Raw genomic sequence first — 69,471 nt, 5'->3', positions numbered from 1 at the left:
GAAAAAATATATTTAAACTGTATGCCTATAAAGTAAACACTTCAGAACAGCTTCCCGAGTGCTTTAATGTGCTGGGCATTAAGAGAGCGGTGCCAAGCAGAGCTGGGTGACCATTTGTCTCTTCCGCTGGGTTATTAAGAGATCTTGGGAAAATTGGTCCATTCTCTTTCTGCCGAGTACAAAATGGGTGTTTTAGTTCGGACCTCCCTTGAGATTCCTGCATGGAAAGCTCTGCGGATGTTGGATATTTGGGTCTTGTAACTTCGGTGCTTTATAATACCCTCCTGTGCTCCCCCATCCAATTCCTTTAAAAAGCCCTGCAAATAAGGTTGTGTCGCTCGTGCAACATCTCTCGGTCTAAATTAATCCTAATGTGGGCGATTAAGTCATGTACTTTAAAAGACTGCATGGATGTTGGTAACACTTGAAGGAACGCCCAAAAGTTTGGGGTAGTGGGAAGTCAAAGAGGTTTCCTCATCCCTCTGTGTGCCTCCAGGGTAAGCCCATCCCAATCCATCTCTGTCATTCAAGACAGGTTGTAAGGTTATATCTAAATATCTAAATATAAATATCTAAATATATCTATATATAGATATATTTATCTAATATTTAGATATTTAGATAGTGGAGAGGTTCTCCAGCCTCTCTGGGCAGTCTAGCTGAGTTTGCACTAACATGGTAGTCGTAGGTGCAAGAGTCTTCCCCTTGATGGTTTTGTTTCTCATTGCATTTTCTTGATTTTTGTCCCTCACAGACTCCTTATTACGTGCCGTTTTTGCAGTAACAGGCTGGTACAACAGTGCTACTTCTTTTTGCAGCCCATCCTCAGGGGCAGAGAGGGAGCAGAAACCCACACGCCCCATGGAACACACCTGCTTTTGAAATAACCGCTAGCAAAGCCTCTCTTTGGGTGAGCTGCTCGTATTCTCCTCCTCTGACCTATCTGTCTGCTTTATTTGTTGCATCTGAAAAGTTTTCTGTCTGCTAATTAGCACTTGGAAGCTTGTCAGTAATTGTGACGGGCATCAAAAGCAGCAGAACTTGCCCACCCGCTGCAAATGCTTCCAGTTATGACCTGCAAAGTTCCCTAGATGCCGAATCTCTGCAGTTTGTGAAATAAACCTCCCTAGCAAAGGAGATGGAGAGGCAGTTAGGCCATGGCTTTTATTAAATGGGCTTTCTTAGCCTCGCGTTTGCCTATCGTGTGCCATCCTATCTCAGTGGCCCTTGTGAGCTCTCTCCGTGAAGCCAATCCCAGTGATTAGAGGCTGCTCCTTCACTATATTTAGCTATTTGTTTTATAACTGTGAATTCCTTGCCCTGCAAACTGGAGTAGGGCAGTCTGCAACCTTGAGGGAGAATTTCTCTGGAATTTCTCCGGAATGGCAAGTTGGGGATGTGCTAGCAGGTATTCAAGCCACTAGCCATTGCTAATGGAGACTTAATGATGGACAACATGGCCCAAATAGTGTTTCCCAGCCTGAAATAGCAGAAGTCTCCACTATGAGTCTCCAAATCTGGAATGAGAAAATAGGTCTGTGTTTGAAACGAGGTATGAGGCAGTCTATATTTCTTGCTTTTGCAAACCCGTGTATGTGTTACACAAAGGAGCAAAGGCCACCAGGTTGCTGGAGCTGTTGTGTGACCATGTGTGGCCTCCTGCAAAGCAGCTGCTTGGATTCCTGCGGGCCAGGCGGGCGCTGGGACTTGCAGGCTGCTCCTGTTAGGAGAGGTGGCAGTGTGGGTTTTCCGCTTGCTTTTTGGTTGTAAAAAAGGACCCATCTGCTTTAGAGACATTGTGCCAGCGCTCCTCCTTATAATGTACTCAGGCTGTGTGTGACTGCCCCATGCTTGTTTGGCTGGGTAAGTCTTGGTTTTCATGAAAAAAGCATTGTGGTCTCGTCCGCAGTACAGTGTAGGTCAACAACATCCACGCTATCGAAACAACCCGTTCCTGTAAGAAGGAAAGGAACAAGCGGGGACACGTGGTGGCTGTCACGATGTGCCCAGAGCACACAGGAGCGCGGTGGGTTGGTCCGTGTGTCCGGCCTGCCTGTGACACGTGAGGTTGTGGATCTCCTTTTCACAGGATCAGTCCCTTGTTGTCTTCATTCATGAGGCCAAGGGCTCGCTAACCCGTGTGCGGGAGCCCCGCGTGTCAGTGCCGCGTTTCAGCGTTGCTATTTCCCTGCCGGGCTCCCTCCTGCCGTGCCCCAGTTTGCTTGGAGAGCTCTGAGCACGGAGCGAATCGCGCTCGGGAAGCTCCTGGAGGGGTCGGGAACAACTGCCTTGCGGGAGGGAACGAGAGGAGTTAACTGGTAGCATCTGGCACAGAGGCTGCCCAAGGCCTGGGCCTCGAGCACATTTTGGGTTGCACATCTGGCCCCGCTGAATAACGGGGGCTGTGCCAGGCTGGGCTTCTTGGACCGCTCCATTTAGCGCAGCATTTCCTAGGAGACTCCATGGATCCGGAGCCTTTGCAGCCTCCTCTGCAGCGTGGCTGAGCTGCGGCCAGGCCTGGGCTTCACTGCGGGAACGGTTTGTGTATTAGTTGTGACAAAATCATAAGTCATTTTAATGGAATGTGTTTATGTGCCGTTGCCTTTCCGAGCTCTGCCTGCTATCGTGGGTGTCCCCCCTCGCTTAGTTACTGCTTATGACAAGTAACAAATGTTTTCGGTGAGTGGAAAGACAAGGATTTTGTCAAAGCCTCTCGAATTGCGTAGGACCTTCCCCTGTCTGGTGCCGTGTCCCCGTTTCGTCCCGCACGGATGTTGCCTCCTGCCCCGGGGCTGGACACCGGCGAGTGGAAACTCGTGTAGTGCCGGGACCATCCACGGGACTTTCCCCCGCAATGGGCTGGTTTTGTTCGTCTGGGGCTGTTAACAACAGTGTTAGCTACAGTGCCAGTCTGCAGCAGGCACTTTGCCACCCTGAGAGCAGGAGCTCATCAGCAAGCCCATAATTAGTGCCCAATTTGTTTATGGTGATTTATTGAGTGCCTTTTATGTGTTGTTCTTTTTCTTAATTTTTTTTTCTACTTTGCCTCGGGTTTTGTGTTGTGGTTTGGGCTGCAGTGTGCAGTGGGATGGGTCTGGATGCTCGTCCTTTGACAGTCTTTTTCTTTTATGCCTAAATCACAGGGTGATCAGTCCGTCGTTAGAGGCCTCTAGGCTTTCTCTTTGTTTTCTGTGCTAACTATCGCAAACCTGGAGTAAGAAAGGACTAAACACAGGTGTTTCTGAGAGGTTAAAAATATTTCTGATATGAGTGAAACTATTTAGTAACAGCAGTGCTTACTGGAACCTCTGTGAATCCTTGAAGTGCCAGGGGAAAAATCCTGGGCGACAGAAGATATTGGGTGTCTTTTGCTTCCCCTGTGTGCAGTCGAAGGTGACATGCTCCTTTCTTGCACTCCGGAAATATTTGGCCTCCTTCTTTCCTTCTGGCAGAAGGAAACGTTTGCCCGTTAGAGAGGTCTGACGTTAATTGAGAAAGGGCAATTCTGTGTCCCTCCTGTTTTGATTAAATCAAAGGATTTAATCCTGATCTGATTGTGCTTCAGAAGGAAGTTCCTGATGGCTTGTGAGAAGGAGCAACTAATCTGGGAAGCGAGGAGCGATGGTGCGATAACCACGGAGCAGGCGGAGCATCCCAAGGAAGGACAGATAAAGCTGTTCTCTGCTTCCAGCATTGGCTTTTTCTCTGTGAGCAGACCTGCAGTTTTAGCAGATTTCAATCGTTATTTTGACTGCATTCATAGGCTGTATTTTTCACAAAAGGCTGCAGGATTTGAGTCTAGTCTCTGGGTTAAAACACTGTTTTTAGACCCCCAGCCCAACCTTGCAGCCTGGATAGTCCTGTCTGGATCATGAGAGTTGAGCATAAGATAATATTATGCCATGAGCAAGTGCAGGCAGTTATATATGTTTGAACATAGTAGCATGTCACTCTCTTAACATGCATTTTAATACTGTTTTTCCTTAAGCAGTGTATAGAACTGGTCAAAAAAAGGGGCAAATATACCAGAATGCTCAGAAACAAGGAATGCAAAGATTTATGTAACTTTAGAAACACCATTTCTTTTAGGGCAGTTGCACTAGAAGCTCTTGCCTTTATTCTCTGGTCGTCTTATTGAAGCAAGCTCAAGATGCATCACTTCTGTGGCTGCTGGCAGGCCAAAATCTTCCCTAGCACTTTGTTCTCGGGGTATATTAGCCTGCAGGTATCGCTGTCAGCTCTGCAAACGGCAGACACAGTACACAGGACACCGTAGTGCTGTTTTCAATTGGCAGAAACCTGTTGAAGATTGCACTTTTGTCCCCAAATGCAGAGCCTGAGCTCGGGTAGAGCCCCACCTCATGCTCTTATGATAGCTCTAAAAATGCTAGAAACTTGTCACGTCTTCCCACTTCAGATGTGCTCCCCAAAGGGTTTGTATTAATCCCTGGTGTTCTCCAGCCTTATTGCTGGCATGAGGAAAACTCTTGTTAAATGAGGACACAGGTGGTTGTTTCTGAAGAGGGCTTTAGGTGGGTGTAGTTGAAAATAGAAAATAGTTATTGCGCAAATCTTTTTCTACCCAAATAATCATCTTTAAAAGTCACTGTCACTATTTGCTTGCGTTGAGATGGTGTTTATGTTTTTTTTTTTTTAAAAAAAACCTCTCAAAACAACACAAAAAATGTTTTTACTGCTTCTCTGCATACTTTCTATCACTAACCTTCCGTGCAACATGGTGACCTTGATTGACTTGAGTTTAGTAGCTACTTTTCTTTATAGTTATTTTTCTTTTGGGCCCTAGTCCTGCAAATGTGGGTGCCTTAAATGTGGAATTAGAATTTTACAAACCTAAGTTGTGGCACTGACCTTTTAGGCTGTGTGTTTAATGACGTAAGGAATCCCACCACAACGTTGTATATACAACGTTGAAACAGCAAAAGTTCCACAGGAACTTAAGGAAAAATTTCTTGACAGTGAGGGTGCCAGAGCACTGGAACAGGCTGCCCAGAGAGGTTGTGGAGTCTCCTTCTCTGGAGATCTTCAAACCCGCTTGGACGCAGTCCTGTGCCACGTGCTCTAGGTGACCCTGCGTGTGCAGGGGGTTGGACTAGATGATCTCTAGAGGTCCCTTCCAACCTGAAGCATTCTATGATTCTATGATATCCACAGCTTGTTCAGTGCCGTTGTTTTCTAGCGCATGTCCCCGGGTCGGGGTGCTGTTCCTCGTGGTGAGCAGATGTCTTTGCCCTCTGGAGAGGGCAGGAGGGGAGCAACTTGCACAGAGGCTCTGTCACCAGGACTGGCCAAGGGTTTTGCTTCTGGCCTGTTTTGTGTCATCCCCCTGTCCCATTCAAGAAGTAGCTGAGGCACCCCCAGGTCTTCTGCCCTTCAAGTGCAAGGTTAATTTTTGGAGTTACGTCTCTGCTGAGTTGAGAGCTGTTCACCTTTCTCTTTGCCTACAGGCCTGCCCAGGTGGCTCGGATTCAGCTGTCCCCCTTTCTGATGGGAAGTCAGAGAACAGTCTGTTTCGGTCATTTTGAGCAGACTCTGATATTGTGCATTCCTGGGATGTTTTTCTTGGTTGTGGGAACACACAGAGCCATTCATCCTGGTATGAAAAGATTGTGGGAAGAATCCAGCAGAGATCTAGAAAATCTCCGTAGTCTGTGTCATCTTGGAAGAGGAAGAAAAGCAAAATAATCCAGGCTGGTGGCCCCAAAGGATCTACAGAGTCAGATGGATTTTTTTTTTTTTTTTTTTTTTTTGCACTGTTGGGAGAAGGTCACATTTCTGTAATTTGCAGCTTGCGCAAATGATATTGTGAATAAGAAAATACATTTCTTGTCTGTTACCTTCAGCAACGTATTTTTTGTGCATGGCATCTCCTGCTGGGGAGGGATTTCTCAGAAGGGCTCTTAGCTCTGAACCGCCCTGGTGGGAGGTTCGAGCTGCATCAACGTTGAGCAGCTCAGGAGCTCAGAACAAGCAGTTATCTCTAATGGTGCAGGTCAGCGCTCTATGGAGATACTGGCCAGTGTCCCAGATCTGGGATCTTTCTGCAACCCCAAAGCTCCTCCAATTGGTTGGAAGCTACTGTGAGACTCGGATCGCGCCAGGCCCTGTTCCTCTAGGGGGTGGTGATGTCCCACTCGTGTAATGTGATGTCCCAAGCACTTGGAGCTGCTCCAAAGCTGCTCCTATGTTTTATGTTGAATCAGGGGGGAAACTTCCTGCATGCCTGACCCTAGCAGTACGTACAGACCCCTTTAAAACTGCCCAGACATTTATTTTTAGGTGTGTATTTCTGACAAGCTTTGTAGTCTAGCAGCTTTACGTGAGTTCATTCTTGCTTCCTCATGCCATGCACGATGTGTACAGGTCCTCATTTCCAGGCTTGGATCCCTCTATGGCTATTGAAGATGAAATTTTGAGTTAACCCATATTGAGCTTTTTTGTATGTGACCCGTGTAGTGAACATACCTGGGGCAGGATAGCTGGGTGTGCTTGGGGTGGCCCTGGAGAAATCCCCTCAGTATCGTGTGTGGCACGAAGGCCCCACTGTGTGTGACAGAGCACTGTGTATGGTCACTATAGGCTGGAATAAAAGCAGCTCTCAGTTTGGTGAGCAGTTTACTTGGCACCCTTGTGATTCCCTTGTTTTTTGGCATCAGTGTAATGAAGGCAAATGCATTTGCACGGGGGTTGTTGGCGGAAATCTTTGTGCAGTCACAGGGCACTTCTGCTTATTTCTCTCTCTTCTCCTGCTTAAAAATAAAATCCAGCATCCCAAGAAGGAGCAGAATGATATCCTGTGACCCAGGTGGCCAGCTGAACTTCAGTAATATTGGATGGCTGGGGGACACTGACCCCAACATTGCTGTCCCTTTGGAGATAAGCAACAAACCAGAGCAGCCAGCTAAGCCAATTGCCTTCCCAAGGCTTGATCCTTGCTGCAAATCTCTGGATCAAGAGATTCCCTTTATGAGGGGGCTGCGGAACTGTAAGATCTTTCTCCTCCCTCCCACCTTGCTTAAACCTCTCCTGTTTTATCCTTTTTTCTTTTTTTTTTTTTTTTTTTTTTCCCTAATGTGAGCCTGACTCAGGGCTGGGGATTCAACCCAGCTATTGTGTCTTGTCTGGAGGAACTGACATCCTGGCTCTTTTAGCCCAAATGCCGCAAGAAGCTCCGCAGCTTGTGGGGAAAAAACGTCAGAGTGAAGGTGGCAGAGGTGGGTGAGGGGGACAAGGGAGGGCAGAAGGTGCTTGGTCGCTGTACGGGCAGAAATGCAAGCAGGCTGAGCAAAGCTTCTCCTTTCCAGATGACGATTTCTCCCTGAGTTATGTTAAACAGGCTGGAACTGGCAGCAGCCCCGAGTCCAGCTCTGTGGCAGCGCCCAGTCCTCACTGGCTGTTTTCTCTCTTCTATAGCAAGATCTGGTTGCTCTTGTTTGTTGTTTCTGCTGATGTGATCTAAGAATCCAGCTTCTTGCAAACAGCCTTGGCTTCTGTGCATGATAAATCCTTGCTAGATGTTGCAGGCTGTAAGTACCTGAAGCCATTCTAGTTTTTGGGAGTACTTTATGGGGGGAGAGAAAGGACTCAAGCCCTTGGGTTTTCACTGGGGCTCTCCTCACTCTCCAACTTTGGGTCTCTCCTCCTGTGCGTCTCTAAGCTGCTGTGGGACAAGTGACTCAGTTACCAAAACGCTTTTTGGTCTCTCGAATGTGTGCGAGCCCTCAGGAATACACTTTTGGAATTCTCCCTGTGGTTTCCCCTCCTCGGTGTCTGCTCGCAGCTTTCCCTGGAGCGCAGCCAGTCTGCCCGTGCTGGGATCCAGCCCGGCTCAAACCCTGACTCAGGCCTTAATCACTTCCTGCCCTTCCTGCAGCATCTGCAAGGCTCTGCCGTGCTCATTCTCGAATTCCTAGTGCTGCGGTCCCGTCTCCCATCCCGGCCTGGGAGCGGATCCGGGCATCCTCCCATCTCCCAGCTCTTCCTTGCTCTTCTCCTCTTCCAGTTCCCTTTGTCCTTAATGTCAGCGCTGTCCCTGGCTTTCATCCTGGGCACCTTCTCCCAGGTCCCAGTCTGCTTAGTCAGCCAACTGTGGTTTCCTTTTGGCTGATGGTCTCATTTTTTTAATCGTTTCTTTGTCATCAGCAATGTTTATGCTTTTTTTTTCTTCTTCTTTTCTTGAGACCTTTAGTCATTTCCTTTCTTTTATTTTTCTTTTGTGAAACTTTTTTTTGCTTGAGGAGCTGTGTGCTAGTTAATGCTCGCAAGGAATTTGGTGATTTTATTCCTGCTGCCTTACCGGGAAGGGACTCTTCTGCGACTTCGCTAAAGAGCTGTTGGTAAAGCCATGCATGGACTTCAGAAAGTTGATTTTCAGCTTTATTGCAAATCCATGGGGTCAGACACCTTTTGTCTGAAGTAAGGAGAGGAGCTGAAAGCCCCGTCTCAGACCTTGGCTGAACTTGCTCCTGTTGGCTTGAGAAGACCAAGCTGAAGTCTCGTGGAAATAGGGGCCTGCAATAAAACTCAAGTGGAAAGGGTTGGAGCATCCCTTTGGTGAAGGCCCCAGTGATGCCCGCCTAGAGCAGTAGAACTAAGTCCTGACTGATGTGTGAGCTGAGCCTTTAGAGCTTAAAACAAATCAACAATTTTAGACACTTAAATCACAAACTGAGTTTAAATTTTTGTTGGGTGGTTTGGGGGGGTGTCAGCTTTGATCCAGAATCAAAGCGAGTCTCCTATGTTGGGGATCAAGAACGTGACATTAAAATAGGAGAGGAAAGGAAATTATCACCATGGTTTAGGCAGTGCAGAAAAACAAGACTAAGGCAGCGGGCCTGATCCCCAGCGTGTGCCTGGAGAGATGGGCACTGCTCTGGGGAAGCTGCGTCGGTGCTCCCAGCCCATTCCGCTTTCCTCATGCTCTGCTCCTCTCTTCCAGGTCTGTGACGATGGAAGGAAGGGTCCATCATCGAGAAGCCTGATCTGTGACACTGGGACAGCTCTTTGACACCGTCAGTTATTAGCCTGAGATACAGGAGACAACAAACATGCTGAAGCCAAGCGGGCTTAAAATCCCCGGCCGGGCAGGCAAGCACTCCAGCCCCGTGGGACGGGCGGTGGGGACGGCCGCAGCCACCGTCACCGCTGCTTCCAAGGAAGGTAAGGACACCCTTCAGCAACCCGGGCGGTTACCCGATTTGAAGGCAGAAGGTCCAGTGGTGCCAGTGTTCAGCAGGGGTTGAAATTCCCCATCTGTCCGTACATGGACCATGAGCATGGATCAAATCAAGTGTAATGGGGTGAATAAATGGCCTTTCTCCCAACTAATGCACCAAACAGGTTGTGCAGTGGGTGGAGGATGGATGGGTCCTCCGGTGTTTGCTGATAACAGGAGGTGCTGCCTCCCATTTCACTTGCTCACGTGAGGTTGCTCTAGCAATTGGACCTGTTGCAAACCATGCATAGTCCATGACTCAAATGTGGGCAGAATTAGAGCTGACAAAGTATTGTGTAGGTGATAGGGCTGTCCAAATGTGGTGTCCAAATGTGGTGCTGTCTTGCAAGACATTCTGTGTGGAGGATGTGTGATTCTAAGGGCAATAACGTTTGAAGGGCTGGTGATAATGAAGTAAATGAGAACCTCACCCATGACCATCTCAAGCACCTTCCTATAGCCAGTGCTTCTGGCCTGTCGTGATATAAGAACAAGAACCAGGCACTTATTTGAAGTAATCAGCACAGGACAAATCACTAAGTGCAGCTGTTTGAACAGAATCGTTTGAAGGACTGTGATATGAATGATACCTAGACACATGTGCTTTACTGTCTATCTGTATCCAGTGTATGCATAAGCCACGCAGGGTAATTAACACTTCAAAAGAGTTAATGATGCTTTCTGTTTAGCACTTTTTCCTCCTGACTTTATTGATGGAGATTTTTTTCTCTTGAACATTGCTGACTTCCTCTTAATCTGTCCATACTCTTTAGTCCCATCATGATCTGTGCCACTACCCCCATGCCTCATTATCTTGCTCTGTTTCATCCCCAATAATAAATAGTATTTGGCAGAAGCAGCCAGGCCTTGTGCTGGCACCGCAGTATTTCTAGCACAGGGATAATGCTGCACAGTGTTTGTTTTTTGTTACATCAAGGCAAATTATTCTATGATTAAGATACTGCAAAAACGAGTGACCCATTGATGCTGCCTCTTGGGAGGCTGGTATAGAGGTGGTTATTTGAAGGAGCTAGAAGGAGGGACCTGTGTAAAGTTTCCATTGCACTGGGGAACGTGTGCTGGTCTCATTAACACCCTCCATGTTCCGGCTTGAATAGATTTGAGTATCAGAAAGAGTCAATTTAGCATCTAAATCCATGGCATTGGAAGCTTCATTATCTCTTTGCGGGGAGGGAAGCACAAACCGGCAGAGGAAATCTAGGATAGGGTTTATCAGCATGTTTATTTGGAAGTTGTCTTGCAGTCCCCTTGCGCTTCCCTGTTGTTCCCCCTCGCACTTGGCTGGGTTCTAATGAACCTGAAGGACTCCAGTGCAGGGATTTATTTTTAGCTGCCAGCTGCAAATCTCCAGGCACTTCCTGCTGGGTTTATAATTGCGAATGTGGCAGGGAGTTATTTGCAGGTAACTACAGGCTGGGGAGCGACCTCCTGGAGAGCAGCTCTGCAGAGAAAGACCTGGTGTCACGGTGGATGACAAGTTGACCATGAGGCAGCAGTGTGCTCTTGTGGCCAAGAAGGCCAATGGGATCCTGGGGTGCGTTAAGAAGAGCCTCTGCAGCAGGTTGGGGGAGGGAATCCTGCCCCTCTACTCAGCCCTGGTGAGGCCGCATCTGCAGTATTGTGTCCAGTTCTGGGCCCCACAGTACAAGAGGGATGTGGAGCTGCTGGAGAGAGTCCAGTGCAGGGCCACAAGGATGATCAGGGGCCTGGAACATCTGCCCTATGAGGAGAGGCTGAGGGAGCTGGGCCTGTTCAGCTGGAGAAGAGAAGGCTGAGAGGGGACCTGAGCAGTGTCTAGAAGTACCTCAAGGGAGGGAGTGAGGAGGATGGTGCTGGCCTCTTTTCACTGGTGACCACCGACAGAACTAGAGGTAATGGCCACAAACTGAAGCACCAAAAGTTCCACAGGAACTTGAGGAAAAATTTCTTCCCAGTGAGGGTGCCAGAGCACTGGAACAGGCTGCCCAGAGAGGTTGTGGAGTCTCCTTCTCTGGAGATCTTCAAACCCGTTTGGACGCAGTCCTGTGCCACGTGCTCTAGGTGACCCTGCATGTGCAGGGGTTGGACTAGATGATCTCTAGAGGTCCCTTCCAACCTTCAGCATTCTGTGATTCTATGATCCTGATCACAAACAGGACTGGGGAGGGGGGATGAGCCCAGGTGGCTCCTGCAGCTCTGCGCGGGGTATCCCGGCAGCCCGGTCGGTGCGTGTGTTGTGGTACAGTCAGTCAGCGCTGACAGTCAGCCCAGGGGAAAATACCTGCTCTTCTGCCAACGTGGCTGCTCTCCCCTGTGGCTGAGCATCCGCACGGCTCAAACCCGGACCACAGCAGACACTGACACAAGCTTGGAGGAGACCTGCGGCCTGAGGAGCCAGGGCACGTTGCCCTTCCTGGAACGGGTCACATTTGGGCATGTAGGGAGCTCCCTCTGTGCTGGCTCCGCTGTCTTGCTTGGATGCATCGTCTCGTGTCCCGGCCCCTAAAAGCCAGGCTGATTCCTGGCAGCCCTGGGAGCTGCTCTTGCTCATGAGGAGGTCACTGTACCTGGCCTGGGTTCCCCTATTCAAAGCAGATCTCAAAAAGCTCCAAGGGAGCAGGTGTGTGCGAGGCGTCCCAGGGCCCTGCAGACACCACGGCTGCTCTTGGCTGGCTCCAAGTGTTCACATGGGGCCTGTGAACAGTTTCCATAAATACGGCGGTTCGTGGGAGTCTGGCTCCGGGGGGATGTGAGAATACTGCATTTTTCTGCACTCGCGTGTTGCTTCTCCACGATCTGCCTCTTACCAGGAACACGTGCCAAAAGGGACTTTTTCATTTTCTCCAGCATTTGGTGACCCAGCTGCACCCTGCGGCTTGGTGGAAGTTATCCAGTCTGTTTTGGATTAGTAAATACAGGGCAGCACCATTGCTCTGTTTGAATCCATCCTTTTGGGGGAGGATGGAAATCCCCTGAACTCGAGATGCAGTTACAAAAGAAAGCCAGGCAGCTAACAAAGAGCAGAATTAAAACACAGCAGCGTGAGGTCTGTTGGCTTTTAGTCCTGGTAGCCCAGGGCCAGCTTGGAAAGACCCCATCTGTACGTCACATCTTCCAGATTAGGTGCTCCAGGGGTACCTGAGTGTTTTTACAAAGCCATTAGATGCTGATGAACCTTCCAAGCGGCTTGGAAACCTTCTTTGCTTTCTATTGCCTTCCCATTACCTGGTCGGTCTTGTCTGCAAGGGCGCAGGTGAGGTGTGTTTTGCTCCCAGTCTGAAGTGCACAAAGGTGCGTTGATCTAGTTGTTCTCTCCAGTGCTGTCCACATCCTTTCGTGGAAGGTCGAGAGCATCTCGCGGTCTCGCCCGCTGCCTCTTTTCCCAGGCAAGGGAACATGTCTGTGCCTTCCTGGCAACTCACATATTATGTAACAAAAAAAGATGATCGATATAGATTCAAAATGTGTGTATCCTAAACGGGGCTGTCTGTGCATGTGTATATATCCTTTTTCCCTGCGATCCGTGGGATGACTTTGGGTTTCCATAGAGACCGAAGATGATGTAGTTGTAGCACGTGTGAGTGATAGGAAAGAATAAGTTCTGCTTCTTTCATTTCATACTTTTTCCTCGCTGCTGGCTCCGTTTCCAGAGCTTTTTATAGTCCTGAAATCTTCTCTTCGATTAAAAAATTATAACAAAAAGGGAAACTAGTGTTTGCAGACAGACCTGCGTAATGGGGACGTCAGCGTTGCAGGCGAAGGAGCCCAGACCTGTTTCATTTTTTGCAAGCCTTAAAGAGGCTGCGCCCAGCCTGGATTTGGAGATTTACAGCTGGATTCTGTCTTTCTGCGGGGCAGGTGCAAAAACCCATGACCCGAACACCCTATTTAGGCCTGTCGACTGGGTATCAAAACTGCTTTTCAGCTGGTGCCCAACATTTTTGCCAGAGACTGCACAGGCTCTGTTAATAGTTAAGCTGCACAAGAGCTTTGCCAGGAGCCTGGGAATGCCTTCTAATTTTCATGTAAATGCATGTGCATTTGTTTCTCATTGGAAATAATGCACAGGACTATTATTATTTCCTGGCATGGAATTCAACTTTGTAAATGTTGTTCGCTTCTGTTCACTGAAAAGCCAAGCGGATTGCGGCACTCCCGAGGCCATTAAAGAGCAATAGACGCCTGGCTCGCTAGGGCAGGCAAGTAGCAAAGGGGGTTTATAACTTGGAGCAATGTTAGCTAGAGAGTAGCTAGTCACACTTGGCTCCTGGTTCCTCCTTTTCTTGGGGTGGTTGGTGTCCTGTTTCCACTGTCTCGTGCCCGTTCTGTGCTTAGCGAGTGCCAAATTGGGTCTTGGAGATGATTTCTTGGTGTTGGATACCACCATCCCACGGGGAATGTGAGCTTTCCTCTCGCCTGGCAGCTGCTGGGGTGGCTTCATTGGTGGAGTTGGATGCACGGCCAGGGATTTTGGGCTGCCTCTTTGAGGACCTTGCTGCCCAGCACCCCTCAGTCCTCAGAAGCAAAAAGGCCAGCGGAGAGGGCCAGACAGGTTGGACTCCCTGGGTTCTGTTTTAGTTTCCTCTTTGCAATTGAAAAAGACTTCCTGTGGAAATTGTGTAGAATGAGCTTTCTGCTGAGGCTCAGTCAAACTTTGAGCCTTCTGGGAATCTTTAAATACATACTTATATATCTGTATATTATACTCGTATGCATGAAATACACTTTTTTTTCTTGCAAATACAGCCAGCTTTGGTGGATCTCTTCCAGTTTCAGCGACCTGGCATTTCTACATGGAGAAAAGAGTCTTTGCATAGGCTCTATCACCATTAATGAGCTTCACTTGCATGAATTCTGCCTGAGGAGTATAAATCTCACCACCACCACCTTAGCTTCTCTGTGGGATTATTGTTTTATTCTTCCTCAGTGTGAAATCTTCATTCTTCTTATCTGCAGGAGGATTAACAGTAACATCCTGGTAAATTAACTTGGAAATAAGTTATTTGACCCCTGAAGATTCTCAGGCTTTTGTTGGAGTCAGTTGGACACACAGCAGTAAGAAGTATTTTTTTGTTGTTGTTGTTGTTGCCTCTGGATTTATTTTGCAGTAAAGTGGATAGAGGAAGTAAGTTACTGATAAGGAATTTCTGCCTAGGTAATAAGAGGTGGCTTGGGTAGGTTATTCTTAAGTAATCAGTGATCATTTAGTATTATTTTAGCATAAGTTTTTCCTGTTAAGCTGCAAGAGAATGTGCTGAGGCTGCCTGGTTTGCTATCAATGTATTTATTTGGCAGTGAGAATTAATATGAAAAACACTAAATGACTGTTCGGTCTGAAACAAAAGAAATGGAACCGCGGTGTCCGGAGCAGTTGATGGACTGACATGGCCATAGGGAGCTAATTCTTGTCTGTAGAAAGGCTTTGGCTCTTGATTAGTATTAACTGGGGTGCTGTGCACTGACAAATTGCAAGAAAAGCCCCCCTGCCAAGGGGCCAGAGGCTGCTGTTTTTCTAGCAAACGCTTCCTTTTGCCGTTTTGCTTCAGGCCTCCTGGAGTGATGAGTGTTGTCAACACTCAGGTCCGAGTCTTGTCCTCAGTTAAATCAGGGCTGCAATCATGAACGGATATTCCTCAAGTTTGGTTGGTGGCCATTACTGGAAATGCATTCCCGGTGCCCGTGAAGTTTGATTTTTAGGCCCTGCTTTCTCGTAACGGGTCTGTCGGGCAGCGTTCACAGCATCTTCAGCTGCTGGGGAATTCGGGAGGACAGGGTACCAAGGAGCATCGTTTGAGATCAAGTGCCCGACTGCTCCAATATCAACAGACCCGACTGTTCCGATATCAGCAGCTTATGTACCAGCCAGCAGAAACAGCTACATCATGCACCTGCGTGCAGGCAATCAGCTCTTCAAGAAGCTGTTGAATATCTGAAGGAAAATAAGAATGCACCTCTAAGGGCTGCCTACAGGAAAACTTGCTGATGAGAGAGAGAAGCCAGATGCTTCTTGGCATGATGGCAAAGCAGGATGTCTCTTCCAAGGAGAGGTGACTCGATGAACCCTAAGCAACCCAAAAGGGCCCTGAATCCCTCTCGATCTAATCGACTCCACAGATGACATCTAGAGACGAATCAGAGCCTAGTTTTAATTGTCTTAATCATTAGATGCTCTTAGCAGGATTTGATACAGTTAATCCTTAATGTTCCGTGCTCTCACTGTAGAGTGAGATGCAAGGACACACTGAGGGTGTATGGAGGCCCGACACCCTCCTGCTCTCTGCAACTACTCACAGAGCAGTAGGGAAAGAAAATCTGCCTCCCCAAGACATGCAGCTCCTGATGGTTTGTATGTAATGAACCGAGTCCTGCCCGGCCTGGCTGGCGCGAGTCCGTAATGCTGGTGGGCCCGCAGCTACAGCCAGGGAAGTGAGGGTGAAGGTTAATCATTAGAAACCTTAGCCAATATTCACCGAAATCAAAGGAAAGATTTCCCCTTGGCATAGGAGAATCTGTAGGATCAAAGTGGCCTCAGATTGTTGCTACATTATGTTGACCTCTGGTCAAAGATAAAACGTAATGCACTAAGCCTGTTTTGTGGAATTTGGAAGCACGGGCTCAGCGCTCATGTCCTGGAAGTGCTTTAATGGATTGTTTCATGGGATCACTGAGATATTAAAGCTGTTTGGTTTGGATTTTTGTAGCATAGCTCACATTTTTAGGGGTGCATTTTGACTACCCCCCTCTTCCCTCACAGAAAAGGGTATCTACTGCAAATAAATAACTTGCTTATTTTCTGTTCATATATATCTCCTTATCTTTTCATTGGGATGTTGGGCTTTTTTTAAGCCAGATATTTGGAATAAAGCAGATGCCTCGATGCTAATCTGCTCTGAAAAATCCTTTTTATGAGATTAGGTGAAACGAAAACAATGCAACAAACCTGCGCTCGGCGTAGCCTGCGCGGAGCCGGGCGGTTGTGCGTCCTTCGCGGCAGACGTATCGCCCCGACCCAGGCGTGGGGCTGCAAAATAAATGGCTGTGGAGGGAATGAATCGGGGCCGTGTTTCAGCGTAGCCCTAGGGTTGCATGCGCGATAGTTTGGCAATTAAGAGGGTTTTTGCTGTTGTTGCAATTCCCTTTGGGACCTGGGGAGACTGCAGAAGGCTTCTTGAAGTGCCCCTTGGAGGCCAGCGAGGCAGGATCCAAAGGAAGGGTGTAGTTGAATTGGTGTAGTTTTTCTACCAGAAAGAAATGATGAGCAAGACGGACAGCGTGTTGCTTGCCTTTTATGCAGGTACCATCCTAGTGGTTCAATTAACAGTGGGAACTTTGCTGTTCTCCAAGCTTGCTCAGAAAATAGGCCCCTCTTTCATATTACATGTTGGTTGTTACTTCTTTTTTTTCTTTTTTCCCCACAAAAGAAGCTGTAAGATGGGGCATGAGAAAGCAACTGCAAGAAGGCTGTGAGCTCCTGCAAAGAAGTTGCTGTGAAGAGCATGTTACGTGCTCATCCTCGGTGCTGAGAGATGGATGGGACCTGCTCGGAGTGGAGGGGCTCAAATGGAAGCTGAATTTGGCTCTTGGCACTAAAGCTCTATGTGATCTTGTTGTTTTGCAAAGAGGAAGAGTATTTGTAGAGAGGAATCTCACCAGAAAGATAAATACACAGATGCTTGCGTGGAGAGGAGGAGGCTGCAATCCCTGTGTGCACTCAAGCAGCCACTCCTATACATGAGCTTCAAGTTAGAGGTGAAAAGCAGGACTCTGTGACTAGCCCATCTGTGCCTACATCAAAATCTGAACCGTCTCTGTTCATGTGATTTAACCTTCCTTTCCCTGGATCACTAGAGCTCTGGTCCTGCTGCTGCGTGCTCAGGTGATGTCCAGGTAGTAACCACCCTGAGTGCTGCACATGGAGCAGCACAACACCTTTATCATGCTCCTTATGGATCCTTAAGGCATGAGACCTTGTGCTTTGGAACTGGTCATCCTCTGCGCCAGCTCCATGAGATCATCACCTAATTACTGTCCTGGGGGAGAAAACCAGGCTATTTTCTGGTACCTTTCCTTCTCAATTGCACTGGCAGTGAGCTAATGCCATCGTTTCCGTGTGACTAAGCCACGGGCCTTTCCGTGCACACCTGCTTGAGCAATGTGCTGCTTGGCTGGCTGCTTCCAAGGGCTAATGCAGCTGGGTAGGGGTGGCAGTGGAGCCCATCTGAGCGAGCTCTGTGTGCAAGCAATGCCTGGGCAAAACTTCTACACCAAAGCTGTGAAATTTCAAACTGAGTCCCAAACCCGGCTGCCTGATCCTTTCCCTGGTCAAGGGCAAGCACCGTGCTTTGCTTGGCTGCTTTTTTGCGGCTCAAGATAAGGTGTCCTGAGACTGCTGTTCCCAGCGCTCCGTCTGGGAAATCATTTGTAAATGTCTCATTAAAGATCTGCGTCTGCCCCTCTTCTTTCTTCTTGTCACTGGATCAGCTTGCTGAGAGCAGCTGTCCTCGTGTCCCTGCGAGCAACCCCCCAGACCCTGAGGGTACTTATGGAATTCCCACAGCTTCCGAAATCATGGACAACTGCGCGCGCCGGCTGCAGGCCAGGGTTGGAACGGAGCTTGTTCCCAAGTTTTCTTCTTTCTGCCCATTCTACAAAGAGAAGAGTTTGAGAAATGAGCTTTGCTCTGGGTTCACAAGAAGTGGAGCCCATGGTGGGAGTAGAGCAAGTTTCCTGGTGCTCTGTGCTCCGGCGTTTGGGCTGTTCAGAGGCAGATACCTGCATGTGGTTGGAGTCATCCCTATAACTGCATCTCCCCCCAGTTGCTGTTCTTGCTCTGAGCCATTTTACAGAATGCCACAGTACACAATCCCAGAGTGTTTCCTAATGCACCTCTTTCTCTTTGGTACTGTAGTTGCAGTGGTCTGAGCCAGGTGATCTGGTTTGGATTTGGAGAGAGGGGAACATATCAAATGTTTACATCAGGTTTATTTAAAAGGGGAAAACATCCCTCTACTTAAAATAAGCTATGCTGAATGATGCTTCCAAGGGAAGTGTTTCCTAATTGAAGCAATTTTGTCCTTGTTTATTTAAGAATCAAATCTGTATTATCAGCCTCATGCCAGGGATTGCTATGGCACAGCCCTAGCTTCTCAAAGGGGGTCTGTGGCTCAAATCTAGAGACTAAGGTTTGATGCAGGGTGGGCAGGAAGGCACAAGGACTCATATTTTTTTTCCTGTCAAACTTCAGGACCTGTAGCTTGTGGGGCTTTTTAATTATTTTCCAGGCAAATGGAATACTGCTCTAAAGGATACCGTTATTTGCCTGTTCAGTTTGTTTCTTTTTGACCTATGCTGGCCCGATGCTGTGTAGCCCGGCGAGGCTCAGTAGGATCCTGGCTCCTCCATCCCTCCCGTCTCCAGCGGGCACCACGAGGGCCCGTCCTCCCGCGGCGAGCGGGTTTGGTACCAGTCGGCCTCTTGACAGAGACCTTTAAAAGAAACTCTTTGTTCGGCGCCGTGGTTGGAGGCTCAGAGCCCTTCCCAGCTGCCCCATGGATACAAATATCTGTCCGAACGAGTCAGTGGCAAAATCCTGTGCCAGTCAGTTAGGTTTATGTCCCGTAACATTGGCAATGACAGTCCCAGGTTTTCAGCTTTCAGTTGTTGCTTCCAAGCAGGCCCTGAACCCCTCGGGATTTCAGCGCTCGCCTGAGAGGTTTTGCTTCCTCCAGCAACCCCTATTCCCCAGATCTGCCTTGTCCTGCAGCTCAAAAGGACTATGATAAATCTTGGAAAAAGCAGCTGCTTTGTTGTTTTTACGTAATCCAAGCTGCTGTGAGAAGCTCCAGTTCCTGCATGGGGATCTGGGAATAGGGGAGGTTTTCTGGTAGCCAAGCCCGGTGCAGACAGCAGGCATCCCAGCCTTCTCCCATGGGAGACCTGGGTGGCTGCATGTTGCTGAATGGAGCTGCGTGTCCCCCTGTGCCACCAGCAGCTCCTGGGAATCCAACAGGCTTCATCTCCTGGTGTCTTCGTGGTAGATCAGCTGCTGGGTCTGTAGGGATTAAGCCTTGAGTTTCCATTTCAGCTGATGCTCTGTACAGTCCTTTTCTCCCCCTTCTGAGTGGGGAGCTCTAGTCTGGCTGGCGCTGTGGGTGGAGGTGACACAGCCCTGCAGACCGAGACACACGAGGGTAATGCGAGAGCAAGGGGTCAAAGCAAAGGACTCAAGCACATCGGGGCCTGGCTGCAGAGATGGTGCCCTGATATTCTCCGCCTCATATGTGAGATGTTGGGCAAGGGGGAAGTTTGTCATCCTTTGCATCTGTGTCCCAAGTGCAGCTGCAGTTGAAACAGAGGCAGCATGTGACATTCCAGCTGAGTCCGGATCCCGCTCGGCATCTCCGGAGCGTTGAACCAGGCAAGCGGGGAGCGCTCACAGAGCTCCCCTGTCTCGTAAGCTCTTGCATAATCTTTGCTGCAATAAAAAACACACGTTACTCCTCTTGGCTGGCAGCAGCAGGGCTTTCCACGTGGCAACCTGTCTTGGCTTCAGGTACCCTCGAGGTCCCCTGCTCATGGGACTGTCCGAGGTCCCTCGTGCCCAGGCTGCTGGGGGCAGAGCTGCTCCCATGGCTTTTTGGCTCGTTACTCTCATTGCAGAGCCGCTCTCCCTGGGCCCGGTGCCCCTCGCAGCGCGGCCGTGCCCCTGGCACGGGCAGGGACGGGTGACGCTCCGAGTCGTGGCGTGGTGGCGTTCCTGCAGGCACGGCTTCTGCAGGACTGCAGAGTGCTTCATCTGCCCAAGTTCAGGTTTTGTTAGGTACAGGCCAAATCACTTGCCCTGTGGTTTAAAGCAGTGTCTGAAAATTAAAATAGTGAGGGAAAACAGGCCTCTCCTAAGGCCAGTGTAAAGCTCTTCTGTAAATACCACATTTTCCCACTTTTTCCTCCCTCTTGGCAGGAGTCGCTACTCTGGCATCTCTTCTCCTTCTCTCTCCTTTTTTTTTTTTTAATCTAATGTGCTTACATTTTATCAATTAACTGCCTGTCTCCTGATTCCCATGGCAACACAACAGGCTATTGAGTTTCTGATTCCTCAGGCAGCCAGGGTGCCTGGCACGTCTCTCTGGAGCAAGAAGGTTACAAAGGGGTCCAGCGGGCTGCAGGAAGGGCATGGGCGCTGCTCACCGCACGGCTGCTTGTGCAAAGTTCTTCCTCTCCCACCTCCTCTTCAATTATAATAATAAAAAAGTCCTTTTCCCCTTTGTTTCAATTGTCCAGGGCTAGGAAATGTACAGGCGTGCCCACAGTGACGTACTGTGGCATGAGAGAATATGTGGAATGAGCGTGGTTCTGTTGGATGTGGACTTTTTTTTTTTTATAAAAATATATAAATTTTGAAAATTATGGTGCTTAAATATGCTTAAAGAAATATATTATTAGAGCCACAGGAACAGGCTGAAGCTTCAGTTAAAGTCTGCAGCCCCTTCAGCTCTTGGCTTGGAGGAGCATATTAGGCTCTCGATGTGTCTGCGCCCGGGGTCCACCGTCCATGGGGCCCCTAAACTTCTCAGAAGGAGTTTGCAGAAAGGGCCCCATGTGCCAGGTCTACCGAGGCTCTTAGCAGCGTGTCCTGCGTGGCCCACGAACCCCAAAGTGGAGATGTGGAGTTGGATAAGACCCGTGCTTAGCGGATGCCGTGCGAGACGTTGATTTATAGGTTGTTGTTCAATCCCAAAAGTGCTGTGACCTACAGGAAAAGCATTTACACTGGAAATAATGAGCTGGCCAACGTGCACAATGGGCTGGAGCCCCGAGCGGAGGAGACCCCGCTCGCTGCATGTGGAGAAGGAGGCAGAGAGGAGGAGTTGTCCTCCCGTCTCACTCAGCAAGAGGGGTTTGTGCTGGACAGGGGAAGAGAGTCAGCACAGCCCGAAGCCAAGGAGAAGAGTTTTTCCCACTGCCAGCTTCCAGGTGAGCTGCTGAGGGGAGGCGCCCAGTAGTGACATTGAGTGAGTCCCTCCGGCTCCTTCACTGGCATCGCCAGGTGACTACTGAGGATGAGGTTGGAGCTGAATGTAACCCATTTGTCTAGATTTGTATTTTGTTGGGTTTGTTTCTCTTGTCTGACTTTATTCTCGACTTTATGTCTAGGATCTGTACCCTTGCTTTGCTGATAGGAAGTTTTTCTTGAATCTTCTCTGTGTTTAACAGGGGAATCAGACAAAACACCTTTCTTACCAGAAGCAGCAAATCCAAATGAGGCAGAAACAGAGCAGATGTTTCGGTGCTGCAGGCTGGGGAAAGCTCAGGAATATTGAGTATTTGGTTGGATTTCTCTAAGCTGAAGTTGCTACTTGGAGATGATAATGGTATCTGCAGATGATGGGTCTTGAAGAGCAGCACCCTTCAGACAGCAGAAGTTAGCGCTGGTTCCTGCTGTCAGCTAACTTCTGCTTTGGGCTGCTCTGAGATATTTCTGGACTTGGAGAAAAGTTACTCATTACACTTTTTGTCTGCTAAAGGGCTGATTATGACATGCTGGGCTGGGGGAATCGTGGCTTTAATCTACTTCCGCTATTCTGGGTATTGCCTGGTCAACTATTAGCTGGATTAATCAAACCAGAAACCAGGAAGAATGGATCTAGTCTGACCATTACAGCTCTTAACATCTCTGAAAATGTCTCATGGGCAAAGAGACGGTCCCATGGACGGTCTCTCTTTGCCCAGAGAGGCTGTGGAGTCTCCTCTGGAGATCTTCAAACCCGCCTGGATGCCACCCTGTGCCCCGTGCTCTGGGTGTCCCTGCTGGAGCAGGGCTTGGACTAGAGGATTTTTAGAGGTCCCTTCCAACCTTAACCGTTCTGTGAAAATGTGGCAGTCTCTTGGCTATATTGTAAGGATTTTAGTGATATTTTCCCCACAAACCTCACACTGCTGATGACTTTTGTAGCCTTTGCCCTCCAAGGCTGTGAGGAGGAAGGTCCGTGTCCCAGACAATGTGGTTACTTGTTTGAAAATCATTTAAAAATTGGTGACTTAGTGATATTTTATACGCTGGTAATGAAGAGTAAGTAAAATTTCAAATTCCAAGAACATGGTCACAATGGAAACGGTGAACGTATGCCAGCTCCTTGTTTAAATCCCATCTTTCTGCCTCCTTCAGTGCCTGCTAAGGAATCACTGCATTTCTGGATGTGTTGCTTTGTTTGGAGCGTGTCCTCTGCCAGCGTTTCCCGGTTATTGCTGCATTTTGGCTTCAGCAATTAGACAGTCTCCCCGGGAGGTGGTAATTACTGTGTCTTGGCAGGCAGGCACTTAAAAATGAGCAGAGTATATTAAATGCCACTAAGATTTTTGTCTTTTCTGGAGACACTGGATTGTATCAGGAGTCCAGCGAACTGTTTCTGCCCTCACCTCCCCATCCAAGTGCTTTTTGGAGGTATCTGCTCTTGTAGTGAAATACAGTGAGGGCTGCAGTCTGGATGGGTTTTACAGCTCTTCCTCTTGCTAAGATGTATTACTGAGGCTAAAACTAGAGGGGTATCACAGAATAGTTGAGCTTGACTCATTTTCTCTGTGAAGAGAAGACTGGTGAGCAGCTTGGAGGTGATTTTGATCTTAAAAATTCATCCTTTGAATATGGCTTAACTGCTCTGTCTTCTACTTCAGATTGAGTACAGACACAAACAAGCTGATGCAATTGCTCCATAGTCATTTATCAGGATGTTGACTCTGGAGTCTAAAGATAACCAAAATCAATATTAACAGTATCTAATGCAGAACCAAGTTCTCCATACTAGCCATTTCCTGATATTAGGGATGTAGCAAGTGTCTTGGTGTGAGGGCTTGTCTCTTCTTTGGGCTTTCTAGGAGCTGAACTTGATCTGTCAGGCCTGTTGTGAAAGGGAAGCAGTGCAGGCTGAGCCGTAGTGATGGCTGAGGCTGAACAAATCTCACAGTTCACTTCAGATAAACATTCCAGTTTGACATGATCAGACTTTCTTCAGGAGTCTTGTCCACCAGCAAATGAAATGTCCTCTTGAGGATGCTACTGGCTTCTCCCTTGGGCTGTCCCTCTGCTCCTGCTGTTACTAGGACCAAAGCAGGCAAACAAGGCTGCTAGTAGGAGCTCCCTTGCCTCGGCCCCCTGCTCCTGCTGCTCAATTCAGGGTGCTGCTTGATTCTCTCTGGACACATGAGCATGGGGAAGGGCACTGGGGTCTGGGGTGCTTTTCAATATAAATGGTGTATCTGTTTCTAGATGCACCATGTGTATTGAAAATTAGCCCAGAAGTCTGCTAGTCTTCTTCCTACAGCTTTCTGCTCCAGTAAAGAGGGTCTCGGCAGCCTCACAAGCTGAGTTAATTTGCAGAGCCAGCTGTGGCCTCCTCCAGGAGTTGTTAACACCCTTGGCTGCGTCTCTTGATGCAGGCAGTTAGTCCGAGCATTAAGACACGGCTGGATTCCTGTGGTACCAGGCACTTCAGCATCAGTGTCTCTGTGTTCCTGATGGAATATGAACTTTGGCAGCTTTCCTTAAAGGTGATGCTAGGTCTCTGTTTGGATCTTAGCACCTACCACTGCTCCGGCCCCTCTGAACTTGCTCATACTAGTGCCACTCCTCAGCCTGTCCCTCGGTGTTGTGACAGAAATAAGATGGGTGTCATAAGGGGGTATAAAGACTCAAGGTTGGCTCGCAGTTGTATGTGAGACCTGCCAAAACTGGGCTCAATGTGGGATGCTCAATGCCAGCTGCTTTCCAGCCAAGGAAGACAGCAAGTAACAGGGCTACTTGGGTGCAAAATGATCTGCAAACCCAGTTGTGGTCCCCGATGCTTCCTTGTTTTTATTTTTGCTGCTCTTTCCGGTGTTTTCTCCTCACCCTTTGCCCTTCTCCGCAGGCTCGCCTCTCCACAAGCAGGCTGCCGCCTCTGCCACCAGCAGTGCTGAGAAGCTGGGCCCGAAGGCCGCCGAGGTGGGCGATGACTTCCTGGGAGACTTCGTGGTGGGCGAGCGTGTCTGGGTGAACGGCGTGAAGCCGGGCGTCATCCAGTACCTCGGGGAGACGCAGTTTGCGCCAGGCCAGTGGGCAGGGGTGGTGCTGGATGACCCGGTGGGCAAGAACGACGGCTCCGTGGGCGGCGTGCGCTACTTCGAGTGCCCGCCGCTGCAGGGCATCTTCACGCGGCCTTCCAAGCTGACCCGGCAGCCTGTGGCCGAGGGCTCGGGGAGCGACGCGCACTCTGTGGACTCCCTCACGGCGCAGAACCTGTCGCTGCACTCGGGGACGGCCACGCCGCCCCTCTCCACTCGCGTCATCCCCCTGCGCGAGAGCGTCTTGAACAGCGCCATGAAGACAGGCAACGAGTCCGGGTCCAACCTCTCGGACAGCGGGTCCGTGAAGAAAGGGGAGAAGGATCTGAGGCTCGGAGACCGCGTACTGGTGAGTTATTGTGGGGATTCCCTTTGAAAGACAAGGACCAGAGTTTGTCCCTGAGTGTCCCTGGGCTTTAGGGACAAGAGCAAGGAAGGGTTGGTGGTGGGGTGAGCTGTGCCCCAGAACATGGTTCTCGCAGGTGCCTGCACCAGGCAGACCTTGAGCTGCTTTTTACTGTGGCCAGGGATGCTGCATCCTACAGAGAGGTCTCTTAAATGAATGCAAGGCACCTTGTTCCAGGGTGGATATTGGATGAATCCCAAGCAGTAGAGGAGCATTCGAGAGTGCAACTGAAATCTGAGAGGGAAATAGCAGAGGAAAATCTTTTTTCTTTTTTTAACTCGTTGTATGTTTTGTTACAGTCTGCAATGGCATGTTATTGAGGCTTTTTCACAAATTGCCAAAAAAAAAAAAAAGGCCTTGTTACATGTGGTCATAGGTATCCTGCAGGTGTTGGCAAGATCCTCTTGTATTTAATCTTTCCCCTTCATTTATTTGCATTTTTATATTTTGGATATGGCACTAACTCCCATATAGAAAGGAGCTTATGGTTGTTTTGAAAATCAGATCACTGTGCTTACAGATGGATTCTCTAAGGCTGATTGTGGTGTTTTCATCATCTAAAATAGAATACCTGATGACTTTAAGATAAAATGGTTTAATTGGGCTATAAATGGCTTAACAGAAGCTTGTCTCAACTTTGCCACCATTTATACCCTAGCAAAGGGTGTAAGTGGGGGTTTAAAAGGGAAATAAAAACATCAAACCATGGACAAATTGAGTTTGTTTTATAGTTTGCAAAACAGAGTTTACTCGTTTTTAGTGTATATGATACAGACGGCAATACCAGCTATTGGGAGGGATCAAGTGCTCAAACACAGATCTCTCATGACAGTGTGTCCTGCAGCATCTATGGAATAAAAAGATAAAGGTAACTTTCTTGGACAGAGCTGGCAGGTCCCAAAGCAGTCAGTCTGCTATGTCCGAGAAAGTCTGGCTCCCCTTTTACATGATTGTTATTTCCTTTTTGGGTATCTATTTCTAATACTGAGGTCTATAGTAGGAGATACCCATCTCTTTATGATTAATATGTCACCTTCTACCAAATCCCTAATTTGTGTTCTTCTGAGTCCAAGGATGTGCTGGGGTGAGTAGTAGTTTTTTTATTTTTTTTTTTGTGACCAAAGCAATGATTGAAAAATAGACTGAGTTTTTTGTTTTAGCCTAAAATATGCCGGTCTCTACCAGAGCAAGATGAGTATTCAGGGCCAAATACTTATCCATTTTATGCAGTTCCCTTTGTACTACTGAATTACCTGTGAGGAGCCATCTAACGCTGCGGTTCTGCTACCAGCAGCCTCACAAAACATCTTGACGGGGCTCCCTATGCTCTTTAGGTGGCAGAATGGCCTGTTTGGGAACAAGTTTCTTGGCCAGGGTGAATTTGAGAGGACCATGTGCCAGAGGGTACCCGATGCAGTCTTGGATGCACTGCCTTGTCTTGGAGAGCGGGCGCTTCTGCTGGTGGTATCCTTGGTGAATCCCTGGGGATCCCAAGCTGCAGCACCAGCTGATGGGGTTGAGGTCCCTGGGGAGCTCCGGGCAGCTGGGCCACCTTAGAGCAGCTCTGGGCTGGTGACAGGCCATCCCCGCATCTTCCCAGCAGCACTGCACATGGCACAGGCTGCTCGAAGGGTGGCAAAACATATTGCACATGTTCTCTATTGAGATATTTCAATATATAATACGTGTATGTGTGCTGTTGCATATTAATATTTTGCATATTGCATATGCACATATATAGTACAATTGGAAAAAAATGAGCCTCAGCAATTCAGGCCTCCTTTGGTCCCTTGCTCCCTTTCCCCACTCTACGTGTTACGAGCAGCTCTTGGAAAGGTCTGCAGCTGAAATCAGAGCGCTCGGTTTTAGCACCAGCAGTCAGGTAAGGTAAACTGCAAAACATGAAGACCTACAGTAATCTTGGCAGTAGATCTTTGGGACCCAGCTAGGCGATGGGATAACGTTTTCCAAGTCCTGCTGAATTGTCCAATCCCTCTCTTTTGGCTGCCTGCAAGCTCGCTGGCGGTGTCTGGCCGTTTAACCTGGTGCTCAGCTTGGGGGGGACCAGGCTACTAACCCTTTGCATCGCGTTTCATACAAGCTGTTGTTAGCATCTCACCCCTGTGCTGGTTTGGAGAGTATTTTTGAACGAAGCTGCCTTCCTAAAACCACTCCCTGCCCGCCTGCCAGGATGTGTTCCCCCCTCCAAAGCTGTAAAATAACTTTGCTGAGATCGTTGCTGCATTGCCCGGCTCTGCTCAGCACGTGGAGCTGTCCATAGGCAGCATCAGAGCATGGCAAGCAAGAGGCTAATGATGACAACAAGAAAACCATTTGCCATTATGGTCCAGTAATATGTGCTTGGCTTGGCAGCTGGTGGGGTTTTCTTCTTCCTTTTTTTTTCCCCTTGTTTTTCAGTAATAGAGACATCAGCTAGTCGTGTTTGATATTTGAATATACAAACAAGAATTCTGGGTTAGCCCGAATTGCCTCAGATTCCCCGAGTAGATCTTCAGCTTTGACTTCAGTTGCCTTTGTTACTCTTACTCCATGCTTTCCTGGAAGATTATTTTATTTGAGAAGGTCTCAGATGAAAATGTCTCAAATAAAAAAGGTGAATTTTCAGTAATGGCATCACTGGCAGGGCACAAGTCTGCGGGGTCTCCCCTGGTCCTGTTGGATACACACTTGGCTGCTGTGGGCATTGATGCTCTGTGCTCTGGGTTTCCTGCTAGTGGCTTTCTTTAACTTTGTTAAAGTGCATTACAGCTTGAAGTTTCTTTTTTTATTTTTTTCAGTAGCTTTGTTCACAGACCCATTCTGCAGCGGTTGCTTAAAGTGGCTTAATGGCACTTTCCATTAGAAGAATTAGATAATATTTGCCTTTGGCACTTTCCAACTCGGACTTTTTCCCAGAGATGCAAAAACTGCATTAAAGAGATTAGAGGGGGAAAAAAAATAAGCCCTAATATTGTAGAATCATTTCTTAGTCTGACAAATGAAAGTGGAACAATTAATCTTTGCCTAAGCAAAGCAGAGCTTCCAGAGGAGGATCTACGTGGTTTGCAGATGCTGGTGGTCAGCACTAGAGCATTGCTTTTAGGGTAAGGCTAGCTTGTCTTTTTCCAGCTTGGGAAAAGAAAGGATGGAAAGGGAGATGGAGCAGCTGCTTGGGAAGATCTCTGCCGTGTTGCTTCTCTCTATCCCAGTCTAGTGAAATTAAGAAATTCTTTTTGCAGAGGCATCGTGCCCTATAGCCACCCTTCTGCTTCCTCACTGGGAAAGCTCTTTTCAGTAACAAAACTTAGTAATAAACAGGACTAATGTCTGCGTTGTCCTAGTTGCTGATCGAATGCATTATTGTAGGGGGTTGCCCCGTGTATTCTTCAGGTGAGCTCTAGGCTTGTGATTTTTTGCAGAAAAAGGGCAAGTGGCAGAATCAGAAATCGGTGCTTACGGAGCAGAAAGCCCCCGGACACGGAAGCTTACGCTGGAGCGGTGCCTTGGCCGAGTGACAGGCAAGGACCAGCCCAGTCGGCTGGTTCTGCCTGCTGGAAACAGGTTCTGGGTTCACCCCTGTGCCAGTGATTTTAGTCATTCCTCCTCTGCACGCTGCAAAGTGTTTCCACTTGCAGTGAATGACAACCAGTGGCTCCGGGCAGGCTGCAGAAAATTCTCATGAATAAACTAATCACGTTCCTTTCTTTAAGTCCCCCTGTGACCCTCCCAGCCTCTATCTGCTAGCCCAAAGCTGCTGAGAACCTTAACCACCTGGGTGAAAAATCTCGTCCATTAGAAGCTTCCCAGTGGGGAGAATTGCAGCTGGGCAGAGACTTGCTCTGCTGCTGTCGCCTTGTGCTGAGTTATTTCAGTGTGTGAGACCGAAGCCTGGCTGCTGTGAAGGTCTTTGAGGTGCTGGGCACGAGTGGTTTCTGCTCTTTCTTTTCTTGGTAAATAGGCTGAGCTCTCCCGCCTTGCTTGTGTCTTGCAGGTGCAGAAATGCTCCTGTATGGGCTTTACAGATGCCTATTCTGAGTTGAAACGAGACTGTAAAGAAAAGAGGATCATATTCCTTTAGTTCTACCAAGGTAGTGTTTTCAGGGAAGATGCAATTAATATTTTATGGCCTGTTTTGAGCTCGGTCCGTAGGGAGCGCAGTGCTTGCTGGTGCTGGCTGGAGCGTGTAGAAGTAGGCAGGGAGCAGAGCGGGAGCACAGCCCCTTCCCCATCACCTCCACCCCGGCATCCCCTGGACAGCGATGGTTGGTGGGTTGTGCTGACGAGTCCTCTTAGCTTTAAGCACAGTGTGTGGGGCAGAGTCCCTAAGTGAGCTCTGCTGTCGTTCAGGCCGGGTTTTGGTCTTGGGGACACCTAACCCGAGGGATGGTGATCAAGTCAATTCTGCGCTCACCGCTCCTTCCTTTGCAGGAGGAACCACCTCCCCACTGCTCCTCGGCTTAGTCAGACGACTTCTTAGTGCAAAAAATTGCATCTGTGAGATGCCTTTAAACACATCTTTGAATGGGAGACCTTGTCCAGGCTGCAGAAATCACCTGGATCACTGCAGCCTTAACTTAAGCAGTAGCCACTGCAGGTGTGATAGTCCAAGGTCATGGAGCCCCAAGCAATTGGTGGGTGGGTCCTTGGTCAATGCAGAGGGCTGTGACGGCTAATGGCAAGGATAGTTCCTAGTTATTTGCAGGATTCAGAAGATGGGAAAACACGTGGGGCTCCTGGTCCGAGTTCCTTCCGCACAGTGTAGGGCTGTCGCTGTTGTGTGGTGTGGAGCAGCACGGATCTGCCGTGGCGCAGAAGGGATGTTCCCTGTCACCGGTCACTGTGCTGGGGCCAAGAGGAAGCAAGTGGCCCAGAGCAGCTGCCTGCTGCCAAATTAACCCTTGGGGCTCTGGGGGCCTGCACACACCCCAAAACCCTCCTTTGCTTCCATTTGCAGCAGTTGTCATTAAATAGGAGTTGCAGGCCGCCTGTGGCAGAATGGACCATGTTATTAACATGGGTGGAGTTTGTCACGAGGAGGAGATGCTGCAATTTCAGGCTTTCCCGCATCCAGAGGGCATTGCTTTCCCTGGTGCCAGAAGGATACACGTGCGGGAGTGCCCTGTGTCCGTGGTGGTGTCCAGCTTGTCCCCGTGCAGCTCTTGTGCAGACGGGAAGGCCCAGAGGGCATTGGGTCCATGGGCAGAATGGAAACAGGGGTGTCTATCACTGCCAGGTGGAGGTCGGCGCCTTGTCTGGGTAGATGTGTGAGAAGTGTCTGTTGTGCCTAGGGGAAGGATGGTGGCCTTGGCTTTCAGGCTAGGGACAGCACGCAGCTGTGGCTCGGGCAGCAGCAAGGAGTACTCTTGCAGTGAAAATGAGCCCCGAATTCTTGGCTTGTGGCTCCACAACCTCCCAAAGTCATGGAGCAAGCTCAAAAGCTGCTCATTAGAAGTAGCTGAAGGTTCTCTCAGTAAAAGAAGTGTCCTGTGCCTGCCCTGCTCCAGCTCCTCCGTCCTTTCCCTTCCCGTGGGCAGCCCTGCAGAGGAGCCCAGCTCGTTTGCTCCTCCGGTCGCCACCCTCTACGCAGCAGCGCTCGATTTCCTGGAAGCTGTTTGGCAAGCGAGCGCACAGAATAAATCCGCAGCAGAGATGCAGATACAGACGCAGGGACTTGGGAGCCGAAGCCAACAGCCTCGCTTTGCGCCCGGGGTGCTCGAGCAGGGCTCTGCGGCCGTCGCTGGCCCCAGAGCATCGCAGGCAGCAGTCCCCACGGCATAAGTGACATTTGTTCATTTCTTTTCCCCCAAGCAGTGTTGAAGGGTATTTGCCCACGTGCCCTGGGTCCTGCTGAGAGCAGAGGGCGAGAAGCGAACGTGGGCTGTAGGGAGGCTGCCTTGCAGCAGCCAGACTGAGACGGGGCCTGGCGCTAATTTGGTAAATTGTTGAAATGATATATTAGCAGCTCTGGTGTCTGGAAGGAATAGCATCATCGTCTTTCAGCCCCGGGATACTGGTTTGAATACAATTTATGCTGCGGTGAGCATGGAGGAGTGCAAACGTGTCTGATCTATAATGATGTGCTGCTGATTTTTTGATTTGCCAGTCAAGATACATCCTTAACCTTTGTCATAAAGGTGAAGGCAAAGACCACCTGTGGGAAATACTGGAGGCCTTTCCATGAAAAAAGGCCAGGTTGGGAAGATAATAGCCTTAGTCAAAGGCAGACAGAAAGGGGCCCAGGGGCTCCAGCAGTTGTGTTGGTGAAGTAGGAACCAGCCTTGCTCGGCTGCCTGCTGGGTTGGGACATGTTTTATAAAGACTGGAGGTGGACAGGAGGGTGCTGGCTAGTCCAGGAGGCACCAGGACTTACATGTGCTGTGGCCACCCTTTCTGGTGTACACAAAGAGCCCTTCACTCTCCTTCTGGTGTGTGGAAGCACCCAATGGAAGCAAAGGCTTCTGCTCAGATGAGACTGGTTTCACACACACCCTGCCAGGCGGCTTTTCCCAAAATACATCATTTATTTTAGCAGCATTAGCAGTTTGTCAAAGCTGAATAAATCCGCACGTCCTGAGTTGGATGAGTTTTCAGGGCTCTCCATCCGTAAGAGCTGTCATGCCTGCAGGAGAAGGGACACCCAGGTGCTGCCACGTGTACGAGTCAGCCCAGCGTTGGCTCCTACCTGTGTCCCCAGCCTCAGGAGGACGAGGGGACCAGGCTGTCCGGGCAGGCCTGGGACAGAAGATAATGTGGTAGGATCATGTGGTGTACCTCATGGAGAGTATTTCAGAATAATTAACCCTCAAAAAAGAAAATTAAAAATCTTATTTTGAAAGCAAACAATCATGTTTCTATTTGGGGCAATTTTGGACCTGATTTGCACTTAACACTTTCAGTTTATGTCTCTGAATTAGGAACGCATTGCTGCCTTATAAGAGATTATAGAGATTATAGAACGTGTGTATTGAGCCCATTGCAATGGCCATTTCCTTTCTGACTTGTGAAGAGCTTTCCCAGATAAGTAACATCTATGGGGACATACTTGAGCGGTCATAAAACCTCTATAGACAGAGGAGCGAGGTCCTCTAGCAGAGGCCCCTGAGCAGAGAGATGAAGTTCATACCAACCAAGAGAGCCCATTTTTAAAGCATTTACATGAGGCTCTGTGGAGTCAGGCTCATGTGTCTTGTTAAAGCAAATGTGTCTCAGGATCTCCAATTAAAATTCAATAAATATAAAATTGACAAGCTTAAGCAACGGTGAGTTCCTATAGCGGATGCCATGATGAATTACTCCCAGAATTGAGCTCATGCAGGTAAAGAAACATGTCAGAATGGAATTAAACCATGACATTAATATTAAAGGAATAATTTCCTTTAAACTTGAATCAAAAATGAGACTGCAGTTTGATCATGAATGAGAGGAACTGAATTTTGCTGAAACTGTTCAAATATGTTACTTGTCAAGTACCTAATACTTGTGTTATCTTCTCCCTCCTCAATGCCCTGCGCTGTTGGGCCGGACAGCTTTCTCGTGATACTTTACTTACTGGCAAATGTTTTACTCCTTCCTATAGTTAAGGGAACAACATCAATAGCTTCTGTACAAGCAGCAATTTGTAGAATCCTTATTCAGAAAAATTACTGAAGACTAACTCGTGTTTTTAGGGGAACTTGCAAAATTAATTATAAGCTTCTTTTTTGACGTTTCTTTTTTAAAGCTAGGCTTTAGCTGAGACAAGGTTAAACAAATGTGTAATTTCCACACATTCCGCATTCCTATGAGGAGAGGCTGAGGGAGCTGGGCCTGTTCAGCTGGAGAAGAGAAGGCTGAGAGGGGACCTGAGCGGTGTCTAGAAGTCCCTCAAGGGAGGCAGTGAGGAGGATGGTGCTGGCCTCTTTTCAGTGGTGGCCACCGACAGAACTAGAGGTAATGGCCACAAATTGAAACACCAAAAGTTCCACAGGAACTTAAGGAAAAATTTCTTTCCAGTGAGGGTGCCAGAGCACTGGAACAGGCTGCCCAGAGAGGTTGTGGAGTCTCCTTCTCTGGAGATCTTCAAACCCACTTGGACGCAGTCCTGTACCACGTGCTCTAGGTGACCCTGCGTGTGCAGGGGTTGGACTAGATGATCTCTAGAGGTCCCTTCCAATGCGAAGCATTCTATGATTCTATGATTCCTTGCCTTGCAGTGGTGCCAGCGCCTCTAACGCGCAGCGTTCTGCTTCCCATCAGGTTGGCGGGACCAAGACGGGCGTCGTGCGCTACGTGGGCGAGACGGACTTTGCCAAAGGAGAGTGGTGCGGCGTGGAACTGGACGAGCCCCTGGGGAAGAACGATGGGGCAGTTGCTGGTACAAGGTACTGGGAGCACTTGGAGGCGGTCTGGGATGTGTAGGGCCTGCCCGCTTCCCAAGGGAAGCCTGGAGATGAACCTGGGAAGGGCAGGCAGGGCCTGGCGGCGCTCTGAGGAGCGTGTACATGTGTGTAACGGGGTTCAGGGAAGAGTCTAGTTTGGAGTCTTCTGCGTTTTCGAGTGGTTTCTCAGGGAAATCTGTAGAAACCCCATCACTGGAATGATTTACAGCAAGGTCAGCTAAGTCTATAGAGAAGGTCCTGGAATGGCCTCAGGGAACAGGAAGAAGTTGACTTATAGTAGGGTTTGTTTTCTGTGAGTCTGTAACAGTGTTAAATCAGCTTGCAAATGTGTGTTCACTTGCTTCTTGCATCTACAATTCACCCTTTCAGGACTATTCAGGATAGAGACTTAGGATTCTTTTTTCTTTCTTCCCCTGCTCGATGGCTGTTTTCTTCTGGGCACAAATTCCCAGAGGTCTGAAAGAGCAGTTGGTGGTCGCTGCCGGGTCCTCCTAATAGTTCTCTGGTGTGAGGCCTGTTTGCTAATAGACCTTACCACCTCCACAGGCCCCTCCACTGCCTTCTTTTCAAACGAAAGCCCTTGGTGGTATCTGTAGATGCTATCAGGGCCATCTAGCAAGCTTTCTAGAAGATCACTTTTCTGTTCAGTGCAAGTTGGATAAGGAAATGACCCCCAGCCTCGGACTTGGAGTTTGGGGATGTTCAAGTCTGAGTTATCCGGCAACATTTTGACCCTGCTTCAAATCCTGGTGGAACCAATTTCTCCTGCTTCCCAAGTTCTCTGGTAGGAAATACTGCTGAGCTTCTTTAGGGAATCTTGTGTTGGAGGCAACCACATAATGTCTGAGCTCCCAAGGGACTGGATTCCTTCCTCGTTAGAACTCAGGTCCTGCGATAAATGCTCCCCATGTTGTGTCAGCCTCTTTTTGCCCAGCAGCCATGTGTTTTCATTTAAAATAAAAGAAATTGTCCTCTGTTCAGTGTCAGGACAAGAGAGCAGCGAGTGGTTGGCAGCAGATAGCTACTGACTTCCAGCTGCTCCCGAGAGAATTGGGGTAAAGTAAGTCATGGAGTAAATCCAAGATTCCACTTTCTGTGCCTGTGCAGAATAGATGTTAGTATAAGCGAGTTCCAGGTGGCTCTGCTTCTTGTCCCCACTCAAACCTGACTTCTGGAGTTACTCTCCTCCAGGACTGCTCCATCATGGTCAGGATTGACAAGGGTGGAGATGTGCACCCTATGTGCAATGCTTCTCCTTTGCTTCACGTCAGGAGGTCTGGAGTGGGAAAGGTTGAGCAGGGAGAGGAGGAAGAGGAGTATTAAGAGGTTTCGATTAAAGGGGAAGGATTAGGGGAAGTCTGTAGGACATTGCTGCTCCCCGTTCTTCCTCTGCGGAGAAGTTTGGGCCCCAAACCTGAGAACCCGTGTTGGCAGCAGAAGGGAGTTTTGGGTTGTGAGAGGTTTTTTTTTTTAAAGTGGTTTTGGGAGGAAGAGGGAGAAAAAAAAAAAGGGGGGGGGACTTGAGCAGATGCTTGCAAATGATTCCCCTTCCCCTGTGGTGGAGATCAGGCTTCTCTGCCCTCCCGTGTACCGAGATGTGCCCCGGGCACAACCGTGCAGCTGCCGGAGCTTCCACGCGGAGCGCCCCTGGGAAGCGGCCGCTCACGTCGGAGAGAAGCTGGTTCTGATGTCCAGCGTCACTCAAGTGCATTGCTTTGTACATTTTACTCATTAGGAGCCAATTTTTGTGGAAATATGAGACAAACTTTCGAAGGCCCAATGTTTTGTCCCAGCCTTGCAACAGAGCCTTTGAGGAGGAGCTTGTAGAGCAGAGGATGTTTGGTGTTGGTATTTTTACATTCTTTCAGATACTGAAATACCAAAGTTCCAAGTTCCTTGGCACTAAAATCCCTTCAGCACATTGAAAAAGTGAATGTGCAGAAAAGAATGTATTCCAAGTTCAAGTCTCCCTCTGTATTGTCACTTTGTGTATGGGTGCTGTGATAGAAGTGGGGTTTGGAGCAGTGAGTTTTTCTCTCAAGCTGTTCCGTTCACTTCTTTCTCTTTTCTTAGCTGGAAAGTGAACTCTGACTGGACAGTGTCACATCTCCATCTGGAGGGATGATAGGAAAAACATGCTAGGGTCCGTCCAAATGTCTGCTATCCAAATGCAGCAAAAAGCTTCCCTGCATTGAAACTGGTGTGAAACACAATATAAACACACATATTTAAGTTCCTGCAAACATTAGAGTGTATTTCACTATGTGAACAGTCTCTTTAAGCAACTTGGAGCTGGGGCCTGTCCTTTTGATACAAGAGATGATAATCTCCTACTCCAAGTGACAGGATGGGAAGCCACATCAGAGCAAAGCACCAGGAAAGGATCACGAAGGGCCAGGGTCGTGTGTGGCTGGCGAGACTTGGGCGAGTTGTCCACTTTTACCCCTTCTTTCTTGGTGTCTCTCCTCTATTGCAGGTATTTTCAGTGCCCCCCCAAGTTTGGCCTCTTTGCTCCCATCCACAAGGTGATCCGCATCGGATTCCCATCCACCAGCCCTGCCAAGGCGAAGAAGAGCAAGCGAATGGCCATGGGAGTGTCTGCTCTAACCCACAGCCCCAGCAGCTCCTCCATCAGCTCTGTGAGCTCCGTGGCATCGTCCGTTGGGGGCCGACCCAGCCGCAGTGGGCTGGTAAGGGGCTTTTTGCATGGATTTTTTTTTTGCAATGGGATGAATTTCTGCTATCACAGAGCTGGATTTGCACAGGATCTTTGTATTTTTAAAAAAAAAAAAAAAAAAAAAAGCTCTTGCCTCCTGTCCCGCTTGGTTGGTAACATCGTGCTGTTGTTAAACAGCTGCTTTTATGCATCCTGCGGTGATGGCATCTCACTGAAGGGGTGACACCCTCCTGGAATGCAAGTCCTGGGTTTTGCAATACTCTCAAGAAGGTGGACACCAAGGCAGGCACTAATGTTGTAGAAGAAAGCACCTCTTAATTTGAAGTATAAAAGATGTTGCATAGCACCTGCTGCCGTCTCAGCTGGGGGAAAAGGCTCAGTGGCCTTTCCTGGGAGTGGATCCAGTTTGTAGCAGTCTCCGGGAGAGATCGGTCCCCCCAGCTGAGCTCATGTCAGGCATGGGACTGCACCCATGCCTGACATCAGTAAAATAGGCTTAAAAAGGCAGATGACACAATCAACTATGATCTCTCTTGTCCCAGTTCCCACACCACATCCTGTCCCTTGGGAAGCAGCCCTTCCACTGCAGTGAGGAAGAGCGATGGAGTTTGCTAGCAGCTTCCAGATCTGTTTTGCAGATTTGTTAATGCCGCCTGTAGGGTCCAGAATTGGAACTACGAGCTCTGTACAGCCCAAGTGATGTGTAGTTGAGCCACATCCCAGATTTAACAGGAGTTCTTCGAGCTGTTCTAGTTTGGGGAGCTCACAGCTTTACCCCTGTTTTACTCTCTTTTCCAGCTCACGGAGACCTCTTCTCGTTATGCCCGAAAAATCTCCGGCACCACAGCCCTGCAGGAGGCACTGAAGGAGAAGCAGCAGCACATCGAGCAGCTGCTGGCAGAGCGTGACCTGGAGCGGGCTGAGGTCGCAAAGGCCACCAGCCACATCTGCGAGGTGGAAAAAGAGATTGCCATCATGAAGGCCCAGCATGAGCAGGTAGGCAGCGACGTGGCTCGTGGGATCCTTAGCTTCATTACCAGTGCCTGAAGATCTGGGGTGCTCTGAAAGCATCACGTTATGATAGACAGCACAAAATCACCCTGAAAGTGCACACTGCTGTCTCCATTCCTGACAGTAGAATGTGTCCTCTCTGCCAAGCAAGGACCAAAAAAAAAAAAAAAATGTGCCAAAAAGAGCAGTAAATAGTTTTCTGTCTGGTGGTGGATTGATACATCTGAATGCTGAAATGCAAGTGGAAAGGAAATGTGCTCCCCTTAGCTGCCTGCTCCGGCCTTGCCTGCAACTGCATTGCAGTTTGATATTATCATATACTTGCTGAGGACATCAGTTAAGTTCATATGTCACAGCAATGCGGCCAAAAGGGATGTGTTCTGGTCACATTAATGGAGGCAACAGAATTACAAGGATAGGGACGGATCATCTCTGGCTTTCTTATTCCACAAGCATTTATACAGGTGATTTTTATGCACATAAAAGCTTAAAAAATCCACGTTTATGTTGCTGGCATAGCAGTTGCAACCTGAAAGCTTCTTGCATAGAGTATTTTTCCAGTAATTACCAGTAATAAATGAATTAATGCAGTTCTGAAATGGCTCTCTGGCCTCGTGACCAGGGTTGAACTAGATCTAATAACCTCATACAGGATTTTGAAAACTGCTCCAGTTCAAAGTTCTTTAATTCTCTAATCAGAGATGAATTCTCCAAAGGGTTCTGGTCATGCAGAGTCTCTGAATCATGCATCAAACCTCAAAGTTACTCATTTTCCAGCAGCCATTTCTTTTTCATGCTTATATACTGGATGCTTTGGAAAATCTTGCTTTTTACAAGAAAAGCCACTGAAATGGATCATCAGAACCTTAAAATCCTATGTTCTGATCCCCTGCATGTCTTTGTTCATTTGCTTAACACCACCCCTTCAAATGTTTCTGCCTCTTGTGGCTGGGGCTCCTTTTTCCCTGCAGTACGTCACGGAGGCAGAGGGGAACCTCCAGCGTGCGCGTGCCGTGGTGGATGGGATGCAGAAGGAGAAGATCGAGCTGTTGAACCAACTGGAAGAGGAGAAAAGGTAAAGCAGGAGCGGGTGGATGTGGGATGAGGTGAAGCTCTCACCTGGGAACGTTGTTCCTTGGGTCTAAATGAACGAAAGTCACTGCAAGCTGCTGCCTTGGTTGCATTCAGGTATCAGAGTAACCAGTGTTCTCTGCAGGTTGGGCTGTCCCAAACCCTTCACCTTTCTGGCTTGGCAAAAGAACTTTTTTTCTCCTCTGTGACATGCTAATTTTAAAGCCAGTAATTCTAAGGAAGGGAAGGGAAGTCAAACTGTCTTTTAGAGTGGTGCCCATCTCCCCAGATCCCGCAGGCATGGTCCGTGTATATACGTTCAAACATACATTTGTTTTCTCAGCAAGAGCGATGCTTGTTATCCTTGAAGTCCAATTGCTCCATATATATAACTAAACCCTTCAGTGAGAATAGAAAGGCAGTTCTGTGTGCTTCGTAATTGAAAGAAAAACAGTGAAACGGCATTAATTTCAATTGACCCATGCCCCTCCCAAAGACAAGTTGTTCTTTCAGGCCCAAGTCCCCCGGTTCCTCTTGCAGGCAGCTCACTTTCCCAGCTCCAGGAGGCCCTTTAACCCCAGGCAGCTGAGTTCTTTCCTAAATATCAACAGAGGCCTCCTCTAATTAGCAGAGGTTTAGACAAGGAGGCTTGTTTATGAAGTTACATATACACACTTGCAGCTATTTTTGTCCATGACAGAAGATCAGAGTCCTTGCAGCTGGCTGCCAGTGCAGCAGCAGCATTAATGTCGGCTCTTCTTTCTTATTTTGTTTTACTTTATCAGTAAAGAGAACAAAGAGGAATGAGTTTAGCAGAAGATTGAATTTCTGGTGTTACTACTGGTTATCTGTTTGGAATTTGCAAAAGGGTTCTGGGTGCTCTTGGGTTTGTGCATGTATTTTGGCATATGTTTATGCATGTGTGCAATAGCTGCTGAAGGCTTTTCTGCCAGGATAGCTCACGATTTCCACTCCAGAAATATAAAGCGTTGCCCACTGCCTGCCAGGATGGCAGAGGGTCTCATTCCTTTGGCATCTTTTGTATGGGCCTCGTGCATATGGCACAGGACTTGCCCAGCACTCAGCTGTAGAATAACAGGGACTAAGTAACGTGGTGGAACCGGGTGGTTGGGACCTGAGAGGTGGTGAACACAGTTGTGCTCCCCGAGAAGTGTTACAGTAGGAACAGCGCATCTGGGAGCAAATACCTGGCACAAAGGCAAATGTTCACTATGCACAAGCCTGTCTGAACTGTCTTGCTTCATGTGTTGGGATGTTTCCCCTCCGTGGAGCTGCTTCCATGTAAAATTGCCTGTGTCTTTCTCCTCTCGGCCTGTTGTTGCGCAGAGCAGGTTCGTATGCGATTGGCCACTTGGAGATGGTTGCTGATCTGGGTGTTACTGACTGTGCTTTATGTGTCTCTCCCCTTCCCTTCTCCAGGAAAGTGGAGGACTTGCAGTTCCGTGTCGAGGAGGAATCCATTACGAAGGGGGATCTGGAGGTAATTCCTAGCACTCTCACCAAAATGGGGGGTCTAAACTCAAAATTGCATATGTGGTCTCACTTCAGTAATTTCTTATGCTTAATTCTGTACATCACAGTTTATTGGTGGCCACGGGCCTGCTCATGAATGCAATGAGGTTAACTGGAAGTTGTTCCTTGCTGTATTACCCAGCCACTGTTAATGATTCTAGGAGCTGTCCAGAAATAATCCTAGTCAGCCAGCCTGGCTTTAAATACTACTGTGAGTTGCCAACCCATGTTAAAATCTGACTGGAGGTGAATGCATTTTGAAATGTTTTTCCACCATAGAAATGATCTGATTGCTCAGTCGCTGCCCCTGCAGTGTCTTGTTGTTAAAGGCTCTCATTTTTGGAAGTGCTGTCACTTCATGCAGTGTTGTTGCAGTGAACATTTTTTTTGTGCAAACTGGAAGTTGTGTTGCTCAGACTGAATGATTGACTTAATGGAGTTAATTCACATCTTACTGGCTTGTTGTGGAGACAGTTAGGATTCCCAGGAGCAAGTAATTCCCTTGCAGAGAAATCTCACATGGGAAATCAGGGGGGTAAGTGCTCTTTCATGCTGCAGAGCGTGTTCCTGGGAAATGGATGTTCCTGGCCATGACGCCCGGAAAAGCATCTTCTCCATGACTCCTGGATCAAGGCCTTCTGCTGAAGGCTAGGCTAAGTCCCATAGGGTGTTTCTAACAGTCACATGTATTTTTTGGATAAAGCCTGGACTCTTGGGTATTCCGCATGGCAGGCAGCGTCCCTCAAAGCTGTTCAGCAGAACAAACCAGCGCATCCGAGACCTGCCATCTCCTAGCACAGAGATGCTGCTTCTGCACACCCTTTTGGGATATCTGTTTGTGTTAGGGTCGCCACGTTGTGTAATTTGTACCAAGCAAGTGCGTGCTGTGGCTTTAGTTTGAGGCTGTGAGCAAGGCCAGGGCTGTGTTTGGGAGGGCTGGATAAGAAGAGCTGAATCTAGCAGGCAGCTGGTCTGGCCAGGTGTGGTTTCAAGCAGGTTAAATGGGTTTTTAAGACCTGTTTTGAGCCAGCAATTTTACTTCTGGGGAAGCTGCAGGTTAGCTTTCTCGTTCACAAGCAGGGAGAAGCTGACAGGAAGATGGGGACAGACTTTCTTCAGTGGTGGCCACCAACAAAAGAAGAGGCAATGGCCACACACTGAAATACAGGAAGTTCTGCCTGAAAATGAGGAAAAAACGCTTGACAGGAAAGGTGCATAACACTGGACCAAGTTACCTAGACACATGGAGTCTCCTTTTCCAGGGATATTCAGAGCCTGCCTGGATGCAATCCTGTGCAGTGTGCTCTAGGTGACCCAGCTTGAGAAGGTGACTGGGCTAGATGGTCTCCAAGGTCCCTGCCAACCTCAACTGTTCTGTGGTTCCGGGGTATTACAGTAGTTGTTGCAGAGCCCTAGGTACAACTAGATGGTATTTCGGCTCAAAGAGGGAAAGGACCACGAAGCAATGCTGTGGAATCAGGCTTTGCATTGGAGCAGGCTTGTACTTAGTTTATTCACCTGTTCAAAAAAAATAGGAGTAATTCTGTTTGAAAATTGCTTTGAACTTCATGGCAATCCTATTCAGACCTAAAGCCTTGATTTATGCAGCAGTTTGGTATCTCAATTCCTTTCATTTGCTTTCAGAGTGGTGCATTTTTTTGGTTTTAGCAACATACTGGGTGCAGTAGAACATGCTTTTCTTCACCAAGGACAGGGCTCACGCTGTTCCCAGAGCAAAAAGGGAATGGGAATTTCCAGCTCTTTCCAGTCCACCCTGTGGTGCTCCCAGAGGAGGGAAGTGAAGAACCACTGCAAGGTCTTTGCAGTCTCTTCCCTGGTGCAAGCACCTTGTATTGCTGGTCTGCAGCTTGGGTAGGGGCAAGTCTGCTTCTAGGGAGTATCTTCACTTTAGGCTTCATGCAAGAGGACACTGAAGCAACTGTGGGCTGCATTCCCAGCTCACAGATGCTCATTCCCAGCTCACAGATGCCGCTGTCTTGTGAATAGCCACTCTGAGTTCCGAGGAAAATCCTGTAACTTTTTGTTTAGATGTATTTTTCCTGTTTGTTTGGATCTTTTAGTCTCCTCCTGTTGTGAACTGCCTTTCCTTGTCTTGTACACTGAAGATGATGTTGCAGCCTTCTCTCTTTCCCTCTCTCTCCTTCTTTCTCTCCTCCCTGTTCCCTCCATCCCTCTGTTGTTCTTTTCTCCCCATGTGTGAGCAGACTCAGACGCAGCTGGAGCATGCCCGAATACGGGAGCTCGAGCAGAGCCTGCTGTTCGAGAAGGCACAGGCTGAGAAGCTCCTCAAAGAATTAGAGGACACCAGGGTAATCCAAACCCCACTCACCTGCCTGCAGAGCAGCCTGCTTGCTCCCCGCGTTGATGCTCATGACACCTTGCTTTGGATTTCTTTTTATTTTGGTTTGTGTGGTTGATTTGGTTTTGGCTTGAATTTAGGCTTCCCTGATTTTTGGTTTGGTTTTTATTTGCTGTCCCTCCTGGAAGCAGCAGTGCTGCATAACTTCTGCCTTTGCTTCTTGCGTGGGGACTTGTTTCTCAGGCTGGGTTTGCTTCCATCCGACACGTGAGCGTTCACGGTTCATCCTTCAGCTGACGTGCCTGAGCAATACCTGCACCCTTCCAGGGCAGCCAGCCCAGCGGGCCCCCAGGCTGCAACAGGAGATAATATTGCAATTGCCAGTTTTCCAAAAGGGCTAAATATTATAATCCCCTGCTCCCACCCTAATCTAAAATCAAAACTCGACCTTCTGAGCTGATGAGCATTGGGAGAAATGTCAATTGAAACAAAATGGAATTGATTATTTGTGGTCCTTACACTGGAAGATCTGCTTGGTTTCTTTGCTTCTCCTGCTTTCTTTTCTTCTTTTTATTTTTTTTTCCCTAGCACTTCATCCAGTCCAATCTCTTATTCTAAATCCGTAGCCTCAGCCACCCTGGACTCGCCAAGTCTTGCAGGAAGTTCAGCCCTGCGAGGTTACATCCAGATTGCAAGAAAACAATCCATAGCCTGATGCTCCATGTTAACCATGGCCCAGTTTATTGTTGTGCATCTTCTAGCCTACTGCGTTATTTTTACTTTGCTAATAAACTCTAACAAGCACCCATGTAAAATCCCTTTTCCTTTTTACACCAGGGTAAACAGGCCAGAATGCAGAAAAGGTGTCTGTAGGCTGAGGATTGCTGAGCAATAAAGGAAACATGATTTGCTTGGTGCTGATCTCAATGCTTGTGATGCTCCTGCATGTGCAGTCACATTTCCTCTGTGCATCATCTGGCCAGATGCCTAGTCTGGAAATATAGAGGTCTGTCAGGATGTTATTTCTAATAAGCTGTTGCTATTCCACTCTAGGTAAAATTTCAGAGGCCGTTTCAAAGATGGATGTTTCCTATGCTGACAATAAGGGGTTTGTGTTAGCAAAATAAATTGCAATTGGCACAGAACTGTAACTGCTAGAGTTAATCAGTGATTGTTACCCTGGTGCAAAAGTGTACTCAGACTAGAGGGTCTTGGGTTTCCTTTCCCTTTTTATTTAAACTTTGACTAATGTACTGTGGTCATATATCCACTGAGGCATGTTTGCTATAGGAAGGGACGCGGCGGTGAGGGGCAGGGGCTGATTTTTGTCTTCTCTGTCCTGTTGCAGTTAACCACAGTCGCAGAGCAGTCCAGGATCCTGCAGCTGGAGGAGGAGCTGAGCCTCAGGCGCAGCGAGGTGGACGAGCTCCGGCAGTGCCTGAGGAGCTCTCACCAAGCAGAGAGCCCCGAGCAGAACCTTGGCCTGCAGTCTGAGGCTCTTCGTCTGCGGGATCAGCTGCTCTCTGCCAACAAGGAGCACCAGAAGGAGAGCAGCCAGCTGAAGGAGAAGTATGAAAAGACATTGAAGAAATACCAGCAGGAGATGGAGAAGCTGAAGGCCACCAATGAGAAGTACTCGCAGGAAATAGTTGACCTCAAGCATAAGGTCCAGCAAGCCACTAATGAGAATATGGGGCTCATGGACAACTGGAAGTCCAAGCTGGACACGCTTGCGTCTGATCACCAGAAGTCTCTGGAGGACCTCAAGGCCACTCTGAACACAGGGCCTGACACCCAACATAAGGAGATTGTGGAACTGAAAGCGGTGGTGGAGAGTATAAAGATGGAGCACCAGCTTGAGATGGAGAACCTGAAAGCAAAGCATGACATTGAGATGGCTGTTCACATAAAGGAGAAAGAGAGCCTGAAACTGAAGCTGCAGGAGGCTGTGGATGAAGTGGAGAAAAGCAACAGCGACTGGAAAATGCAACTGGAAACCAAAAGCAATCAGCACCATCTGGAACTCCAGGATATGAAGGACAAGTGTCGAGATGCTGAGCTGAGGGTGCATGAACTGGAGAAACTTCATGGTGAATATAAAGATCAAACACAAGCAATAGCTTTCTTGAAAGATCAGATTTCTTTGGCTGAGAAGAAGATGTTGGACTATGAAACGCTACAGAAAACAGAAGCGCAGAGCAAACAGGAGATCCACAGACTGCAGGAAAAAGTGCTTGTGTTAGAGAACAAACTACAGTCCATGGAGTCCCTGCATCCTTCTCAGCATGCAAATGTATGACTTTTGGGTCATTTTGCTTATTTATCTTGTCACTGTTACTACCTTTTCCAGGGGGAGCTGCTCTTTTGTGCGATTTACTGAGGTTTCTGTGCCTTGAAGTATCTGTCTGCTTTTTACCTTCCATTTACAGTGCTGGTTTTTCTGCACTGCATCTCCATGCTGAGGGTGTGTTCCTGGGCTTGTAAGCCAATGCAGTGGCACAGTTGGAAGAAATGAGAGGCACATTTGGATTTGAAGCCAAACCTGTGGCAGCAGAATGGGGCTGTTGAAGTGGTTTGGCAGGGATGGCCTTTCACACTGAGCAAGCAGCATTCTTAGTTAAAAAAGCATCATTTTGACAATGCAACTGTTGTCCTCCAAAGAGGCACAGCAGCCCTAGCGTGTTGCCAAGCCTTTGGGGTGGGTGAGGGATAGATGCGTTGCCTGTGCTGAGAGGCAGCATGTGGCTTGCTTGGCACATGGAGCATGGTTGAAGGATGTCACTCGGGGCTGAGCTGATGAGTTGGGTGTGAATGTGGGTGCCAGCAACACAGCAGAGACAGTGCAGGGGCCCTGTGCTCATTTAGGGGAAAAGCTGCCTGCAAGGGGCAGGATGGTACCAGGCCTGAGGAATAAAATGTTTAAAGGCAGGTCCTGAACTTGCTGGGGAAGACTACAGTAGAGCACTAGTATCATGAAGGTCAGTTTTCTGTGGCCTCTGTATCTCGTTACTTTTTTCTTGACTTTCCTTGGATTTTTTGTCACGGGACTGCCTCCATGGGATGGCACAGGGCCACATTTGTTCATGACAGGCTCCCTTCGTGTGCTTTAGAGAGTGGAGGGGAGGAGGTTGCCAATTCATGGCTCTAGAATGGCTTTTTGTTACTTGACTTTTGCACAAGAAATGAGCTAAAAGTGAAGTTAGAGCTTGAGGCTCCCCTTGTCCCCATGGGGATATAGAGAATGCAAGTAAGTCCTGAGATGTGCATGTCTTGAGAATATTTGTTTGAAATCTATCCCCAGGGATGTCTTCCCTGCTCTAGCCTGTGAGGTACCAGTTGAGTGAACACGAGGTGCATGTTTGATCTGCCACCATGAGCCGCCCCTTTGGAGTCTGTTGAGCCACCAGGCAACCAAGTCAAGACTGAATTACTGTTGGCCAAGTCAGGGCTTCACACTGCAAAAAGGACAGGAGAGACAAAAGCTTAAGGAGGAAGCAGCTACATTAATGGTATTTCAAGGATTTCTCAGCATGCTTCAGCTAGTCAAGACAGTGGTGAACAGTAAGTGCATGGATGCACAGGTAGGAGGTGAGCAGTGGTTCTGAGAGGTGGGGAAAGGGTCCTGGGAAAGGTGGATCACGTCAGCATAATATGGCTGAGATTCAAAGAAGGGTGAATGCAAAGGAATAAAGTGGAGGCTTATTTCAGGACCCTTTAAGTGCGAAGGCTCTTAAATTTCCTTGGTAATCAACTAGAACTAGTAAATCTTGAAATAATTTAACTATATGTAGATTCAAATCAAGAAAACACCAGAATATATGGGTGAAAACCATTGAGTTTCATAAACTCTATTTAAATGTCTTAGGTAATTTAATGTACCTGCAGTATTAACTATCTACATGTTTTTAAACAAATGTCTTGTGAACAATATTCTTTCTTTCCTAGGTCTTCAAATGAGAACAGTAAGTCTGTATCCAAATAGCAATTAGCTTTCCCTGCCAAAAGTGCATCAGGCAGCAAATTCCCTTTGTGTGTGCTGCTGCTTGTGTTCAAGTTAGCAAATATTTACATATCTTGCAGCCCATCTGAACTCCTGAGGACTGACCTCATGTTTTCACTAGTGTCAGGTCTATGCTGAGGTCCCACTGAAGGCACCTGGATGGAGATGCTCCACGTGCTGAACTGGAGACTCTGCTCTGGGAAGCTTCATTCCTGATCCCTGCTGTCCTCTGTTAGGAGTCCAGGGTTAGCAGTTGTGTGGGACCAGAACTGATCATGTACCAAAACTTCTTGACCATTACTGCTCTGGACCTGTCTTGAGATTCATTCTGGAAACAAGGGAATGGGCTTTTAGGCAATCACATATGTCTGAATGTTTGTTTAGAGAAGAAGCTTCCTTGTCCAGGGAGAAATTTGGAGCAGAGGTGGAGCATTTCCTGGGATGGAGCAGACCTCCCTTGTGCAATGTGGTCACAAGTTTCTAGCCTGCTTGGGATTCCCCTGGAATGGCACTTGCACTGGCTTTAGAAAGGTGCAATGTGGGCTTTCCAGGTGGGAGGGAGGGGAGCAGGAAGGGATGCAGATAGCAGGAATCCTGACTGGATGATGACTGGTTCTTCTGGTGGGCGTCCGAGCAGTCGGTATGAATACGGGACTGATGCTGGTGCCACTGGGAGCATGGGCTGCCCCAGAGTACCCACATGTTGTCACACTGCTCTTGGGGCTCTCCTGCCCCATGGAGGCTGAGCTTGCTTTGGCTGGGGATGTAACTTTAAAGCAGGCAGATGGTCTTCATGCCCTTTCTGAGGCTTCTAGCACTGCAGCCTGGACAGAGAGGGTGGGGAGAAGGCAGAATCCTCGCTCTGGACCAGTTTCATAACTTTGGGCACAGTTAGATATTTGGGAAGCTGAAGACCCGGCTGCTGGTAGGTCTCAAGTCAGATGCTGAAGAGCTGTTTGCTCCTCTTGTCTCTGCTGAAGATGTGTCCTGACTGGCTGCAGGAGACTGGTGCAACCAGAGCAGCTCTTCCATTGCTGTCTGCCAGCTCGGGATGCTCCAAAGCTGGACCCAGAGCTTGTGGGAAGTCTGGCCTCTTCACCCTCCGGAGGGAGTCTCACTGTTGGGCTGCGCAGGCTGTTTTGTTGGGGTGTTTGGATGATACCTGTTTACCTTCAGCAATGCTTAACTGGAGAAGTGATCCCTCAAAAGCCTTTGTTTTCCTCCAGGATGGATGTTCCTTTAATTCTCAAAATGCAAAAGCATCATAACTTGGCTGCTGGTTCCACACCTACCACTTTGGACAGGACTCCAGTCCACGGTTGGTGACTTTTCTTTGCAGCTCTGGGTAAAGGACTGATATATGTCTGATATCTTAATTTATTTCAGATGATTGACACTAATGATATTTCAGAAGAAAAGATAAAGATGAAGCAGACTATGGAAGGTAGGAAACTTTATTGTCTTTGTCTTGCAGAACAGCCTGTTCTACTGACACATGCGCTTGTCTTCCTCCTCCTCCCTGCCCTCACAGGGACAGCTCTGGGCAAAGGGGATTAGGAAATCATTTCAGGGCTTTAGTTTGCTAGGTGGCATTTGTAGTCTGGGTTTTTCTCCCCTCCAGGATGCGCAAATGCAGGACAGGATGTTTTTCTTTTGCTGTTGCATTCTTACCGTGTTAATGGCATGGGGTGGAGGCAGATCTGGAGGAATGGGCACTTCTGTCCCTCACCGGATAAAATCTGGTCTGCTGAGTGTCATTTCCTTTGGGAGAAGGCTGCTAATGGCAGATATCAACGTGATTGGCTAAAATAATGGGGGTTACTTTCTTACTGAACTTGTTGTAGATCAAATCTGTCTTTGCAATGAAGTCCTGAGTTTATACACTTTGGAAAATTTGTGCAAAGGGACTTTGAGGCTTTCCTAAAGAGAGAAAGCTGTAGTCCCTAATCTTAGCAGCAGCAGAATTGGTGAGGGTAGAGCATGATTTTTTTGGTTGTCCCTGAAGGGTTCAGGGCTATTCCAAGACTTGTAAGGTGCTTCCAGATCAGATATTCCCTGTGCTCCTTTCTGTGAGGCTGTATTGTATTTCCTTATTCTTCCTTATTTGTACAAACAAACCTTCCTTAGGTTGGTGTTTTTTTAGCAAGAAAAAAATCCTTTCCTGTGTAGATCACAAAGGTGATCTTTAAAGCACTAAGCTTGTCACTTCTATTTTTGGATAGCATGTGGCTTGCAATGACATAGCTTTTTTTTTTGTCAGTTATTCACCTCTGAGGAGCCTGTTCCCTGCAAAGCTCCTTTTAATTCCTGCCAAGGATGAAGCCATTTAAATGGAGGTTTCTAGGACTTAAATTTCACTTAATAGAGACTCCGGTTAGTTGAGTGTCACCCCAGCTTCTTATGGTTTCAGGCAGAGGTGTCTTGTCCTACTTCAGTCTGTCTCACGGTTGTCTTTGCCGGTACAGGGTGACACACGTTACACCAAACTGTATGTTGATTGACAGTGATTTGAGAGTAATGCGAGTACGGGGTCTTGTTCCCTCTTTACCTGCCCACAGTCGCTGCTCTTGAAGTGGCCTCTCAGTCCATGTGCACATAAGTTTCCACTGCGAATAAAACACGGACAGGACGTACTCAAGATGACCAGCTCAGATCTGGGCATAAAAACCTCATGGTCCAAGTCTAGGGTTCTGTTTGAACATGAAAATGTCTTTTAAAATTCCTTTCAGCGTGCTGGGTAACACAAGGAAATGTGCTAAAGCTCCTTTCTGTGATTTTTTTTTATTCTTCATTCTTGAAGGGTTTTCTTTTCACCTTGCAGCACTATCTTATATGTGTTAGATATAGTTATATACCTTTCCTCCTGACTTGCAGGAGGCATTTTTCCAAGCTTCTCATGCTGGTCTCTTGCCTCTTTTCATTCTCCTAAAGATCTCCAAGACAAGCTGAGCAAGAGAGACAAGGAGGTGTCATCACTGGTCTCCCAGACCGAAACTCTAAGGGCCCAAGTAAGTGGTAAGTTCTCCTAATCCAACACTGGTGGAAACTCAGTATCTCCATGTGTGTCCCTTGTACCTCTCTGCTGCATGAGACCAAAAGAAATAGAGAAATAAATAAATGCTGGGTCTGAGGATTCTGAGATGTCCCTTAGATATGGCCAGATGCAGAGTGTTGCTAAGCCTCTGTGGCCAGTATGCACAGCTGGGGCTAGGCCAGCAGCCAGGGAAGGAAGGAAGCGGGATGGGAAGGCAAGTCAAGGACTCAGAGACCTTTCTTCCCTGTGTCCATTGCTTCTCTCAGCTTTGGAAAACAAATGCAAAAGTGCGGAGAAGAAGGCGGATTTGGCGTTGAAGGAAAAGAAGAGGTTGGAGAACGACCTGGAAGCCTTGTCCAAGAAAACGCATGACGCTTCGGGGCAGCTGGTGCTCATCAGCCAGGAGCTGCTCAAGAAGGAGAGGTCAGACTGCTGGCCCCGGGCTCCCTAAATCGGCAGCCCCCGGGGTGGTGGGAATTGGGACAGATTTGCAGATGGGTCTTTTCATGGGTTAGGGTGGATGGGAGCGTGGTGGGGTGTTGCCCAAGCCCTGCAAACCCAGGGTGCTGCTTGCTGCAGGAGCCTGAACGAGCTGCGGGCGCTGCTGCTGGAGGCCAACCGGCACTCGCCGGGGCCGGAGCGCGACCTGAGCCGGGAGGTGCACAAGGCCGAGTGGCGCCTCAAGGAGCAGAAGCTCAAAGATGACATCAAAGGGCTGCGGGAGAAGCTGGTGGTGCTGGTGAGAAATCTGCGGTGACCTTGGGCTAGGGAGGGCTTCATGCTGCTCTGGGGGCAGGTGGCATGGGATAAAAGGGCCTTCAGGGACTGTTCCCAGGGCACTTGGACCCTTAGCTAAATAGAGAAAAAACTGTTGGAAGAAACTGGAGGTCGCTGTTACCCCACACAGCTTATTCCTAGGTCAGAGAAGGGATAAGAAGTGTCCTCTAATTCCTGTGTACTGCAGTGTCCTCCAGTGGCTGAGATGTGAATAGTTTGTTTGAGCTCAGCCTGGAACAAGCTGGAGCTGCTGTTAGCTGCCTTTGCTCTCAGAGTTGTGCTTGGACCCCATCTGCTGTTGAAATTGAAATACGGTTGTGTTGGTTACTGAGCATTTGTAACTCCCTTAGTCATTTTTATATGTAACATGCACCTATTCTCACCTTGCTGCGTGAAGGACAAGGAAAAATCAGTAACGGATCAGAGGCGATACTCCCTGATCGACCCGTCGTCGGAGTCGGAGGTGATCCGGCTGCAGCACCGGCTCGTCAGCACGGAGGATGTCCTGCGCAACGCGCTGGAGCAGGGCCACCAGATGGAGAAGCTCATGGAAGCAATGCGGCTTTCCTCGGAGAAAACACAGGTAGAGCATCTGCTGCTCCAGAAACAGCCTTCCAGGCCTTTGCTTTCCTGGGTGTAGCTTAGCACTAACAAGACCTGCGCCCTGGTCATTAGAGATTGTTTGCGCTCTGCAAGAACAGTTATTAAATGTGATGTTTTGGAGAAGCTGCAAATGCAGGTTCTCTTTAGGCATATGATGTGGTATGTGTCAGATGCTCTTTGGGGAGAATTAAAGTTCACACACAAAGGGCTACATTTCCTTGGCCCAGGAGGGAATGTAAGCATGTACATACAGACCCTTATTTGTCATTTTAAAGAGAAAAATAATGGCCTGATGCCTCCTTCAGGAAGGGCTGTAACTGTTTTAGACTTCTGAAGAGACCAGTAAGACTTTCTGATTGGCTTTCAAAACAAAACAAATTGCAAGCAGTGACATTCTTTAACTAATTGATAATGTCCTTTAAAGTCTCTTTAATGTAAGAAAAATTTTTCATTTCTATTCTCTGCTGAGAGAATTATTTCCTCGTAGTCCTAAAGCACAAACTTTGGAGGTGGTTGTGGGAAAAGGTTCTTCTGTAGCTTCTGGAGGTCTGTGTCTTTCTGATTTAGGTTTGCTGCTGGGCTCCAAGTGCTTCCATTCCAGGCGCTGTCTTCCCTTCCCAGCTTCTTCCAGTTTCCCATTCCTTCTTCTGAGAAAAGCCAAACAACCCCTAGTATTTTGCTATACAAGGACAGTTATGTCTTTCCCTGTAAAAACGGAACCTTGATGTCAATAATCTTGATGTCTCTTGGCACGTTTGGCCTTTTCTGCCTCATACCTGTGGTGTGACCTGCCTCTTATGCCAAGCTTTTTCTTCTTTTCTCTGTATATTTTTCTCTGTGTTTTCTCTTGCATCTGCAATCGGGTCATGGCTTTCAGAGGCCAGATAATGTGCTTATCTGATACTTATTTACATTCAAAGCTGAAAAATGTCTTTCTCTTAAAATTCACAATGAGGTAGATGCTGTAGGATTGTGCAGAGAGGAAAAGAAAACACTAGAAGCAGCTGAGTGGAGGATTTGTTCACCCCAATGTAGGGGTATATATGTTGTGGTATGTAGTATGGCTTATGTCTCTTCCTCCCATGACACTGTCTTCTGCAGAGCGAGCAGGGGCTCCAAAATGCAGTCTGTATTGCAGGAGTTTTTGATGTGGGCTTGGAAGGGAGTGCAAGGGAAAAATTGCAGCCATCTGCAGATGGGCCTCATGGTCCTGCCATCTTCTGATCCATTGTAACCTGTAGGAGAGATGGGGACAGTTTTTACATTTGCTTTAATGCTAAGTCACTTGAGAGCTCAGAAGTCTTTTCTTTCACAATCCCTCTTGTGGTGACATGGGCAATTTTTTCTTCCCTTACTGTAGATAACAACTAATCTTTTAAAGAGAAGAAAAAAAGTTCAAGGGACCTTCTGAGTTCAATTAATCTGTCCTGGATATTTCTTGGACACTTTCATGCCTAAGAAATCCTAGAGATGCAACAAGGTCAGGGGTGCAAAGGGATAGAAGTTTGCCAGGGGAGTCAGGCTACTACCTTCAGTGGATGTTGAACTTGAAGCTCCTGAGCTTCGGGGAAGCCTGGATCAAAACTCCCCAGTTCCAGTGCGGTTCATCCTTTCCTCTAGAAAGGAGAATTGTTCACCAGGGGCTTTCAGGCCAAGCCTGAGGATGCTGCTGGCCAAAAGGGATCCTGATGTGATAGTTTGGGAGCTCCTGCTCTTCTCCAGGAGACACACTCCAGCACTAACCCACCTTTCCCTGCCTTCTAACCCTCATTGCCTGTCTTGCCCAGGGCTGGGCTTGGCGTCAGTCTCCCTTTGCCTGTGAAGACTTTGCTCTGCAGTGCTCTCCAGAAGGAAATGCAATTCCCACGAGCTGCTCCTGCAGCCAGGAAGGCTCCGGGGGTCCCCAGCTCTGGAGCCCTTCGTGCACGTGCCCGGCCTCACCCTGCCATGAGGAGGACTTGGGGCTGTGCTGGCCCTGTGGTGTCTGTCTCGTCACATCGTTGCTGCTTTGCTGTTTCGTGTCTGCAGCCGCAAGGTCTTCATCCCGTAATAAAGGCAGCAGAGGATCTGTGTTCCCCATGCCCTGGGAGAGCCAGGTCTGCAGGCTCACAGGGAATGATACTCGAGACCCTTCTTGGAGGATCTGCAGCAACTACCCTGAGATTGTATTTCATTTCCAGCAAATCATGCCACTTGGTGCTCTTTCTTGTGACTGTGTGCCAAAACCAAATTTCAAGCCTAATTCCCCTCACCTGGTGGTGGCTGGGTGTGTGCACAGGCCTTGTGCAGGGCAGGGTCACCTACAGCTCGCAGCACCCTGGGCCTCGGCTACCACCGTGGTGGTTTCCTTGCCATCCTTTCAGCTGGCTTGGCAAACGCTTGGCAAACAGTTCAGGCTCTCCAAGTAGAGTTCAGTTTGGGCCTTGGCATCCCTGTTCTGCAGAGCTGATTGTTCATTTTCATGGATACCTGGAACTCCCCAAATAATGGGGCTGAAGCCTTGCAGCCTTGTCTCCCCTGTCCCTATGTCACCAGCAGTGCAGGGGACAGCTGAACCTGGCAGGCTGTCACTTCTGGCTGTGACTTTCTTTCCTTGTTTGTGCCACTTGAAAGTCACTGTGGTTATGCTGTCATTTTGAAGCTGAAGGACTCCATGTTACCCATGCCAAAAGAAACATTATAAATGTTTAAAGTTCTTACATTTTCTAAAGATAGAAGAACGGCTTGTGCTGCCTGCCAGGCTTGTCCCCAGAGATGGGAAATGAGGGATGGCATTTGCTGTTGGTGTTCCTTGTCCCAGGTTTTGCAGTTAACTCTGCCCTTGGCTGCTCACTTGTTTATTAGACTTCAAGAATGAGAAGTGAAGAGCAAGTCTGTGTCCATAAGGATATGCAGAGGATATCTTATAACTGGGAAGGATACAATTGCCCACGTGGGAATTGGGCCAGGATGAAGAGGTTATGAAACTTTCTGCAGAAAGTGGTGTGGGATTTTGCATTCCTTAGCATGGAGTGATGGGCTGCAGCAGGAGGGGACAGAAGCCTTGCCAGGTCTCAGTGCTTGCAGGCCAACGTTGGACTATACCTAAGGTAAGTATTGTCTGTTCTCTCTTGCAGACTGTTGGAAATTCTGGGTCTGCTAATGGGATTCACCAGCAGGATAAATCCCACAAGCAAGAGGTAAGTTATGAGCAAAGGATTATTTAAAGTTGGGGCTGCCACATGTGGCTTCTTCCCTGCTGTGCTGGGGCCAGGCCCTGCATGGAGGCCACTTGGCCAGCAAGGCTCGACCCCGTCGTTCCCACAGCAAGACAAGAGCCTCTGTGCACAGCACTTGTTCCCCAGTGTGGGGGAAGAGCTTCCCAGAGCCAGTGCTGCCGGCAGGGATGTGGGACAGATCCTAGCTGCTGTAGGAGCTGCCACCAACCATCACAGCCCCTCCTTACCCTTAAGCCCCCTCAGAGCCATCAGGAAGATACTAGCAAGATGTACACTGAGATGCAGCAGGTACCTCACTGAGGTGTCCCGGATCAGTGTCCCTGTGATTTCTCCCCTTGTAACACCATCTAGAACCTGCTTGGACTCAAATCTGTGCCATCTCCTGTATGTGGATGACATTTGTCCCCTGTGGCTGATGTTTATAGGACCCCCTGTTCTAGTCTCCCATTGTTTTCATTGACGTGGGGTAGGATCTGTGGCCTCAGATGTCACTTCCCCACGGGCAGGATGGCCTGAACAGGAGGGTAGTGTGGTTTTACCGGGCAGAGCAGGGTGTCAGGACTTGGGGTGTCTGGGCTCTGCTGAGGCTGTCCCACTCCATTCCTCAGTTTCTCCTTCTGTAAAAACACTCTCCCATGTCCGCTATGGAAGAGGAACATTGTTATGGATGGTTACAGATTCACCATTTCTGCAGAAAAATAAGAACCACTTGCCTGCTTTCTCCTGAGCATCAGGTGCTCCCTGTTTTTCTTAACATGGTCTCTTTCCTTCCAGGAGAAGCTCTGATAGAGATGAGGTGAAGAGGATCATTTCACACCAGTATCAGCTCCTGTGCGCAGTCAGGAAGAATGATACCACATCTGGCTTTAGCACCTCCTAAAGACTAGACACAGTATTTTCACTTTGAAGCAGGACAATATTTATAATATACTAACTGATATAATCAGGACAATCCTGGAATCCAATTTTCCAAGCCAGCCATTGTTCCAGGAGGAGCAGAAAGGTGTCTCTGGGTTTGGTTTCTTACCTGTATTTTCTTTTTTTTTTTTTGGACTGTGGAATTTGTATTGCTTGAACCGCCCTTTTCCCAGCGGCTGACGCAGTGGGGGTGACGGCTGCCTTGTGTGGTGACTGAATTGTCAGGGAGTCCTAGTAACCCCGCAGGAACCGCAGCGGGATTTGCTTGTGGTGTTGGACCCCAAAGCAGGTGCCCAGGGGCTTTCACAAGGTTTGTCCCTCCCTTTTAACCCACCCTGGTGTCCCAAAGAACCACACGAGCGGGTTTGATCCGCAGGCTGCGACTGTTCTGGTGCGCTGTGTTGGATGGTGGTTGTGGGGGAATGTTTCCCTCCGAGCCCGTGTAGAAGATGTCTCAGTCCTAGGGCACGGAGGCTTCACTTAGTACGTGTATAATAGCATGTTGTGGTATCTACCCTGGTTTCAAAGCCGTATTTATTTCATTCATCTTGCCCACTGCTGCTTGGGGAAGGTGGCTCTGAGGTCGGAGGGGCAGGTGCCCCTTGCTTGGGTGCCCTCAGCCTTTCTGCTTGCGGCGGGGTCGCTGAGCGGATCTCCCGGCACGGCCAAGTTTTTGGAGCAGTAGGAGCCCAAGAGCGGGGCCTTGCAGGGCTCTGGTCTGTGCAGAGCGGGGCAGCCCCATGGAGCACGTGGCAGGCGGGTGCCCAGCGCGTGCGGGTGCTTTTCCCTGTGGCCACTCGGGTACCAGCCTTGCCAAGGAAGCACGGGGTTTATCTGGTCTCATTCCTTTTCCTGAAGGCTTTACTCTTCCCTCCGCATTTGCACTGTGGTCATCCAAGGCCATCGGGATGGAGTAAGAGGAGAATATGTCCATAAAGGCACGAGAGAGCGTCCTGTGAGAGTCCAGCTCGCTGTCGGGTACCGTAGGGCAGAACAGGAGCAGTGTTTTAATGAGCCCTCCCCTCGTGCCAGACCCTTCCATCCTTCAGGAGCTCGTCTGATTGTAAGTCACAGCTAGAAGAGGACAGGCAGAGATCTGAGCCAAGACCGCACGTGGATGAGCATCACAGCCGGTCAGCTTCAGTGCTGCTTGCCCCCTTGTTTTGTTTTGGTTTTTTCTGTAGCCTGTTATTTTTTTCGTAGTGGGTTACCAGGCTCTTACTTGATGGGCAGCCAGAAACAAGCTTGGAAAAAACTTGGCTTTTAAAATGTGGCTTTAATTCTGCCATGAGAAGGATGTTGCTGAATCTTTCTGGACTACGATGACATATTGGGCCCTGCAGGGTTGATCTTCTCTCATCCTCCATCAATTCAAAGGGATGATGAGAGAGCGATAGTGGTGACCTGAGGGCAGTAAAGCAGGTCAAAAAGCATAGCTTAAGTCTGGCTCATTGCAGGGGGAAAGAGGCAGCAAAGATAATTGGCCAGGAATAATTCTGATGAGACCCCCTTGTGTCTTGTGGAAGTTTTTAATTGGCTCTTGTAAATCACCAGGAAGACTGATGCCAATTGCTGGCTAGTGCTGGACATTGAAGGGATCACACTAGGGGGCTCAAACACTTCTGTAAGTGATGGAGGGAGCTGAAAACACTCAAGAAAATCCCAGAGGGAGCACTCGTCGTTCCAGCTGGAGCAGTGGGAGCTGCAGTGCTGGGGTTGATGTTCCCCTGGCTTGGATGGTCTCAGAAATCAGTGTCACAACTTGCTGAACGGCAGTGGAGTCGGGATAACGCTGAGTGCTTCCTGCAGTGCTGCTGCTCTCCAAATCCAGGGTTTTCCATAAGTGCAGGATTCCCAGGGCACCTACCTCTGGCTGCTCCTCTGCAGGGCTGCCAAGCCCTTCCTAAGTTGTAAGAGACCAAACAAGGGAGAAATCTGGAAAGGGACCAGGAGATGCCCCTGCCCCTCTATTTATTTGTAAGATTAATTGCTATTTTTGCCTCTATGCGGTGATATATATAAAATACTTCACAATACTTGATCTAACTGGCTTTGTTCTTTGGGGGAGGCTTTTTTGTTTCAAAGGGCATTAAACACCGATGCACCCATCTCCTGCCGTCACTCCAGGACTGGATCCTGTTTGTGCCTTCACTCCCCCGTCTCGCAAGCTTCCGTCTTGCTCCTCCGGTCCCAAAGCTGCTCCGGGGAGCAGCGACTGCGGCTGGATCCCTGCGACAGCGCCTGGGAGCCGGAGCGAGGGCAGCACCGCGCTCGTCATGCATGAGGGTTTCGTTAAAACCTTGCAAACACCACTGCAAAAGTCTTAAAGATTCCTGTGCTCGGCTGTTCAGCAGCTTCAGCAGCGCAACGCTATCTTATAGGGAATTATTAATACACTAAGATCCTATAGGCCTCATGTAAGTCACCAGAATAAAGGTGATACTAGATGTATAAATGGATGATAACCTTTTACCCGTACAGTATGTATTACAATTTTGTAGCTTAGTCATTTTTTGGCTATCAGATTTTGTTGGTATGATAAAGAGGAACACAGAAAAAAAATGGTTTGACTGCTAATGTCTATTTTGTTATTTGGTTCATTTTGTTTCCTCCTCTGTACAAAAGCTGTACGAACCTCACTGTGTAACCCCTCCGGCTCTGTAATCCTGTACCCTGGCCCCTGTCCTGGCTTGCTGGTGTGGTGAGCTCCTTACTACGAAATAAAATCTGTGGCTGAAGTTGGGCTCCATCATGTGAATCCAGAGCACTGAGGCGGGAGCATCCAGGCTCCGCATCCTGCAGGGATCCTGGAGTGCCCAGCTGGCCCTGTCCCCTGTGGACAAGCGTTGGCACCGTGGGCACTTTAGCATCTGTAAGGAACCAAGTTAAAAGAAATAACGTGCATGCTCCTGTGTTTAATTACAGGGAGAAGCCCCAGCACCAGGAAGGCTCCTGGGAGCACCAGGCTGGTGCTCGGGCACATCCCCATCACCCTGGCATGGACGTGAGGGCTGCAGGGCCACGGGCTTGGGCGGGCTTCAGATGTCTGCTCAAATGGGGCCGGCTCTGCAGTGTCACCAAGGCCTCGTGGTCCTTGCGGAGAGCAAACCAGGCAAGTGGGGCTAGTTAGGGGACTAGGGATGGAAGGAAGCGGGACGGAAGGGCAGGTCAAGGACTCGGCAAGCATCCTTCCCCCTCCTCTCTGTGCCTTTTGCTTTGCTGAGCTGTGGAAATAAGTGCAAAAGGACAGATTGTGTGCTAAGCAAGAGGCTGGAGGGTGACAAAACGCAGTGAGGACCCAAGAAAAAGGGGCTGCTCTTTCCTCACCTTCCGGCTTTTTTTCCCCAGTGCCCAGCCCTAAAGCTGGAACCTCAGTGGTCCCCATGCAAGGACACGCAGTGCCCTGGAGCACGTCGGGATGTGCCGAGAGGCTGGGCAGGGAGCCGGGTCCAACCAGGCACCTTGAGCCCACGGCTTAAAGCCCAGCCAGGGACCAAGCTCCCAAGAAGCCTCCTCGCCAAAATAGCTCATTTCCTTCGAGAACAAAAAGTCACCTGCGTGCAGCTGGAGGCTGCGTCGCGCTATCAGAGCAATCAGCATTTAATTTGATGCAGTCAAGGCTCTAAGAAAGATGCTATCGAGGGGAACATCAAAGCCACGTTCCCCGGCTTGGAGATGCAACGCGAAGGCGCCGTCCACGTCTCTCATTTTATCGGCAACTTTCAAAACATCAGTTTAAATAACAGAAAATGAATATTAAGAGCGTTTGCAAATTAACATCTTTTGTAGCTGAACAAAGGCCACTGTCTAACCTACTTCTTTTGCATGTCTAGGACGGCGTCTTATTAAATCCTAATTATACAATTTTGTTGTGTCTAACGATTTCTGCACTTGCAGGAATTAAACCTGGAGCTTTTTACCCGTTTGTTGGGCTGTGCAGGGGCTCGATCCTGCCCCTCATGGCCGGGGACATGGGTGGGTGCAGGGACCCCAGTTAGCGCTTTCCCCTCTGCATTGTGTAACGGGAGCAAAAGTTTTCATTGGAAAAACACTGTTTGGGACAACAGGCAGGTGCTTTGCAGCCTTGTGCTGGCTGTGAATTTGGCGACTGCTTGGACGCAGTCCTGTGCCACGTGCTCTAGGTGACCTTGCGTGTGCAGGGGGGTTGGACTAGGTGATCTTGAGAGGTCCCTTCCACCCTTAGGCATTTTGTGATTGTATGACAGGACCAAAACCCACCCCAGGAGCTCAGATTTCTGCACTTGACTTTGGTAGATCTGTGCAAACAGGGGCTGTGTTGCAGCACGGGGCACAGGCGAGGAGGGAGCGGTGTTTTTTACCATCTTTGCTTTAAATTTTGCAATTTCAGGGGCATTTTCAGTGCTTGGCTGGTGCCATTTCGGGAGTTGCTGCAGCAGGAGCAAGCGGCAGTGATTTCTCCTGGTCCCTTTGCAGCCCCAGCTGTTCGCCTGACCCAATTCCCAAGAAGGGGGAACCCAACCCTTGGGGGGTTCGGCAGGGGCCGATCCCTGTGTGGGCCCTCGGGAGCACCGAGAGGTTTGGGGGGCTCGGGGCTTCGGTGCGACTTCATTAGGGAACAAGCAAGGATGCGGCGTGGAAGCCTTTGAAGTGTTAATTAAAAAGAATTATGCAAAGGAGCACGGATTGGAAACATTCATTTGAATCTCAATAAGGCGCCCGTATCAAAAATAGCAGCGGGATCGACTACGGATGCGGCGGCTTTGGAGTGGGAGCCACAGGCAGTCGCGAGGCCGGAGTGGGGTTTTGGCCCCTCCGCTGCCGAAATGCCGCTCATCTTGGGTTTAAAGAGGTGGAAAGCATCTCGTTTTATGGAGCCTTTGGATACCTGGTGACTCCTGGATGCCAGGACTGGCCGGTGCTCCCAGCTCGCTCACGCGGGGACGTTGCGGGTGACGAGGAGGTGCTGGCTGCAACCATAGCCACCAGCTCTACTCCAAATGCATAAATATTAGCCTGACCTTAGGATTGCCCAATACCCCCTCAGCATCCGGGGGGATTTAGGGGTTAAACTGCATGTGAGACCCCTCTGGGAGCTGCTGCTTCCCACAGACAGGGACGTAAGTCAAGGGATCCAGCGGCAGCAGCTGCAAAACCTCGTTACCTGCTGCGCCGGAGCGAGCTCCGAGCCCTGCGCCAACGCGGGCAGTTGGCAACGCAGGCAGATGTGTTAAATGCATGGAAATATAGTAAATATTCAATACGAGCAAGCAGCTCTGCCACAGCAGGCAGGGGCAGGGAGAGACTGCTTTTATTTTGCTGATCTTCCCAGTGTGTTTAGGACGGATAGGGATCAGCTCTGCTTTTCTGGGGATGTCATGCCAATTTTTGCTCCATAATGAACTAAACAGTACTAATCGTTTGAGCTGCGAGTGGCATTAATTGCGTTGTCACCGCAGAGGGCTGCGCGCGGCCGGCGCAGGGAGCCAGGACGGGCCGCTCCGGCAGCTGGGGTCAGTATCCCTGGGGAAAACGGGAAAGATTCCTTTCGAGGTGGGATGCTCTGGCACGTGTCCCCAGCCAGCCCCAAGTGCTGGGCCATGTATTTGGCCATATCCCAGTCTCCATGAAAAGAGTGAACAAGTCTCCGTTCTCCAAGTAGGGGGCATGCATTGCAAAGCGCTTCGTTTTGGCTTTTTCTTCATTTTTTTTTGCCCTTTTGGATCTCTTTTTTGTTTTTTTTTTAAGTAAAAGAATTAGCAGTGCCCAGCTCCGCTCACCGGCGGCTCCTTCTTGCGCGGCTCCTCGCGCAGGGTTTGCCCAGGGACAGCGGGGCCCAGGGTGCTCCCCAAACCATCCCGCTCCTGATACATAATTTAGAAACCATTTTGTTTTGCCACGGTAGTTTTCACCACCAATTTGCTATAGCAAAAGAAGACAACTCCCCTTTAGGAAAGAAGAAATAAATAAATAAGCTTGCTCTCAATTAAATTCCTCATGACCTTACTGAAACTTTTTTCCTATTCCCTGTTTCATAGAAGCAGTGCTTTTTTTCATTTTATTTTTGTGATCTTCAAATCCACCGAGAGACAGAAGAAATCAGCATATCAGAGAAAACAACACTTCTTGTGATGCCCAGCAGTCATTAATTAACAAATTAAAAAAAAAAAAGAGAAGAAATCTTTATGCAGATATAATTGTTTTCTAGCTATGTTGCCTTTTCTTTTGTCAGCATGGTGACAAGGAAGTTCTTTATTTCTGCAGCTAGATCAGATTAAAACATCGTCATCAAACACTGTTCTTCTCACTATGCTTTTGTGCGTCTCATTGTTCCAGCCCCCAAATACTATTTCTTGCCTGCACACGTTTATTCTATTGTGGTAGGGGCTTTTTTTTTGACCCCCTTCGGAGACTTTCATAGATGTTAGAATGGCAAAAGGAGAGCTTAAAGCCCTGGGTACATGAGGAGGCCCTGGGAAGCCCAAGGGGAGGAATTACCTTGATACAGACGTGGCCGAAGTGTCTGGTGCCTCCAGCTGCAGAACATCTGGGAAACATCTGGGCCCCCTGTGCTTGCCCTGCTGGTCTGGGCATTCCCGAGACATCCTGGCGATGGCAACTCTGTCTTTGCCCAAAGATTTCTTCCTCACCATCCATCCCGATGCTCCCTTCTCCCCTTGTCCTTGTCACCACAGATGTTGCCCCTGGGCTGGCTTTGGAGGGCCCTAATCTCACTTTGAGGCTTTTAGATGCTATAACATTTATATAAATACTAAAAATATATATAAATGTAATGCATCACTGCCTGTGCAAAGCAGCGACTTCTCGCTGAGAGGTTCTGCATGGTGCCCAGGTCTCCTCAGCCACTGATGGCAGCAGAAGCCACTGCAGGTGCCCAGGGACCCCTCTGAGGTCTCCGTCTCTCTGTGGTCTTGAGGGACTGGAGGAGCTTTTGCTGCAGAAGACACCTCTGGATTAAGCCACATTTTGGCCTTTTGGCAAGACGCTTTCCAAATATTCTTTGCAAAGCTCCTTTCTAAACGCTGCTCCGCGACCTGGAGCCGAACGCGCCAGGAGAGTGACCCGTGTCCCCTCCTGGTGTTACTGGTACCAGATCCCTCAGACCTCGGCCTCAGGGACACGCGGGGACGGGAGTGGGGACGCGGTGCAGAAAGGGGAGAGCGGAGCCTGCGCCGAGGGCTTGGGCTTGCTGTGGGGCTCCTGCACGCGCGTGACCTAATTAAATTAATTTTGTTATTTTTCTTTTTTTTTTCTTTTTGGTTTGGCTTAAAGATAATTAGCCCAAAGATGCCCTGATTTCTTTCTTCTGAGTAAGAGCTTGCATTTAATTATTCAACAAGACTTGTCTCTTCAGTTGTCACTTATGTTATTAGGGCCCTGGGGACGGTGGGTCTGTCACTTTGGCACGGCAGGAGGGGCCCTGCCAGGACACCCACTGCTGCCGCATCCAGGCCTCCCTGGGCATCCATCGCTCTACCTGGCCCTAGCTCTGGACCCTGATTCATCCATGATTAAACGTCCCCGTGCATCCCAAATTCCCATGTTTTCCCCAATGTTCAGAATAAAACAAACAAACAAACAAAAAACCCACCCTCCGGGGCTGCCTTGCAAAAGAGGACGAGGTCTGGAGCAGCTAAGGAAGCAGGGACCAGCACAGCCATTGTGCCACAAACCCCATCCATGCTCCTCCAGAACCTCCGGAAAGTGTTTTCTCTCAAAATGTTTTCTTCTCCCCTCGGCCCTGGAGCTGTAATAGATCATCACTTATTTAAAGCAAAATCCAGCTAATGGAGCAGCTGCATAATATATGCTCCAAAGAAAGAAAGAAAAAAAAATGTCAGCAGTTTTAAAACTTTGGAGGTTAAAATGCTGTCAAGTTATTTTTAATAGTTTTTCATTTGTTTTAATTTGCCGTTACTTAATATGCAGTGAAGAACTTGGAAGATCCTTGTTTCCTCCACACAGAGTTTTCCCAGTGGGAAAATCCAAGTTGTGCTCCTCTTCCCTCTTGTCCCTTTGGCTGGGGCTAGTGGAGCCAGGGCCGCTCGGCCGGGACCTCCCAGTGTGTCCCCTTGCCACCTTGTCCCCTTCACCGTCCCCTTTCCGGTGACTCCGAGCTGAGGGACAGCTCCGTGGAGCTGCAGGGCCATGGGCTGGGGACCTTTTCTGCTGGGGATGTCCTCAAGGTACAGGCCATGCCGTGAGCTGTGCTGGGCCATGCTGAGCTGGGACATGTCATGCCAATAGGCCTGCACCATGCCCGGTAGGACTATGCCATGCCATGTAATGCCATGCCATGCCCAGTAGGACTATGCCATGCCAATCTGGGCCATGCCGTGCTGTGGACCAGGCCATGCCATGCCAAGTCATGCCTGGTAATGCTATGGCCATGGTGGGCCATGCCATGCCCACTAGGACTGTGTGGCTGGTGGGACTATGCCAAGTCGTGCCCAGTAGGACTATGTTGTGCCAAGCTGTACTATGCCATGAAAAGTCATGCCTGGCAGTGCTATGCCAGGACAAGCTGGACCATGCCATGCTCATTAGGGTTGTGCTGTGCCTGGTAGGACCATGCCATGCCAAGCCATGCTACACCATGCCCAGTAGGACTATGTTATGCCAAGCTGGGCCATGACATGCTGTTCCTGGTAGGACTATGCAGTGTCAGGCTGTGCCACAGCATGACTAATCATGCCCAGCAGCACCATGCCATGCCTGGTAGGACTATACCATGCCAAACCATGCCAGGTCATGCCATGTCCAGTAGGACTATGCTGTGCCATGCCGTGCCAAATCATGCCTGGCAATGCTACGCTATGCCACGCTGGGCCGTGCCTGCTAGGACTATCTGGTGCCAGACCATGCCGTGGCATGACGGACACACCAGCCCGATGCAACACGCAGGGCCGGGCCGGGCCGAGCCGTGACAGCACCAACAGGTGGCGACAGGCACCGGGGAACGATGTCCCCCCGATGCCACCATTGCGGGGCCCCGTCGGGGCAGGGCGGGCGCTGGGCCAGGCCGAGCCGGGCCGAACCGAGCCGGGCCGAGCCATTGGCTCGGCCGCGCTCGCCTCGGCTCGGCTCGGCCCGGCTCGGCTCGGCTCCCCTCCCCCGGCCGGTCTGCGGGCTGGTTAATCCTGTATGTAAATGGCAGCCAATGGATGTTGTTGTTGAGCGGGGCTGGGATTAGCGGCGGGGCGAATGGCTTGCAATCTTACTGGGATTACAGAACAAAGAGCCTCTCCGCAGCCCCCGGCAGCTGGGCGCCCTGCCCGGCCGGCCCGCCCGCCCCGGACCCGGCCCCCGGCCCGGCCTGGCCTGCCGGGCAGCACCCCCGGCCCGGCTCGGCCCGGCCCGGCCCGGCCCGGTCGGCTCCGCCCGCGCGGGGAGGGAGTCGCCCCCTTCGCCGCCCCCGCGCCCGGTAATTAAAGGGCGGCAGGAGCCGCCGCGCCGGAGCCGCCGAGCCCTGCGGTAAGAGAAACTTTTATTTGTCGCCCCCTTGCAGCCCCCTCCCCGCTTCTGACCCCCCTCCAGCCCTGGGGGTCTCGTCGCGGTCACGCGTGGGGCCCCCCCGGCCGCCCGGAGGGGGATGCGCTGCGGGATGCGCTGGGGATGGGGACGGGGACGCCGTGGCCCTGGTGTCCTCGTACCCGGGGGGCTCCCGCGCCGCCACCTGCCCCGGATCCGCAGGGATATTTGGGAGGCGGGAGCGGGGGTTGCTGCCCTGCCAGGGGGAGCCGGGGAGGGGGCAGCGATTGCGCCCTCAGGGCGAAAAATACCCGTGCGGGTCCCTGGTGCCGCCGTGAGCCGGGAGAGGGACTGGTTTGGGGGTGCGGGTGGGCACGGGGGGGGATCCCGGTGCCTCCGGCGTGGTGGAAAGTTGCTCCCTGGGCAGTTGAGCGCCCTGGGCCTCCCGGTGCCAAGGAATGGTGGAGGGTTATCCCGGAGAAGCCATAAATCGGAGCGATCCTGGTGTTGTGCCGGGGCGCCACTTGTCCCCCATGCTGCTCACGAGCTGGAGCTCTGCGAGTGATCCCCGCTGTGGGGCCGGGCAGGTCCTGGCCAAGAGCTTTGGGCCTGGGGGTCCCTCTGGGGCTGTGTGGCAAAAGGGACACACGGAGCCAGGATCCCTCCCCGACCCGCTGGCCGTGTCATGGGCCAGGTGTCACGGGTGGTTCTGCTGCGACTCCCTTCCTGGCTCCAAGCGAGTCGCTCTCCCTGCTCCCGCATCTCGTTCCCTGCTCCAGGGCATACGAGCTGTCTCCTGGGATGTCCATATGGAGCCCGGTGTAATAGGATCCTTGGTCGTCGAGGTATCCGGACACTGCGCTGCTTCTGACAGACGAGCTGCATGCAAATGCTTCTGCTGGGAATAATCCTGCAGATGTGAGCGCCTCGCGTGCGCTTGGAGCGGGTCCTCCTGCCCGTTCCTGGTGCGCCCGGGCCGGTTCCGGTTGCTCGCGGAATTTCCCAGTTCTGCATCAAGCTGCTGCAGCGCTCGCTCCAGGATTAGCAAGCGGTGCAGAAACTCCCGGTTTCCGCTCAGCGCTTGATGGCTGCTGCCAAAGAGGCTCCTGCAGCCGAGGCTGGGATAAGCAGCCCGGGAAAGCGACAACTTTCCACAAACTTGGAGCTGCTGTGGAGCATCTCCAGTGCCGCCCTGGATGCCGGGTGCCGCGTCTGCCCCAGCCTTGCTGGGGCTCCTCGTTCATAGTTGTGCTTGCAGCCCTGTTTTCTCCTCTATGCTGATTTATCACCACGTTGCTGCCTCCGCCGGCGTCTGAGTTGGCGTTTCCTCCAAACACCGCGTCTTCAGCGTGTCGCGAGTCTGGGCAACCGGACACGGAGGAGGTTTTCCTTGGGTGTCTGCTGCTGCGCTGGGTTTCTCCTGAATCGTGGAGCTGGGTGCGGGGGCTGGTGAGTGAGTGCAATGGAGGAGCCCGTCTGGGCTCTGGGAGCCGGTGCTTCCCAGCCCTTTCCATCGTGGGAGCTTTGCCTGCATGGGAAAATCACAGGGGTGACCAGAAGAAAAAAAAAAAAAAAAAAAAAAAAAAAAAAAAAAAAAACTCATCCTCATGGAAATCCTCCTGCTCCAGCACGTTGGCTCTTGTTGGTGGATGCTCTCGTGTCCTTCAAGGTGTTTTTGGCATGGGTGCAAAGTTGATTCTGGCTCTCAAGGTGGTATTTGCTTCTTGGTTTCCGCCAGCTGCTTGGGATCATGGAAAACTGCCCTGGGAAAAGCTGAATGAAGAGAAGAGATCTTCCCACCTCAGCCTGTTTGTGGGGAGAGGGAGCAGAGGTGTTTTCTAAGGGGAGCTGAGCTTTTCAGCTCAAATCCGTTGTTGTTTCCAGAGTGAGCCCTGCTAGGGAATGTGCCTGTGTGTCCCTGCGGAGCCCGGGATGTGGTGGATGCTCGTTGTCCATGTGTTGTCACCTGCCTCTTCCAACACGGTTGTTGCTTTTGAGGTTACTTAGGAAAAGCAATCCCAAATTGCTGGGATTTTGCCCATTCTTCCACTTCCAGGTCTGCCCTGTGCCAGGGATCGGAGGCATCCTCGGCCTGCTTGGCTTTGCTAATGAAAAGCCAGGGGAGGAGGGAATGAACCTACTCAGGGGCGTATTTAGCAACTTGCCCTACCAGCCGCCTGCCCTTGGTTGCTCCAACAGGTATCCCGGGAGCTTTGCGAGGGCCTGGGAGATGCGGGGCGGCACTAGCAGATGCGGGATCATGGCTAGGGCTGGGAGATGACCATAGAATTGCTTTTCCCAAATGGCTTTTCCCTTGTGCCGGAGCACAACGTGACCCCTGGGACACCGGGATGGGACATGGTGCTTCTCGCCCGGTGAGGGTTGCTCAGTGCATGTTTGGAGCTGCACTCTTGACGGCCGAGCATCGCGAGCTCCCGTGCACTGAGAATGCGCGGAGCCGGCTGCTTATCCTTGAAAACATCCCATATATGTAGCATATTTAGTTAAATCTCTTCAAAAGGATCGGCAGAGGGAATACTATTTAAGCTAATCCTCCTTTAGCCTCCAACTTCATCTGATCCCTCTGGCGGCAGCGCCGATTCAGTGGCCTTGGCCAATACTGGGCACCTGTGGGTGCACAGGCTGGAGCCACAGCTGGGGAGCAATGGGAGACGCACTCAGTGCTGTGTCCAGAAGCCTAAACCTGAGTTTAGTCTTGAAATGAGGAGAAATGCGTCAAATTTGAAACTCTGCCCTTTTCCCTGTGTGAAGGGGATGGCACTGGCTGTCCTGAGCTACCACCTGCATGGGGTGCATCGAGCTCTGCTGCGCTTAGATGGCGGGGAGGAAAAACAAACCAAAATTGTGGTTTAAATAATCTTTTATCATAGAAGCTACTGGGGGGATTCCCATACGCTGTTCCCACAGGAAATAGCTGGGATGTTTTTAGGCAATTATCGATGCACTGTACTTCCTCTGGGAATTCTACCAGCTGCGCCGGGCAGCCCTGCTTGGCGCTGCCGCAGGGAGACCTCATCCCTGCGCCCGGCCTCCCTGTAACCATCCACAGGTTCATCCTTAGCATTGGGATGGGTTTTGGTGCTAGCAACCTGAGTTGTAAAGCAGAGACTACCGAGTTCTTGGGCTGGGCAGAGGTGCTGCTTGGAAATGCCCTTTGGAGGGGGCTTTTCCTGGGATTTGCTGTGCTGTGCTGTCCAGGATAGCAGAGCTTGGGTGTAAGGTGGTGGCTGGTGGCCCTGGGGACAGGTTGGGTATGTGGCGGTGCTGCCCTCCATGCTGCTGACCTGCCATGGGTATTCATGTGCAGCCGAATGTTTGGAAAGGGAAGGAGCCTTCCCAAGGCTTCCACGTGAGCTCGAGCTGCAGCTGAAAGACTTTGGTGACAGTGTGGTTTCCTATGGACTTTTCCTCTATCCAGTGGAAATTGTATCTTTTCACTTCACAGTGCTGCTACTGTTTTTTGTTTTAAATTTCTTGAAGCCTTATCTTTAAAAAAAGAGTCCTTGGTGTGGCCAATACTCTGGTCTTCACAGGGATGGGTGCAATGGAAATGCTTCAGGTGGACTTTGTAGCTTATGGGTTTGATCGTGTTTTGCTGTTTTTTTTTTTTTTCTTTTTTAACAAGTATGCAGTAATGGACTTTCTTTTTTCTTTCTTTCTTTCTTTCTTTCTTTTTTTTTTCTGCATTACTTAACACATTCATTCATTTTGCAGCTAGTCCAAGAGGGAAAAATTCTGAGGCAGCAGCAGCTCTGCTTGGGTGTGTGCTTAAGGTTCTCCTCTCCCTTCCCATGTGGGACCTGGTGCAAAGCCAGGGCCTGATAAGAGACATATCCCCTGGTCCGAGGTCCTTGCTCAGTGTTTGCTGAGACACCTGCTGAAACTGGAGCATGTGGCTGAGGACTAATTGCAGGGGCTGCTGCTGCTTGGAAAGGTGGGTGGCCGGCAAAGGGCATCTTGAGAAGCAGCTTTCACCTTATCAGCTGTGGAGGTCTTGTATCCTTGTGTGATACAGGTGAAAATATTCAGGTTTTCACTTCTGGACCAGTCTTGGTTCAAGGAGTAGTCAAAAGCTTCGACAGCGATGTTTTATTTCTTTATTTTGGGAGGACTCCGTCAGTAAGGCTTTTCCTATAGGTGAAATGTTATTAAGGAAGTGCTCAATACAAGCATCACTTTCTTAAAAGCAGATTGCCCCTTGGTGGGGTTTACATTTATATACACAAACAGCTCTGGTCTGAATTCTGTGGCTTTGTGGGGCTTTGTCTCTGCCCGCTGATATTATGGCTGTTTTAAGGAAAGAATTAACTTCAGCTAGATGAATAGGAGACAGCAAACACTATGGCTCTTCCTGTGCAAATTCGCAGAGATAAAATCATCCTTTACCAGGACTTTCTCCCTCAAAGCTAATCTCCACCTTTCCCTTGAATTATGAGCTCACTCTGTCTTCCTTTTATCTGAATCTACAACATCAAAAGTAGAAAATACCTGCTTGGAGACTAATACAAACCTGGAAGGGACTGACTGGAGTGTTAAAGCATGTAGTCCAGAGCCCATCTGCAAATTGTTGTCTCCTGATTCTCTCAGGACCTACTTAATCACTTAGCCTATAAGCCTGAAAAAGGAGCAAAATCAACCAACTTGCCTCTCCCTCACCTGTTGGGAAGGAGTAGGAGTGTGTGTGTGTGTGTGTGTGTGTAAAAGGTTCATGGTTGACACCACAAACCCCTTAAAGATCTGCTCCTGTTCCCTGCACATTCTCTATGTGAGCTGAGAATAAACCCAAGATGTTTGGGAGATGCTTTGGGGCATAAGTCATTCTGAGGACCAAAGAAATGGAAAAAAACGTGTGGGCAGGACAATTTTTTTTTTTTTTTTTTTTTTTTGAGAGAGAGAGTTTCTTGCACTTTCCTGTGACACGTGAGGGTGCTGGTTGCACTCCGTTATGATACGTCCTACTTAGCTGAGTGGTTGTGATGCTCCTTGGGAGAAAAATCTTCCCCCTTTGATATGTGAAAGAGGTTGGAGTGATTTGCAGAATTCCAAGAGACATGATGTGGCTGGACCATAATAACAAGTAGGTGTTTAGGGCGTCACTTGGAGGGGTGGCTGAGAATGCCCTTTATGTGAGAAGAGGGATTTTGCAGACAGATTTCTCCTCACCTCCTCCTTATGAGGAAATATGCCTTTTTTCATAACTGAGGTAAGGAATGAGTGGATGGAGTTATGGCCCCAAATAGCTGGAAGAGAGATGATCAAGGAGCACCATGGTTCCTTCCTCCCTCTCTTACACAGCAATGGCTGCAAAGAGTAATGACCACAGTGATGAAGGGTGACCATCAGGGTTTTCCATGAAAAAGAAGAGAAAACCCAAATATTCAAAGCTCTGTCTCTGCTAACAGTCTCTCACTTATGTGCAAGCATCAGCAACCCATGGCATGCCGACATGTCCTCTCCTGCTTGCTGCAGCCAGGGCAGTCCCGGGCATTAACCAACCTCGGAATTCTCACTGATGGTGCAAAGAGCTTAAAGATAGTCTGTATGGAAAACTCATGGTGGGTGGAGGGCCAATGAGGTGGAGCAAGATTGCTTTGGGAAGTTCAAATCATGCTAGTGGGTAAGAAAGACTTTCTTGGTTTTGTTATGGTTGTGATGGGGGGGGAAAAAAAATATCTTGCCCTTCCTTAAAGGATGAAGTGAGGGGG

General features: G+C 49.4%; 1 protein-coding gene across 3 annotated transcripts; it reads left to right on the top strand.

Annotated features, from left to right (window-relative positions):
* Positions 1-8,960: 8,960 nt before the first annotated feature.
* On the top strand, positions 8,961-54,399 carry CLIP2 (CAP-Gly domain containing linker protein 2). Of its 3 annotated transcripts, XM_088530093.1 has the most exons (16): positions 8,961-9,177; positions 24,136-24,677; positions 32,970-33,094; positions 35,589-35,802; positions 36,588-36,785; positions 37,772-37,875; positions 39,312-39,372; positions 41,630-41,734; positions 43,073-44,017; positions 47,111-47,168; positions 48,656-48,739; positions 49,025-49,181; positions 49,338-49,497; positions 49,933-50,118; positions 53,255-53,317; positions 54,131-54,399. In XM_088530093.1, exons 1-16 carry the CDS (start codon positions 9,066-9,068, stop codon positions 54,140-54,142), a joined length of 3,126 nt encoding a protein of 1,041 aa, XP_088386219.1. In that variant the 5' UTR covers positions 8,961-9,065; the 3' UTR covers positions 54,143-54,399. The 3 variants fall into 3 exon arrangements, 2 of the variants coding, with proteins under 2 accessions (XP_088386219.1, XP_088386220.1); XM_088530094.1 differs by lacking the exon at positions 41,630-41,734; XR_015913659.1 differs by lacking the exons at positions 49,933-50,118; positions 53,255-53,317; positions 54,131-54,399 and having other exon boundaries at positions 48,656-48,732; positions 49,338-49,369.
* Positions 54,400-69,471: the final 15,072 nt, after the last annotated feature.

The sequence above is a fragment of the Tinamus guttatus genome, unplaced genomic scaffold (assembly GCF_059628265.1).
Source record: "Tinamus guttatus ecotype Peru unplaced genomic scaffold, ASM5962826v1 Tinamus_guttatus_pri_ptg000356l, whole genome shotgun sequence".
NCBI classification, from domain to species: domain Eukaryota; kingdom Metazoa; phylum Chordata; class Aves; order Tinamiformes; family Tinamidae; genus Tinamus; species Tinamus guttatus.
The sequence above is the reverse complement of the archived record's forward strand: the minus strand, read 5'-3'. Positions and strand labels throughout refer to the sequence as shown.

Excerpts from the sequence above, each read along its gene's own strand:
- CLIP2 (XM_088530093.1), top strand. The coding sequence starts at position 9,066 with ATGCTGAAGCCAAGCGGGCTTAAAATCCCCGGCCGGGCAGGCAAGCAC. Across the intron at positions 24,678-32,969 it reads GGCTCGGAGACCGCGTACTG|GTTGGCGGGACCAAGACGGG; the intron begins GTGAGTTATTGT and ends GCTTCCCATCAG. Across the intron at positions 39,373-41,629 it reads TTACGAAGGGGGATCTGGAG|ACTCAGACGCAGCTGGAGCA; the intron begins GTAATTCCTAGC and ends ATGTGTGAGCAG.